Here is a 72,089-nt window from a genome sequence, read left to right on the forward strand (position 1 = left end):
CTCCAGCAGGATGAATCAGGCATAGAGAGACTGACCGGGTATTTCTCCAAGAAATTGACCAAGAACCAGAAACACTATTCTACTGTGGAGAAAGAAAGCTTATGATTATTACTAGCTCTCAAAGACTTTGAGATATATGTCCAAAATAACTACACAGAGTCTATAGCCTATACAGACCACAATCCCTTAACCTTTATTGAAAAATTCAAAAACAAAAATGTGAGAATATTTCATCAGAGTTTGTTCCTCCAACCATATCACTGGTTTCTGCTCTTCCAGGGTTTAAAACCTGCATAGGAACAACAACCTAACTTCAATAGAGCTGACCTAACAAACTAAAAAGGAAGATTTGAGGGTGTGGATAAATGTTTGTGTATGGGTTTTGTTTATTTTTTTATTATTATTTGTGCTTTTTTCTAGCCTTATAATGAAGTGAGAGTGAATCTCATTTCATTCTGTGTGGTGCAGAGGTGTTATGAGCATGTGCTTTTTTAAAAAAAAGATGCAACTTCTAATTCTTCTTTTTCTGGCTTGATTTTTTAAAAAACAGTAAGCTGTAATTCTATTAAGACAATGGAGGACTGCCAGGCAGCTACAATGTACAAACTTGCATTCCACTAAAGGGGATAAAAAAGAACAGACACTCAAACATGAAATACCCCATCTTCTGGTGGCTTTTACACTATCCTGAAACTTTTCAAAGTTCTGACATGAGACATCAAAATGCAATTATCTGTTCTAAAACACAATGGCTACAGCAGACATGGATTAATTGAATTCCTCTGGAATGTACAGCCAGCAGGACTTGAAGAACTGTTTACCAAGCCAGAGAGATCAGAATGCTGTACTGAAAGGCTGCAAAGTGGCAGTTTTTTTCTCTCTCTCTTGAAAGTATCGTGCCAAGATTTGCAAAGTAATTATCCTGAAAAGAAACAAAAACAAAAGTTGCTGGAAAAACTCAGCAAGTCTGAGAGCATCTGTGGAGAGAAACACAGAGTTAATGTTTCGAGTCCGTATGTCCCTTCTTCAGAACGGACTCAAAACATTAACTCTGTCTTTCTCTCCACAGATGCTGTCAGACCTGCTGAGTTTTTCCAGCTATTTTTGTTTTTGTCTCAGATTTCCAGCATCCACAGTATTTTGCTTTTATCCTGAAAAAAGAACTCTGTCACAAATGGAGATTTTTTGGGAATAAAGCATGGAAATCTACTCCATACAAATGCACCCAGAAAGACAATTGAATAGACTAGCCACAACATAGAATCACCATATTAAACCAGCCAAAGGATAACTAACTGTATAGTCCTTTCTTTTCATCTTGCTCTTGAACTGTAAAAAATCTTTAACTCTTTCCTCTTATTCTACCATCCGTTCCACATGTATGTGGGCCCAGGGAATATGTGTGGGCTCAGGGAATGTATGATTCATTTGAGTAGTGGTTGCGACTTACCTAGTTTTTTTAAAGTCGGGAAATAGTTTCAATAAGCTTATCTTGTTCTTTGTTTAAACTCAGAAAACCTGCCTGACTAATTATTTATAATCTGAAAGCATAAATAGTGGGACTCCTGCAGTACTGGCAACAAACATTCTCTCTAAATTCACTTAAAAAAACCCTGGAGTGGTAGAATAAAGAAGTCATTTCACTCCTCCTCACTTGATCGTAATAATACAAATACATAGATTAAGCAACACAGAAATGGACCATTTAGCTCAACCTGTCCATGCCAGTGTTTATGAACCAAGCAGGTTATAAAACTCTATCAGCATAACTCTCTAGTCCCTTCTCCTTCACATGCTTATCTAGATTCCCCTTAAATGCATCAATACGATTTGCCTCGGCTACTCTCTGTGGTATTGAGTTCTGCATGCTCCCCCGTCTCTGGAGTAAGGAAGTTTTATCTAAAATTTCTATTTGATATCTTGGAGACTATCTTATATTGATGCCCCAGTTTTACTCTTCCCCATAAGTGGAAACATTCGCCTTGTGTTTACTCAATCAAAACTGCTCATAATTTAAAGGCCTCTATTAGTTCACCACTCAATCCTCTCTTTTCAAGAGAAGAGACCCAATCTGACCATCACTTCCCAATGACCTTGCTGTTCTAGTATTATCCTTGTAAATTTTTTTCACATCCTCTCTAGTGCCTCTCTATCTTTTTAGTAATATGGTGGCCTGTGCTTAAATAGTGATATAATTAGGAAATAGAGGAAGAATGTGAATGCATTGGACAGAGCGCAAAAAAGGTTTACAAGAATGGTTCCAGGGATGAGAAACTTCAGTTATGAAGATAAATTGGAGAAGTTGGGACTGTTCTCCTTAGAGAGGAGAAAGCTAAGAGGAGATTTGACAGATGTTCAAAATCATGAGGGAGCTGGACAGACTAGATAGGGAGAAACTGTTCCACTCATGAAAGGATTGAGAACGAGAGGACAAAGGTTTAAAATGATTTGCAAAAGAAGCATGTGACAAAAAACTTTTTCACACAACAAGTGGTTCGAGTCTGAAATGGACTGCCTTGAGGGGTGATAGAGGCAGGTTCAATCAAATAATTCAAGTGGGCGTTAAATGATTATTTGAATAGAAACGATTTGCAAGGGTACAGGGGAAAAGATAGGAGAATGGCACTAAGTCATAATGCTCATTCGGAGAGCCAGTGCAAGCACGATGGCTCGAATGGCCTCATTCTGCACCGTAACATTTTGTGATGCTGTGATTTAAAGCTCATTAAGCAAAACACTATGGATGGAATCGTCCCAGCTTTGCACAAAGTGCGGTAGCGGGCGGGTATTTTCACACCATATCATCCTAAACCCACTGTATTAATTATGCATTCCCAGGAAACATGCAATTCCATGGTGGGTGGGCTCTCATTCTCCCGCCACGTCATCATCTTGCTGCTTCATCATGCCGGGTGACATATTTAAAGTGCAGCCGCGCACTCACCTCTCAGTGCTTCCAGTCCATGACTGCTGCAAAGAAAACATGGCCCTGAAAGGCAAAAAGACTGCAGCCCCCAGGTTCAATAACATATCCCTCGAGCACCTTTTGGACGCGGTGGAATCTTGCTGCGATGTCCTCTATGCCTTCTTTGGCCGCAGGATGGGCTGCAACCTGTTTGGGAGGCCGGTTGCAGTGGTGGTCAGTGCCAATGCCCTGTAAAAGAGGACAACCGCCTAGTGCTGCAAGAGAATGAATGGTCTCTTCCATTCCGCAAGGGTCAGTCACTCTTCTCATCGCTCTCAACTCCCACACTCAGAGACTTTGAAAACAGAACTGGCCAGTGAGGATCTGTACCGCTCCTGTGCTGACGGTGAGGTCGGCGACGATCTACCAAGTGAGGAGCCAGCAGTGCAATATCCATCAGACAACTATGTGGTGAGTGATGTATTCTATTTCCACAGGCCACCGCCATGCGGTAATTATCTCTCCTTGCCTTCGGATGCACATCTGCCAAACAGTGAGTCCACAACCCAGGGCCTCCAATCAAGCCCCAAAGAAACCTCTGAAGAGGAATCTTTTTTTTTCATTCATTCACAGGATTTGGGCTTCGCTGGCTGGGCCAGCATTTATTGCCCATCCCTAGTTCCCCTTGAGAAGGTGGTGGTGAGCTGCCTTCTTGAACTGCTGCAGTCCATGTGGTGTGTGTACACCCACAGTGCTGTCAGGAAGGTAGATCCAGGATTTTGACCCAGCAACAGTGAAGGAACGGCGATATATTTCCAAGTCAAGATGGTGAGTGACTTGGAGGGGAGCTTCTAGGTGGTGGTGTTCCCATCTATCTGCTGTCTAGATGGTAGTGGTCGTGGGTTTGGAAGTTGCTGTTGAAGGGCCTTCGGTGAATTCCTGCAGTGCATCTTGTAGATGGTACACACTGCTGCTACTGTGCGTCGGTGGAGGAGGGAGTGAATGTTTATGGATGTTGTGCCAATCAAGCAGGCTGCTTTGTGCTAGATGGTGTCAAGCTTCTTGCGTGTTGTGGGAGCTGCACTCATCCAGGCAAGCGGGACGTATTCCATCACACTCCTGACTTGTGCCTTGTAGATGGTGGACAAGCTTTGTGCAGTCAAGAGGTGAGTTACTCATTGCAGGGTTCCTAGCTCCTGACCTGTTCTTGTAGCCACATGAAAGTGTATGGCTAATCCAGTTTAGTTTCTGGTCAATTGTAACCAGGATGTTGATAGTGGGGGATTCTGTGATGGTAATGCCATTGAACATCAAGTTGCATTATCTCTTGTTGGAGGTGGTCATTGCCTGACACTTGTGTGGCGCTAATGTTACTTGCTATGTCCAGGTCTTGCTGCATTTGGACATGGACTGCTTTAGTATCTGAAGAATTGTGAATGGAGCTGAACATCAGCGAACAACCCCACTTCTGACCTTATGATGGAAGGAAGGTCATTGTTGAAGCAGCTGAAGATGATTCGGCCGTGGAAACTACCCTGAGGAACCCCTGCAGTGATGTTCTGGAGCTGAGATGATTGACTTCCGACAGCTACAACCATCTTCCTTTGTGCTAGGTTTGACTCCAACCAGTGAAGAGTTTTCCCGCTGGTTCCCATTGACTCTGCTTTTGCTAGGGCTCCTTGATGCCACACTCTGCCAAATGCTGCCTTGATGTCAAGGGCAGTCACTTTTACCTCACCTCAGGAGTTCAGGTCTTCTGTCCATGTTTGAATCAAGACTGTAATGAGGTCAGGAGCTGTGTGGCCCTGGCGGAACCCAAACTGGGCATCATTGAGCAGGTTATTGCTAAGCAAGTGCCGCTTGATAGCACGGCTGATGACCTCTTCCATTACTTTAATGATGTTAGAGAGCAGACTGATGGGGTGGTAATTGGCCACGTTGGGTTTGTCCTGCTTTTTGTGTACAGGACATACCTGGGAAATTTTCCATATAGCCGGATAGATGCCAGTGTTGTAGCTGTACTGGAACAGCTTGACTAGGGGCGCAGCAATTTCTGGAGCACAGGTCTTCAGTACTGTTGCCAGAATATTGTCAAGGCCCATAGCCTTTGCAGTATCCAGTGCCTTCAGCCATTTCTTGATATCACATGGAGTGAATCGAATTGGCTGAAGACTAGCATCTGTGATGCTGGGGACCTTAAGAGGAGGCCAAGGTGGATCATCCACTCGGCACTTCTGGCTGAAAATTGTAGCCAATGCTTCAGCCTTACCTTTTGCACTGATGCTGATGTGCTAGGCTCCTCCATCATTCAGGATGGGGATATTTGTGGAGCCTCCTCCTCCAGTGAGTTGTTTAATTGCCCACCACTACTCACGACTGGATGTGGCAGGACCGCAGAGCTTAGATCTGGTCCATTGGTTGTGGGATTGTTTAGCTCTGTCTATCACTTGCTGCTTATGCTGGTTGGCACACAAGTAGTCCTATGTTATAGCTTCACCAGGTTGATGCCTCATTTTTAGGTATGCCTGATGCTGCTCCTGGCATGCCCTCCTACACTCTTCATTGAACCAGGGTTGATCCCCTGGCTTGGTGGTAATGGTAGATTGGGTGATATGCTGGGCCATGAGGTTACAGATTGTGTTCGAGTACAATTTTGCTGCTGCTGGTGGCCCACAGCACCTCATGGATGCCCAGTCTTGAGTTGCTAGATCTGTTCGAAATCTATCCTACTTAGCACAGTGGTAGTACCACACAACAAGATGGAGGGTATCCTCAATGTGAAGACGGGACTTTGTCTCCACAACGATGTGCGGTGGTCACTCCTTCCAATACTGTCATCGACAGACACATCTGCGGCAGGCAGGTTGGTGAGGATGATGTCAAGTATGTTTTTCCCTCTTGTTGGTTCCCTCACCACCTGCTGCAGACCCATTCTAGCAGCTATATCGTTTAGGCTCAGCCTAGATCAGCAGCGGTGCTACTGAGCCATTCTTGGTGATGGACATTGAAGTCCCTCAGAGTACGTTCTGCACCCTTGCCGCCCTCACTGCTTCCTCCAAGTGGTGTTCAACATGGGGGAGCACTGATTCACCAGTGGACGGAGAGTGGTGTGTGGCAATCAACAGGAGATTTCCTTGCCCATGTTTGGCCTGATGCCACGAGACGTCATGGAGTCCGGTATGGAGGAGCCCCAGGGCAATTTCCTCCCGACTTTGTATATCACTGTGCCACCACCTCTGCTGGGCCTGTCCTGCCGGTGTGACAGGACATACCCAGGGATGCTGATTGTGGTGTCTGGGACATTATCTGTAAAATATGATTCCGTGAGTACAACTATGTCAGACTGAGACAGCTCTTCCAAGCTTAGCACTAGCCAGCATATGTTAGTATGGAGGACTTTGCAGGGCTGAGATTGCTATTATTGTTTCCGGTGCCTGAGACAACGCCAGGTGGTCAGTCTGGTTTCATTCCTTTTTTGTGACTTTGTAGCGGTTTGTTACAACTAAGTGGCTTGCTAGACCATTTCAGAGGGCATGTAAGAGTCAACTACATTGCTGTGGGTCTGGAGTCACATGTCAGCCAGACCAGGTAAGGACGACAGATTTCCTTTCCTTAAGGGCATTAGTGAATGAGATGGGTTTTTACAACAATCGACAATGGTTTCATTGTCATCATCAGACTTTTAATTCCAGATTTTTCTATTGAATTCAAGTTCTACCATCTGCCAGGATTCGAACCCAGGTCCCCAGAGCATTACCCTGGGTCTCTGGATCACTAGTCCAGCAGCAATAACACTATGTCATTGCCTCCCTTATCTAAAAGCACCCTCATTGAAGTCCCGTCACAGCGCTCCCCACACCCTCCACCAGCGCAGAGACACACAGCTCGGTGGGGCCTAGCTTTAAAGTAGACTCGGGATCACAATCTGGCGAGAACATCACACTAGCTGATCCACAACAGGCAATAGCAGCGTCTTCCCAGGTTTCCAGCACTCATAAGACTGCTGGAGGCCAGACATTTGCTAAGTCCCAGTCAGATGACGAGCCTTTGAACTCGGTCATTTCACAGTTCCTGGAGCTGCAAAGGCAAGTTCGGAAACATCAGGAAGGGATGTCTGCTGCGCCTCCCAGATTGCAAGACACAATTTCAGAAGGAAAAAATAGTAAAAACTGAGAAATAATAATACTGGTCCAAACTGGTCGTGTGTACCTTAAAATGGAACCCTATTGAAAATGGGACCCCAATAAGATTATAAGATTAGTAGTCCAAACTGTTTTTCCCTTCTAGGGTGGAGGACTTGGTCCACCTTCAGGCTGAGGTGCTAGCTTGCCAAAGCATCGAGTTCAACACTGGTAGGTTGGCGGCTGCCATGGAGACCTTGTTCCAGGATGTCGCTCCTGAGCTGTTGCACAGGCTAAACTTCTTCGCTGATGCCATGGTTGGCCTCCAACAGTGTGTACACGAGAGGGGCACAGGACAGCTCAATCTCACTCCAGCTTCCCCTACTTCTCAAGGAGTCAGCCTGGGGCCCTTGGGCACCCATAGGGAGGAGGATCAGAAAATGCACACCCTGGGGCCATCCACCCAGGTGACTCCGAGAGCATCCAACACATCCGAATACCCTCTTCCTGTGAGCCCAGCAGCTCCAGCTCTGCAGGCAAAGGAGAGAGCCACTGTCATACAGCCGGACCCCGAAAGCAGGCCAGGGCCCTCCAGGTCTTGGCCCTCCAGAAGACCCCCATCAAGATCATCACAGACAGGGTGTAGCAGTCAGCAGGCTGCCTCCACCTCTACCGTGGATGTCCAGGGAGCACCAAGCCGTAGCGGCAGGGTTAGTAAGGTTAAGAAAATATAGTTGCACAGCATGGGTATGGGTGTTAATCACATGTATGTAATGTTGACTATTGTCAATAAATTCCTAAAAATGTCTCCCTGCCTATGGCTCCTTGTTCTGATAAGCAATGTTTGTGTCACTCAGATGTGAAACCTTTCTGCACAAGATAAATGCAGGTGGCTCAGTCCAGGGCCTCTTCCTGGTGCTTTGTGCAACCTTCAGGCCAAAGTGATGATCCGGCTCCATACTCAATAAACACATTACTGATGCCTGCACCTCAACGGTCCTTGTCATTGCTGCCAGAATGTCGTGGGCAGGCATCACAGATTTTCGTCTTTCTCTCTGTGTGCTCTCAGCATCTTTAAGGTGGGGCTGGCTCCCATCTCTTCAGCATCTGTGACCAGTGAAGCAGAGCTCCTCAAGGGGTCAGGTGAAGGCGGACAAAGGATCAGCTGCTTTTAAAGTTTCATGGCTGCGTCTCCATGATATGACCCTAAAAACAGAGCACAAGCGAGCTGCCCTCAGCCAGTCAGGAATCATATATTCTCAGAAACTATGTGATGATCTATGAAGTGTCCTCACTGCATATTGTCATCATCCTCCTGCAATCGAGTGACTATTAGGGCCTCCACTGCACCTCCATGACAGGATCATTATCACAGAGGGTATGTGCACTGCCATAAACCAGAATGGACTTAAATGTTCACAGATGCAATGTGAGGATCTATGGTGTCTCCTCACTGCATGTCGTCATCATCCTCCACAAATCTAGCAGCTATGTGGGCCTCCCAAGTGTGCCTGCCTCATCTGACTAGTGCAAGGGCCTCATCACCGTCATCATCATCTTCGAGGGCCTCCTCACTCTCATCACCGTCAGCAACCTCTTCATTAGAGGAGACCTTCAGGTCCTGCACCTCTTCCTCAGCCAGCTCTTCTCCCCGTTGTAGCACCAGGTTGTAAAGGTCGCAGCAGGCAATGACAATGCGTGACACCCTCTGTGGACTATATTTCAGGGCTCCACCAGACCAGCACAAGCACAGGAACCTCATTTTCAGTATCCCAATGGTTTGCGAGTTGCAGCTTGAGCCTCATTATAGTGTCACTCTGCTGCAGTCTGAGGCTGCCACATGGGTGTCATCAGCCATGTCCTCTGCGGGCAGCCGTTGTCCCTGAGCAGCCAACCTTGCTGCCTCTGTGGACCCTGGAAGATGTCAGGGACCAGTGACCAACTGAAAATGTAGGAATCATGCACATTCCCTGGAAACCGTGCACAAACCTGCAGGATGCATTTCTGGTGGTTGCACACCAGCTGCACACTCATCGAATGGAATCCCTTGTGGTTGACATAGTTGACCATGTGTTACGATGGAGATCTGAGCTCCACGTGAGTGCAGTCGATGGCACCCTACTCCTGTGGGAAACCTGAGACCTGGGCAAATCCAATTGTTTTTGCATCCTGGCTCCCCTGGTCCCGGGCGAAATGAACAAAGTTGTGTGCCATGGAGAAGATGGCATCTGTGACCTCATGGATACATTTGTGGGTGGAAGATTGTGAAATCCCACAGAGGTCACCTGTGGAGCTCTGAAAGGAGCCACTGGCATAGAAATTGAGTGCCGTGGTCACTTTCAGGGCCATTGGCGGTGGATGTCCGTCATGCCCACATGGAGCCAAATCCTGCAGTAGCTGGCAGATGTGACCGACCAGTTTTCTAGACATGCACAGTCCTTGGCGACACTGTTGCTCATCTGCACGAATGAAGGACGGCATCTGTAGACCCGGGTCGAGCTAGGTGCCGACAAGCGAAGGCTCACTGTGGCTCTTCGGAGGTGTGTGTGGGAGCCCCAGCCGCTCCTTCTTCCAGAGGGTGCTGCTCCTCCCTCTGCACAGCCAGGAGTCCCAGTCGCTCTCTCCTCTACCATCTTTGCTCTCTGTGTGCCACGAGGTATACAGCTGGCTCACTAGGTTCCATATTCCTCCTGCAGGATGTAAGAGAAATAGACACGTAGGTTAGCATGAGTGGACTAAGAACCTCTCTTGGTTAACTCCAAAGGCCCCTTAATGCACCCCAGAGAGTACTGGCTACCACTTGGATGGCCAGAAATTAGTGCGCATGTCTTCCCGAAACCCCACCTTCCTCTGCTCCACTCCACCTGACGGATTGGTGGCAGCCTTGCCCACTGGACTGCATGCTGTGTTCTCAGCTCAGGCTCAGGGTTCTCCTAACCCACACTGCAAGGCTGCACTGTTAGCTTGAACCACGGGGGAGGCTGTTCCAGACCGGGATGATAACGTTGCAAGGGGCTGTGAGCACCCCCACAAGTGACTGCTCCATGGCCAGCTTTAGCATAGAGAGTGTACAACGTGCCCAGTCATCACACTGTACTGCAATCCACTAAAATGCTCATTAGTTTGCAGCCTGTGCCCAAGAGGTGAAAAGCCCTGGAGCATTTGGTGGCACTTTCATGCCTCTGCTTCGCTTGAGTGGGCAGATAAGCTAGAGGCCCAACTCCAGTCGTATCAATGTGGCTGTGCCTGAACTGTCTCAGCTGCAGAAAAATGGTCAGTTTATGCAAGGTTTCCCTAATGCAAAATGCAGCCCACCTTGTGCATGCCTTTTATATGTTGCTGTGAAATACATCGGCATGATTGCATGCTGATATGGGTAGATGATCCAGTGGCAGTGGGGGTGGGGTGGTGGCAGTGGTGGTGGTGGTGGTGGGGGGGGGCGGGGGGCAGATTCCGGCAGGCTGGTGTTATAATGATATGCTGATGTATTACAGTGAGGTTCTCGACGTCCGATAGTGGGAAACATGACCCGCCTTTGATGGGCTGAGTGGACGATCACAAAATGGTTTCATGAAACTGATATTTGGCCTTCTCACCATATTGTCTGCTCACACCACCGAACATGCCCAACTCCAGCGGCATGGACCATTCTGGCCTATGTCTGCTGAGATACAGATATGTAATCAGTCAAATATTATATACTATGATAATAGGGAGTTTCAGTCACAATCCTAATCTAACTCCCAGCATTTTACTATGTTTGCGTGAGAAACAGACAATCATTGTTTACCACCCGTAGCTATTATTCAGCCTTGAATACACCAAGCCCAGCAGATAAGATCCATGATCTTTTATTGAACAAACAGAACATTCACCCTGAGCAAATATATTTTATTTGCAAAACACATAAAGAGTAGAAGTTCTTCAACAGAGAGCTGCTTGGCAAGACAACTTGCTTTGTATTGTGTCAATGGTCCCTTAATTTATTATCAGTTCTCAATGATTTTGAGTTGACACCTATTGGATGAGTATTGTAGGTATCCTCTGTGGTTTCCAGTATGTGTTTTTTTGACTACAATTTTTTTGCTTTTGAAAGACATTTTTTACTTATATTTTCAATGTTCAAACTTCAAAGGGTACTGAGGCATAGCTTATAGAATATGTTCCCCATTCACCATCTCTTCTCAAGTAACCGAAGTATGGGCTGGAGGTTCTGTGGGTATGACAAAACCCCATGAGTAAGTTATGTTATGCATGCAGAACCATGTTTATTATCCAAAGAATTGGCAACATTTTTTTTCACCTGAGGAGGAAGCAGGCATTAAAACTTCTGTAATTAAATTAATGCAAACTATTGGATTGTATTTCCAATAAGACCATAAGACCCTAAGATGTAGGAGCAGAAGTAGGCCATTCAGCGCATCAGGTCTGCTCCACCATTCAATGAGATCATGGCTGATCTGATAATCCTCAGCACCACTTTCCTGCCTTTTCCCCATAACCCTTTATTCCCTTACTGATTAAAAATCTGTCTATCTCAGCTTTGAATATACTTAACAACCCAACCTCTACAGCCCTCTGCAGTAAAGAATTCCACAGATTGACTACCCTCTGAGAGAAGAAATTCCTCCTCATGTCTGTTTTAAATGGGCACCCCCTTACTCTGAGATTATGCCCTCTGGTCCTAGACTCTCCCATAAGCGGAAACAACCTCTCAGCAGCTACCCTGACAAGACCCGTAAGAACCTTATATGTTTCAATAAGTTCGCCTCTCATTCTTCTAAACTCCAATGAGTACAGGCCCAATCTACTCAACCTCTCCCCGTAAAAAAAATCCCTCCATACCCAGGATCAACCTAGTCAACCTTCTCTGGACTGTCTCCAATGCCAGTATATCTTCCCTTAGATAAGGGAACTAAAATTGTTCACAGTGTTCCAGGTGTGGTCTAACTAGTCCCTTGTATAGTTTTAGCAAGACTTTCCTATGTTTATACTGAATTCCCTTTGAAATAAAGGCCCAACATCCAATTTGCCTTCCCTATTACCTGTTGAACTTGTATGTTAGCTTTTTGTGATTCATGCAAAAGGACTCCCAAATCCCTCTGTGCTGCAGCCTTCTACAGTCTTTCTCCATTTAAATAATACCCTGCTCCTCTATTCTTCCTGCCAAAGTATATAGCCTCATACTTTCCCACATTATATTCCATCTGCCAAGTTTTTGCCCATTCACTTAACCTGTTTATATCCTTATACGGACTGCTTGTGTAATCCTCACCACTTGCCTTCCCATCTATTTTTATGTCATCCGCAAACTTGGTGATAGTACATTCACCCCCCTCATCTAAGTTATTAATATATATTGTAAATAATTGAGGCCCCAGCACTGATCCCTAGTTACAAGTTGCCATCCAGAAAATGCCCCCCTTATCCCAACTCTCCATCCTTTATTAGTTAGGCAATCCTCTATCTATGCTAACATACTGGGCTCTTATCTTATAAGTAGCCTTATGTGTGGTACCTTATGGAACGCCTTTTGGAAATCCAAATATATTACATCTACTGATTCCCCTTTATCTATGCTGCTTGTTACCTCCTCAAAGAATTCTAATAAATTTATTTGACATGATTTCCCCTTCATGAAGCCGTGCTAACTATGCTAGATTAAATTATGTATTTCTAAATGCTCCGCTATAACACCTTTTATAATAGACTCCAACTTTTTCTCAATGACAAATATTAAACTAATTGGCCTATAGTTACCTGTTTTTTGACTCCCTCCCTTTTTGAATATGTGTGTTACATTGGCCATTCTCCAATCCTCTGGGACTCAACCAAAATCTAAGGATTCTTGGAAGATTACTACCAGTGCATCCACTGTCTCTGTAGCTACTTCCTTTAATGTCCTAGGATGCAACCCCTCAGGTCCAGGGGACTTCTCGGTCTTTAGCCCCATTAATTTCCCTAGTAATTTTTCTCCAGTGATAGTTATTGTATTTATTTCCTCCCCACCCACCCTCACCCCCAACCCCCCCCCATCCCCCCCCCCCCCCCCCCCCCCCCCCCCCCCCCGGCCTTTTGCCCCATGATTATTTAGCATTTTTGGAATGCTAATAGTATCTTCTACCATGAAGACTGAAGCAAAGTATTTATTCAACTCCTCTGCCATTTCCTGATATCCAAAATTATATCCCCAGCCTCATTCTCTAAGGGGCCTATGTTCAATCTGGCCTCTCTCTCCTTTTTTATACATTTAAATAAGCTCTTACTGTCCATTTTTATATTACTTGCCAGTCTACACTCAAAGTTTATTTTCTCTCATTATTATTTTTGGTCATCTTTCGTTGGTTTTTAAAACTTTCCCAATCCTCTGGTTTACCACTAATCTTTGCTGTGTTGTACGGTTTTTCTTTCAATTTGACACTGCCTTTAATTTCCTTGGTTAACCATGGTTGATTTATCCCTTTCCTTGAATCCTTCTTCCTCACTGGGATATATCTTTTTTGAGAATCATGAACTATTTTCTTAAATGTCTGCCATTGTTCATTAACCATCTTTTCTGCTAAACTGCTTTCCCAGTCCACTCCAACCAAATCTGCCTTCATTCGTTTGTAATTACCCTTATTTAAGTTTAGCTCAGTTGTTCCTGACCCACATTTCTCACTCTGAATGCTAAATTCTAGCATATAATGGTCACTGTTTCCTGGGGGATCCTTTACTCTGAAATCATTTATTAAACCTGCCTCATTACACATTACCAGATTCAAAATAGCCTGATTCCTGGTTGGATTCACAACATATTATTCTAAGAAACTGTCCGGAATACACTCTATGAATTCTTGCTCTTGTATGCCTCTGCCAATTTGATTTCCCAATCTACATGAAGATTTAAGTTATAAGCCTTTTATACAAGCCTTCATTATCTCCTGATTTATTCTCTGTCCTACAGTACAGTTACTGCCAAGAGGCCTATAGACCACTCCCGCCAATGTCTTCTTCCCTTTACTATTTCTTACCTCCAACCATATGGATTCTAAATCTCCTGATCCAAGATCCTTTCTTGCTATCATATTTATTCCATCTCGTACTAACAAAGCTATCCCATCACTATTTCCTTCCTGCCTGTCTTTTTGAAAAGTCACATACCCCTGAATATTTAGTTTCTAGCTTTGATCTCCTTGTAACCACGTCTCCATAATGGCTACAAGATCATACCCACTAACCTCTATTTGTGCCACTAATTCATTTATTTTGTTCTGAATGCTACATGCATTTAAGCAAAGGGCCATTAATTTTGCTTTTTTACCACTTTTTTCCCCCCTTTGACCCTATTTGCAGCTTTTTTTTTTAATGTTTATACACTCTGCCCCTTCCTGTCACACTCTGGGTATCATTACCTAAAAATCTGCCCTGCAAGGCTGCCACATCCCTTTACTTCGTAAGCTTACTTATCCCCTTTCCAGAACTCTCCCCCCTTCTATTTATTTTAAAGAGCTCTCTGGAGCCCTAATTATTCGGTTCGCCAGGACACTGGTCCCGGCATGGTTCAAATGAAGCTCATCCCACCAGAACAGCTCCCTTTTATGCCTTATCTGGTTTTAATAAAGTCATTCTGTGGCTTATGGCGTAAGCTGCAATCTGACTGAATTCTACCGCTTTCCAAAGGGGAACACAAGAGGGCTTGTGACATATCCAATGCCAAGGGTCTCTGTTTTATTTCTGGACTTATCACACCCTCAGACATTATGCGGTTCAGGTCTTACTTAAATTTATAATGCTCCTGTGAAGCACCTTGGTGCATTTCATTATGTTTAAGTCGCTATATAAATGTAAGTTATTGTTGTTATTGAGCATATAAAGGTACACTCCAGTTTATAGGGAATCAGGACTAGGGTTGCCAACCCTCCAGGATTGGCCTGTAGTCTCCAGGAATTGAAGTTCAACCTCCAGGATACTGCTGTGTGCAATCCTGAAGCAAAACTATTGAGACATGAAAAAAGGATTGTTTTATTTTGCCACTGTCTTTGAATATTTCTCTTCACCACATATAAAAATAGTAAAAATGGGGGAAAAAAGGCTGTTGTCCGACAGTCAATCTTCATCCAATTGGGTAATGAGTCTTTTTTGCTTTCCAATTGGCATAGGAAGGCAGTACATCACAAGGATGATTGTGTTGCCTGGAATGGCTGGATGGGGGCAAGTCATGTGATGAAACCTCCAGGAATACATTTAATCACAGTTGGCAACCCTAATGAAGGTTCACTTACAGAAGCGCCTTTGGTACTGAGCATGAAGAAAATATAAGTTAAAAACATTAAAACAGTTATATATGTGCTATCCACAAGCAGGTGAAAGGACAAGAAGATCAGGGTACTGGAGTCATTGGAGTGCTTCCTATTTTTATTCCTTTGGGCCTCATAGGTCCCAGTCCATTGAGTCTACAAAATTGGATGTGTTGTGATGGCATATTGGTTAGTTTGTTAAGATAATATGTTGCATAAAATAAGTACAATCATTTGAATATATGTTTATATAAATAGTTATGTAATCACAGGAAATGATGCAATGTCACAGGCAGCAGCTATCTAGTCAGTCTGTGGCTGTTAGTAGCACATGCAGCAGCATCAAGAAGAAGCCTTGAATAAAGTTCCGCATTAATCTCAATGCCTGCCCTTCAGCTTTGTTTGTATAAGTCTAGAACAAGGCAATACGAACATATGGACAAAGAGCAGGGATAGGCCATTCAGCCTCTTGAACCTGCTCTGCCATTTAATAAGATCATGGCTGATCTGATAGAAACCTAAAATCTGCATCCCACCTACCGCTGATAAACTATCACCCCCTTGATTACCAAAAATCTATCCACCTCTGTCCTAAAAACATTCAAAGACTCTGCTTCCACCACTTTTTCAGGCAGAGAATTCCAAAGTCTCAGTGAAAAAAAATTCACCTCTTCTCTGTTTTAAATAAGTGACCCCTTATTCTTAAACAGTGACCCCTATTAGACAACACATCCAATCCAGGTATTAGCCTGGTAAACCTTCCCTGAACTGCTTCCAATGCAAGGTACAAGAGCATGAAAGTAGAATTATTGTTTGCAGCTCTTTAAATCTGTTGCTCATTGAACATATGTAGGCCATGGGTTCCAAATCTTTTCTCACTCTCCCTGTTGCAAAGCAACAGCTTGATCTATAATCCTCCCCCATCCTGAACTTAGGCCATTGATTTAATTAAATTACACTTTTACAGCTCTTCGGTAGATTATGAACATATAATTTTTAATAAAGGTGTTCTATAAAACTTGTCATTTTCTAAGGATCTTTCTTTATGGTCCATGGCTCCAAATTACCTGCCACTATCCATCTCTTTGATGTGATTAGTTAAGTTGGCTTTTATTCTGCCTATGCACCAGCTTCCCTGGGTGATACAGGTGTAAGCATTCAAGAGGGAACACTTGCCAATAGCTTGATAAATCTTGATCACCATTACCCAGATTGGTGAGTATGGTCAGAGCATTTTGGTGTTGGGGAATCAGACAGTTACTAACTATCTCCTATTTCCAAATCAAGTAGTGAATAAGGGCGCAGATGCAAACTTTAGCACACGTCAAATTACTCTGATGAAATATGAACAGTGGCTATAAGAGCAGGTCAGAGGCTGAGAATTCTTCAGTGGGTAACTCACATCCTGACTCCCCAAAGTCTGTCCACCATCTACAAGGCAGAAGTCTTCACTTGCCTGGATGAGTGCCGCTCCAACAGCACTCAAGAATCTTGGCACCATCCAGGCAAAGCAGCCTGCTTGATTGGCACCCCTTCCTCAAGCATTCATTCCCTCCACCACCAACACACAGTTGCAGCAGTGTGTACAATCTACAAGAACTCACCAAGCTGCCTTAGACAGCACCTTCCAAACCCATGACCCTTACCATCTTGAAGGACAAGGGTAACAGGCACATGGGAACACCACCAGCTAGAAGTTCCCCTCCAAGCCACATCATCCTGACTTGGAAATGTATCGCCATTCCTTCACTGTTGCTTGGTCAAAATCCTGGAACTCCCCCCATGACAGCACTGTGGGTGTACCTACACAACATGGACAGCAGCAGTTCAGGGTGGCAGCTCACTACCAGCTTCTCAAGGGCAATTACAGATGGACAATAAATGCTGGCCTAGCCAGTCATGCCCATATCCCATGAATGAATTTAAAGAATGGCAATCTGTGGAAACTCTACTTGATAAATTGATAAAGTCATCAGAACTCCAAGGTTAAGTTACAATCAGCAGGATTTTTGTGGAGGAGGAGGAAAGGCCATGTCGGGAAACTTCCTGACCCAGCACACATGTTTCCTTTATAAAGTCCCCCGCCCTCCATATTTTCATGTTGGGGAGATGGTGGCAGGATGGATTCAGGGCCGCTGCCTCCTGAGGCTGGCTTGAGGTGGTAAGGGAGGTGGGCAGATGGCTAGGCCAACAGACTAGAATGACTGCTTCCATTTACTGGGACATTGGCCCAGTTTTGATGATGAATGTCAGGTCCTCACACCCTCACCCCCTCACCCACCCACATGCCTCCTCCTTGACCCTCATATTCCCTATGCCCCCTCATATTCCCATGCCTCCTCATACACCCCATGTATCCTCCACAACCACTCACCCAGTATCCAGTAAGGCCAAACTTCAGGAACCAATGTCCCAGATTTGCACTAAGCACAGTAGTGGGTGGGGAAAAGGACATTTTACCCACTAGCTGCAATGGCAGGCTTTCTCATCCCATTCCCACCTAATTCATTATGCATTCACGGGAAACATGTCAGGTCACTGGTGGGGCATAGTGATTCGCCCCATCATCACCTCAGGCCTTCAGTAAACTAGGTGTTATATTTAAAGGCCGCCCCTGCAAAGAGCTGGCACTCTTCAAAGGTTAGGAAGCTGCTGCAAATTGATGTCTGCAAAAGGGGGGAAAACATGCTGCCCCCAGATTTCGTGACACCTCCCTGAAGCACCTACTGGACACAATGGAGGGTGGCGCGATGTCCTCTACCTTCACGCTGGGTGAAGGCCAGCAAGCAAGGTCACCAATCCAGCTTGGGAGGTGGTGGCAGTGCTGGTCAACACCAGTCCCTTGCAGAAGAGAACAGTGCAGGAAGAAGATGAATGGTCTCATCCGTTCCACCAGGGTAAAACACTCTTCTCAATATTCTCATCCAACACACTCACAAACATGTTACACATCCATAGGGATCTCACACCCCAAGGGACAACACCACTCTCACATCCATTCTCACAACTCCATCAAACTCATATCTTCTGGAGTTCGCGTCTTCATCCTGTCCATGTCTCTGCTCACCATGCAAACATTCCACTCAGTGCAGTTTGTCCTGCTCTCAGCCTCTCCATCTGTTTTCATGCAAGAGAAGCTGGCTCACCACTGCAAGGAGACGTCCCAGACCAGGGGTTGAGTGGCCCACATTAGGCGACTCATTCAATTTGAGGAGCATGCCATCACATTGACTGGTGAGGACGTGGACCGTTCTTACGGCAACGGTAAGGTTGGCGGCAAACTCCCACATGAGGATCCTACACCACATCCTCCCTCTCCCAACGCAACTTTGAGTGCTCTCTCTCCTGATTTTGACTGTGCTGCCATGCACTAATTATCTCTACTTTGGTTCACAGGGAGCTTTGCCAAGTGCCCTCAGCCAGCCAGTGCCTCAGCTCCATCCAGGTCCTCACCTCCAGCCAAGAGAACACCTCCTCCATTGAAGTGTTAGAAGTAAGCAGCCTGGAAGATCTGTCACAGTGCTTACCCACACCCTGCACCAGCACAGAGACACACACCTTGGTAGGACTTAGATCTAGAGCAGGCTTGGGTTCACAACCTGGTGGTCACCGCATGGGCACATGTCCACAGCAGGAGTAGGCAGGTTCAGCCGAGCTCCCCGGCACACAGAGGACTGCTGGGGAAGAGGCAGCTGTGAGGTCCAAGTCAGATGACGAGCTTCTGGATTTGGCATTCCATTTGGCATTCATCCTGGAGGGTCAGCAGAAGGCGGGTGAACATCACACAGAGCTGTTGGAAGACCTGAACAGAGTGGTATGTGAGTCGGAGGAGTGGGCATGCCTGTTCTCTGATGAAGTGGTGCCCTTGTCCAGCAGAACATGGAGATGCATGTAGACCTGCACTCCATTGCTGTCATCATGGATGAGTTCCTACAATGGCAATGCGAAAGGGAAATGGGGCACCTCAACGTCCCTCCAGATGCTTCAGAGTCAGGCTGGGACCCTTGGGCATCCAAAGGGAGGAGGAGCAGCAGCTGGGCACCCCTGGGTCATCCACTCAAGAATCTCAAAGACTGTCCTCTCCCTCTGAGTCCCCTTTGCCTGTGACACCCTCAACCTATTCCTCTATCACCACAGAGGGAGCAGCTGGCTCACAGGAAAACAGCCTAAGCAAGCCACAGGCTTCAAGGCTTCGACTTTCCAAAAGACCTACGCTGAAGTCATCAGAGGCAACAGGACCAACCATTGCACAGGCTGTCTCCACCCCTGCTGCGGATGTCAGGGCAGCACCTGGAGGAAGTGGTAGGCCTAAAGAAAAGTTAAGAACTTCTGATCACAAGTGGTTGCAAAGGTGAACACATTTTGTCACTTTATAATCTGAAAATATATTTGCTTCCATGAATAATATATAATGATGTCTTTCGTCTTCATTTGTACACTTTGAAAGTCCTCCCTCTGCAATGCCCCCACCCCCATTAGCACTTCAGCTGCACGGAGCCAGCCCACCAGTGATTCTGGAGGGAGAAGTGTGTGCATGGCATGCAAGCACTCTCCCATGCACGCAGATCCAAGCCGCATCACTCTCACCTATATATCCTGAGGATTTTCAATGCTGCCTGCTGGGCTTCGCTTTCAGTTGTCCATCTGAGCTGACCTGCATCTCTGCCCAGCCACTGATCACACTCCCATGCAGCACCTGTGCCTGAGTCTTCAGCTCCCCCCATCCTTTCCCCTCCCCCAGTCACCTATGTCCTTTCCCCCATCACTATTGACCCCCCTTCCACCTTCCCACCATCACCTACCATCCAGAACCCTTTTCTTTCCAGGATGTCCAGGTGAACGTGCTGTTCCCTATCTCCCCATGATTACCACCATCATCCACATTAACCTCCCTGACCTCCGCCTTCCCACCACCACAGCTCCTGTCTGCCTCCGAATCTCACCAACCATCTTCACTGTCCCTTCTGCTGCTCCCATCGTACCTTTACCCTCCCACCTTACTGGCTCACTCTGCCTTTCTCATTCTCACCATTCCTTCCTACCACACCCGCTTCACTCTCCAGGAGGCAGTCATCGACTCCACAGACCCCTCTCTTGCACATTCACCTGGACATCCCTGCCCCCTTACTCATTCCTCCACCCTCACTCATTCCTCCACACTTACTCCTTCCTCTCCCCTAACTACATCTGCCCTCCAGACTCCTTCCCCCTTCCAGAGTCCTTCATCCTCCTGAACTCCTTCCCCCCTCTGAACTCCATCCTCCCCTGGGCTCTTACCCCGCTCTGAACTCCTCCCTCTTCCATGACTTCTGCCACCCTCTGAACTCCCTCCTGCCCCTGAAGTCCTGTCCATGCCCCCCCCAGAACTTCTTCCTCCGACAAAGTCTTGCCCCTCCAAACTCTTTCCTGCCCGCATAATCCTTCCCGCCTCCAATCACCTTTCCCCTCCGAAGTCCTTCCCCGCTCCGAACTCCTTCCTCTACACCTAGTTCCACCATTGCCCCATTCTCCCCATTACCCTCTCCTACCCCGGTACTCCCTCCCACCCCAACCTCATCCCCTGACACCATTGTTCACCCCCCAACCTCACGGCCCCCAATATCATTGTCTCCCCCACTCCCAACCTCACCTCCGCCCAGTACACCTTCCTCTCCTAGTCAAACCTAGACCTTCCTCTTCCACCCCCACTGCCCCAGTACACCTTTCTTTCCCACTCACAGCTGGACCTTCCTTTCCACCCCTTCAATGCTCATTCGTAGCAGACCATGGCCAAGACATTGATGTCCCGAAGCAGACCCTAGACATCAACCTTGACTTTCCAACTTCTATGAGCTTCTTCATGGTGGAATCATGTCCATGAGAATCCATCCAGCGTTCATGTGTTCCTCCAGGGTCCAGTAGCTGTAGGGCTCCAGCATCTTCTGCTCCTCGGATGTCCACAATGTGAGCAAGGCTCTGACAGTAAGCCTCAACTTCTGCACATCACACTTGTCCAGCCATGCTCTGGACATGTTTTCCCACCAATGTTGGGGGTAAATTTGACGTGAGGGGGATGATTATGGCAAGCAGGGCTTATAATTAGATGCAGATACATTAAAATGATGTTCCCACATCCAGCAGCGTGAAAGACAGCCCGCCATTGACAGTTGGAGTGGACAATCACAAACTGTTTTCACGATGGCATGAAACCAATTTTTCGTCTTCCTACCATATTGTCCACTCACACTCATCATAATGCCTGATGCCAAAGTGGACAGAAAATTCTTTGAAATTGAGATGAAGAAAAATTCTAACAATCTTTCACTCAAGCAAAGTTCCTGCTGGAAAAAGAACTCTCAATCATAAAATGGAAATTCCTTCAAGTGATATCTGTTGTAATCTTTTAATAATCTCTTAAAACTGTTAATTAAAATGTCAGCACAACTCTCCTGTGGAGATAAGAGTTTCTGGACATTCTAAAACTCAGCCAAGCATTCATTATGAGCTCAGCTATAATAACCAAGTCTGGATAATGTATGCAATGGAGTCTATTGAAACTGAAAAAAGCAGATGGCATTTTTTTTTCTAAGTTACACGAGATGTCCTGTCAATTGAAGCATTCCAGGAACAAGTGGGACTTTTTATTCTTGAAGTGAAAGCTGCTGAAGGATTGTTTTCAGTTTAAAAATACTCTGGACATTTAAATTACTGCAGATTATTAAACTAGAGATCACAAACATTGCTTTATTAAATTTTGAATGCATAAGAGCACCTTCCCAATAGGAAAAGCATCTCAATACTTACACAATATTGATCAATGTGGTAATTAGCTTACCTTTGCTGTCAGAGTCCTACATCAATCACTGCAGTCAAAACATATCTAACTTACAATACAGCATCTAACTATTGAAAATTAAAGAATTGTTTTGTATTTCAAAGCTTGTCAATGAAGGAACCCCAGGAGCAGGTGACTGTGATTTTTTTTTGTTGCCCACTTGGGAATGGAGCTCCCCCATGGTTCATGCCTGCTCTGAGAGGCCAGGAACGACATATGGTTACTGAAGGGGCCCTGCTCCACTAAAATTGCAGGGCTTGGACTTAAACTGCTGACCCTCACAATGGAGCTGGCAAGGACAGGAGTACTGCATTCGGGCAGGTTACCCGCACCTTAATCCCGTGCCAGTGAAGATTGCTAAAAACAGAAATCGGAGGTGGGAATCATGGACTTGGGTCCTGCGTGCCATTGTTAAAGGGCTCCCATGTCATCCCAGCTTGGCAGAAATCTGAGGCGCCATCTCCCATAAACCTACTAATTTTGTCACATATAAATCATTTGCACGGTTTGTCAGTTGAGGGTTATCATATGGATTTTTACTTTTGGCACTGCTATGATCATGGTTAACATTGAATTCAGTACTTGCATATCATGTTTTACTGTGCTGGTTCCAATATTGTGATGGTGCAATAAGGTTTTGCTGTCTTATGGATTCCCTATTTTTCCCCATTATGAATGATGTTTAGTTGTATAAATATCTTTGTATAAAATTACCAAAGCCAAATGTATTATTAAAAAGGTTCAACTTTCCATTACCTTGTCATGTTTTATTGTGAGGAATGTCATGTTCTTTTCAATAGCAACAAGTCTGTGACTATTCATTAGATGTGATTGAAGGTAAATTGAAACATAGGGCAGAATTATCACCGCGGTGGGCAGGCGCGTGCCCGACCCGTTCGAGCATGGAATGATGCACGATGAATCCGAGCAAGCGTCCTGACGTCAATGCGCAGTAGCGCAATAGTTCTGTCGGATAGCACGCACAAGTATCGGCAGCATGTCCGTCGACAATTAGGCCGCTTATTAAGGCCATTAAAGTATTAATTAACTTAAATTTTTTGTTGTCCACCCAACCTTACAGCTGGCAGGCAGGTGAAAAGGCCAAGCGGCCTTGACACATTTTAGGGAACCTCATCCACAGGCAGGTTGAGGTTTCCAACAGCAAATAAAAATAAAATATTTTGCATCTCATTCAATAACATGTCCTTGCTCATGTGACAGAGTCACACGAGGGAACATGCTTTTTAACATTTAAAAACTCTTTATTTTTGCTTTTCAGAACTCTTCATATCCCTGAGGCAGCTCTGTGCCTCAGGGAGCTTATCCAGTTCACACTCACATGCATGCGCGAAGTTCCCCACTCGCCCAGCTCACCCTCCCCTCCCCCCACCCGCTCAGGCAACCCTGCAGCTTGCCTTTCACACTGGTCGGGCCTTAATTATCCCACCAGCGTGAAATTGTGGTCAAGCCCCAATCGCAGGCAATGGTTGGCTTCCCGACTGCTTCCGCCCGCTCCCGCCCACTCCCACCCAACCCGGCCGAGCCCACCCAACAAGGGCAAAATTCTAGGAAAACTCAGCAGGTCTGGCAGCATCGGCGGAGAAGAGCAAGGTTGATGTTTCGAGTCCTCATGACCCTTCAATAGAACTAAGCAGAAATAGGAAAGGGGTGAAATATAAGCTGGTTTAAGGCGGGTGGGGGGGGGGTCAGTGTTGTTAGGGCAAGCAAGCAGTGATAGGAGGAGATAACCAAAAGATGTCACAGATAAAAGAACAAAGAGGTGTTGAAGGTGGTGATATTATCTAAAAGAATGTGCTAATTAAGAGTGGAGAGCAGGATGAGCAAGATAGCTCTAGTGGGTGTGGGGTGAAATAAACCATGGGTAGAATACATTTAAAAATAATGGAAATAGGTGGGAAAAGAAAAATCTATATAAGTTATTGGAAAAAACAAAAGGGAGGGCGAAGAAACGGAAAGGGGGTGGGGATGGAGGAGGGAGTTCAAGATCTAAAGTTGTTGAACTCAATATTCAGTCCGGAAGGCTGTAAAGTGCCTAGTCGGAAGATGAGGTGCTGTTCCTCCAGTTTGCGTTGAGCTTCACTGGAACAATGCAGCAAGCCAAGGACAAACATGTGGGCAAGAGAGCAGGGTGGAGTGTTAAAATGGCAAGCGACAGGGAGGTCTGGGTCATGCTTGTGGAGATCGAAGGTGTTCCGCAAAGCATTCACCCAGTCTGCATTTGGTCTCTCCAATGTAGAGGAGACCGCATTGGGAGCAATGAATGCAGTAGACTAATTTGGGGGAAATGCAAGTGAAATGCTGCTTCACTTGAAAGGAGTGTTTGGGCCCTTGGACGGTGAGGAGAGAGGAAGTGAAGGGGCAGGTGTTGCATGTTTTGCTTTTGCGTGGGGAGGTGCCATGGGTGGGGGTTGAGGAGCAGGGGCTGATGGAGGAGTGGACCAGGGTGTCATGGAAGGAACGATCCCTACAGAATGCCGCCAGGGGGCTGAAGGGAAGGTGTGTTTGGTGGTGGCATCATGCTGGAATTGGCGGAAATGGCAGAGGATGATCCTTTGAATGCGGAGGCTGGTGGGGTGATAAGTGAGGATAAGGGGGAACCTATCATGTTTCTGAGAGGGAGGAGAAGGCATGAGGGCAGATGCATGGGAGATGGGCCAGACACGGTTGAGGGCGCTGTCAACGACCATGGGTGGAAAACCTTGGTTAAGGAAGAAGGAGGACATGTTAGATGACCTGTTTTTGAAGGTAGCAGCATCAGAACAGATGCGACAGAGGCGAAGGAACTGAGAGAATGGGATGGAGTCCTTACAGGAAGCGGGGTGTGAGGAGCTGTAGTCGTTGTAGCTGTGGGAGTCGCTAGGCTTGTAATGGATATTGGTGGACAGTCTATCACCAGAAATTGAGACAGGGAGGTCAAGGAAGGGAAGGGAAGTGTCAGAGATGGACCATTGAAAAAGATGGAGGGGTGGAGATTGGAAGCAAAATTAATAAATTTTTCTAGGTCCCGACAAGAGCATGAAGCAGCACCAAAGTAATCATCGATGTACCAGAGAAAGAGTTGTGGGAGGGGGCCGGAGTAGGACTGGAACAAGGAATGTTCCACATACCCCATAAAGACAGGAAAGCTGGGGCCCATGCGGATACCCATAGCCACACCTTTTACTTTAAGGATGTGAGAGGAGTTGAAGGAGAAATTGTTCAGTGTGAGATCAAGTTCAGCCAGACGGAGGAGAGTAGTGGTGGATGGGGATTGTTCGGACCTCTGTTCGAGGAAGAAGCTGAGACCCCTCAGACCATCCCGGTAGGGGATGGAGATGTAGAGGGATTGGACGTCCATGGTGAAGAGGAGGCCGTTGAGGCCAGGGAACTGGAAATTGTTGATGTGACGTAAGGTGTCAGAGGAATCACGGATGTAGGTGGGAAGGGACTGGACAAGGGGAGAGAGATGGGAGTCACCTCTGACACCTTACGTCACATCAACAATTTCCAGCTCCCAATGCGGTTTCCTCTACATTGGAGAGACCAAACGTAGGCTAGGTGACTACTTTGCAGAACACCTGCGCTCTGTCCGCAAGCATGACCCAGACCTCCCTGTCGCTTGCCATTTTAACACTCCACCCTGCTCTCTTGTCCACATGTCTGTCCTTGGCTTGCTGCATTGTTCCAGTAAAGCTCAACGCAAACTGAGGAACAGCATCTCATCTTCCAACTAGGCACTTTACAGCCTTCCAGACTGAATATTGAGTTCAACAACTTTAGATCTTGAACTCCCTCCTCCATCCCCACCCCCTTTCCGTTTCTTCCCCCTCTCTTCTGTTTTTTCCAATAATTTATACAGATTTTTCTTTTCCCATCTATTTCCATTATTTTTAAATGTATTCTACCCATGGTTTATTTCACCCCACCCCAACTAGAGCTACCTTGCTCATCCTGCTCTCCACTCTTAAGTAGCACATTCTTTTAGATAATATCACCACTTTCAACACCTCCTTGTTCTTTTGTCTGTGACATCTTTTGGTTATCTCCTCCTATCACTGCTTGCTTGTCCCTACAACCCCCCCTTTCCCCCCACCCCACCCTTAAACCAGCTTATATTTCACCCCTTTCCTATTTCTGCTTAGTTCTGTTGAAGGGTCATGAGGACTTGAAACGTCAACTTTGCTCTTCTCAGCCGATGTTGCCAGACCTGCTGAGTTTTTCCAGGTATTTCTGTTTTTGCTTTGGATTTCCAGCACCCGCAGTTTTTTGTTTTTATCTAAAGGCAAAATTCTGCCCATAGTGAGAAAAGTGACCATTATAAAACACAAGAACCTCTGAGAAAGGTAAGTAATTGCATAAACAACAATTGTCTGAGCTCACAACTTAACCCGGTTCCCCTCTGCTGTTGAATATGATTAATGAGCAAGTATTTTGCTTCCACGTCCCCACAATAAAGAGCAAGATTCTGGCTTTGACCCACACTGAGCTAGGTTTTGGTTTCTTTCTTTATTCTTTCTTTCTTCCACTCTTCTTATCTTCTTCCATTATCTTTCCCCTCCCCTCATTCTCTCTTGTCTCCGCTCTCCTTCCCCTTTTGTTTCTTTCCTATCTGCCTCCATCTCATTCCTGCACTCTATCACAGTGACTTGAATTTCTCCAGACCCCAAGCTCAACCTGAAAACTTCAAATGAGTCTTCAATGCCAATGAGCAGATCAGAGGTCGACTGACATTTTTCCTTTGAAGCGGATAAATAACTATCACAATGTAAGGAAATTGCTCACAAAGGAACACAGGGCTGTTGATCAATTGATCCTGTTTTATTGTAGTTACAATGCTTCTTCAAGTCCCCTTTGCATTTTCTTCACAAGCAAATTATTGGCTCTCTTGTCTAAGTTATGTTCAGCACATTCATTTAACTGCAGGATTTTATGCAAGATTTGAAAAGAGAAGGACAATTTCTGTCAAGCCACCGTCTTCAAAGTATATCTCAGTGAGCTGTAGCTGCATGTTTATCCCATGTCTCTGAAAGTAGCTCCTATAGGGATAACTTCATTAGGCTGTCAACTGACTTGATCCGTAGATACTGCTGGAGGCTAAGAGGAATAGTCATTTGTGAGAATGCAACAGTAAAAAGAAAATCTTTTTCTTCTTCTTCTCACAGATGGCAAAGAAACAAGGTTTGCAGCCAACAAGATGAAAAAGCCCCACAGGAAGAATTTTACAAAAAAACTCCTTAGACCATAAAGAGGACAACTCTTATTGCCTTCCAAAACCCAAACTGGTAAATTCACTGATGTGAGAAGCTATTACCTTACAGATGTTTTTATGTAAAAGATAAGAAGGCAAGTCAGGGTAATAAATTACCAGGCCTGAGAAGCATGTTATTTTTTGACTAGTGTAAATAAACTGAAAATCATGATGCTTCCCAGACTGCCTGGTTTCAGATTACTGTACTAACATGAACTTTTCAGCACAGGATACCAATTGTATTTTGGAACACAAACATTCTCTTACCAGGGAAATGAATTATTTTTCACCATGAATAAACAGCATTGTTCTAAATGTACACAAATCTAAACTTCAGTCCACTGATGTTGTCGCACTTTTAGATTATTTCAAAATGTTATTTTTCACGGTGTCTCCTGAATTTAATAGCATTACACTTGGGAAAGTTGTTCTGTTCTTTGTCCGTGGCCTGAATTTTACCTTTGGTGGGTGCACCCAATCGGCAGGCCCGGGAGTGGTCAGGAAATGGATCGTTGATGGCGATCGGCCCCCTTCTGCAATTTCAAGCTGGCTGGCCAATTAACAGCCAGCCAGCGTGAAACATATGCTGAAATGCTCAGTGCTGCTAGGGTGGGGGGCAGGAAGAGGGTGGGCAATAATGTCACTGCTGGTGCAGGTGAACACTGTGAGAAAGCTCCCTGAAGGCACCCAGCTGCATCACAATAAATCACCTGAAAATATAGCTGTAATACGCTGCCCAAGATACTTATTTTTATTTTATTTCATTACAGAAATTTCATCCCACCCTTGGAGGAGGTTTGATGAAAAATACAAAGTCCGCCTAGCCGATTCAACCATCCCCCAACCACAAGGTTGGACAGGCCACGACATATCAGAGACAATTGTGCTCTTGATGGGCTTAATTGCCCTCTTAACTGTCAGTGGGCGCACTTCCGACTTATGCGCATGCCTGCTGAGCGAAAAACCACACAAGTGTGCGATGACATCGGTGCACTCGCCCAATGCCTTCTCACACAATTTTATGCCCTATCGTATCGGGTGCGTGCCCATTCGTGGGACATAAAATTCAGCCCCGTGGTATTTTTAGGAGCCTGTTCTAATACCCTATTTATTTTTCAGAGTTGCCCCAATTGTAGAAGTGCTCACAACCCTGCAAAAGCAGGTAAAGCAATGGCAGTTTATGAGATGCACTAAGACTCCACTCAGAAGTGGATTTTCTGAGTGTCTTTAATATTGGCTGGCAGTAAAAAAATTAGCCATTATTGCCAGAGTCATTAGGATCAGGGTTGCCATTTTGGTTGTTTCTAAAGGCAAGCCAATATCATGATTTCCATGTAGCTGGTCTGTGTGGAATTTTTCCCATAAGATCAGAAAAGCTCCTAACTGAAGAATTGCAAATGCAACTTTGCATTAACTGCATGTGCAAGATTTGGATTTGAAACTTTGGAACAGTTGTGCATGGACAGAACTTATGCATTGGCAATTGCCCTTTGTTTGCCGAATCTTCTCCACTAGATCAGATTCAGCAGCAACAGACTGCATTTTTTTTTGCAAAGACACACTTTATTCATAAAATATCTGAATGAACATTCCAAAACATTTCAAAACGGCCAACACAGAAGGTGCAATAATATTCAAGCTTCCTATATAGGTCAAGTTGCACTCTGAGGTGCTTCAATACTTTCAAAGGAACATGACCAACATTCCAAAATGGTCATTACAGAAGTGCAATAATATTCAAGTTTTCTACCCAGATCTTGTTGCACCCTGAGGTGCATCAATACAATCAAAGGAACATTGCAAACATTTCAAAATGGTCATTACAGACAGTGCAATCGTATTTAAGTTGTCTACATGGATCATGTTTCACTCTGAGGTGCTTCAATGCAATTGTGATACATGTACTATTCACTGCATACATTCAATGTGAGTAATACAGTCTGAGGGGGTTTATACAATTACCAGCCCCTCGGTGCACTATGGCTGAAAGGTCCTAGACAGCGACATTTCCCCATTGCACCTCTCTAGCAGCTGCCCCAAGCTTTATTGGATCCGACAGCACATAGTCCTGGACGCTGGAATGTGCCAGTCTGCTACACTCACTCAGAGACAACTCTTTGCACTGGAAGGCCAACAAGTATCGGACAGACCAAAGAGCGTCTTTCACCAAGTTGATGATCTTCCAGCTGCAGTTGATGTTTGTCTCGATATGTGTCCTTTGGAACAGCCCGTAGAGCAGAGTCCTGTGTCACGGAAATGACCGGGATGAACCTCAACAAAAACCAGTCCATCTCTCTCCAGACCTTCTTTGCAAAGGCACATTCCAGAAGGAGGTGGACAGCGCAAAGGAGATGGCGGATCCTGTCGGATGGTTCCCCGAGCAGACTGCCTAAGTCATTTGGCAAAATGCCCCATCACCAGAACTTTCAAACAAGCACCAAGATGTAGTTTGGCTGGTGGTGAAAAAGGCCATCCCCATCAGATCCTTCCTACACGCCTGGAGTCTCACCCTATCCACATGGTGCCCTCGAGGTGGCTGTGGTGGGGAAGAGCAATGAGAGACTGCTTCCAGCAGGATGCATTGTTACTGGGATGTAGTACACAAGGTCCATTGGCAATATTATACAGACTGTATGATGGTGTTACACATTAAGATCAGGCTGATTTGTTGCTAGTGATGTGGCATTGGAGAGAGAGAGGTGCAGGCAGGCCTTTCTAAACTATCCAAGTTTAGGACCTTGATTTTTGCCTTTCAACTAATGCCTGCCCCTATCCACATTATTACCGCAGCTTAGTGGTGCAGTGGGTTAGTGCTTATCAGTTGTCCTTCACTATGCTCATTGTTCTATAAGGAATTCCATTTAGAGTGAAACAATAGAAGGTGATGTATGCCACATTAAGTGCGGCACCTAGAAATTTAGCTCAAAGCTCAATTTCTCATTTATTGTGCCATTAATCTTCCATAGTATTGTGTGACATTTGGAAAATAATCAAATAAAAAATTTACACCTAATGTCATTTGGTTTGGAGTTTACTGTTACAGGATGGATTGTAAATGAAAACACTAGGGTTCTTTTTTCTGCTAATTAAAATAGAACCAGAGTGCAGAGCTTTTTTGAAACATTACTGTTACACAGAAAATAACAGATGTCTGAGAATATGTTACAAAGATGTAACATATACCTGAAGGGTTCAGATTACTGCTTAAACAGTATGGCTGAAGTTTGAACAGATTATGATTGTTATCAAATCCCAAGGGTGACATATACCTTTAGCACATTTGCAAGTGCCCTTTATAATAACCCTTAAAACGTATCCAAGCCTCTTTATTCAATCAGTGAGTTTTTATGTTTCCATTTTTCTATTGCAGTTTTATTATCTGATGCCACTGCCAGTTATTTTGAGTTTATAAACATTGTGTATCCAAGGGCAGTGAGTTTTTAACCTGACTATAATACTTGAGTAGGGTTGTAATAGTGTCAGCCCACTATTTTACTGAAAAGTAGAAATCTCTATACTGTCAAATTTTATACTTTTTATATATTTTACTATAAGAGTTTCTATGAAATAACATTAGCCTGAGAGTCTTTCTGAACCTTCATGATGGACATTGTCAGTTTAGGGGATATTCTGTTACTTTATATATTTAAATAAATCTACAAACATTTTAACTTTTCCGAATTTTTAACCAGCATTCTATCCAAGTAAAATGCACTCTGTATAGTCTTCAACTGAAGCTGGCTTTGAGAGCTGGTACAGTGCAAGATTACAAAGACTTCCAAACCTTTCTGAAAACGGGACACAAAATAATTTGACTATTATGCTGATTAGACACTTCTGTCAGGCTAATCTAGATTAGTTGAAGATTCCTGTTGTCCATTAAGGACTTCCATTAGCTATCTACACATATCCAATACAAGATGATGCAAAGGCTAAATTAATGTTTCATTCATGCTTCTGGAATTCATCCGATGCTTGTGGTGATGTGGACAAGATAAAGGGTGAACTGAGTGTTGAACGACTGTTGGTGAACTCTGATTGGAAGAAATGGGTCTTTGAAATCATGTTGCATTGTAAAGCGGGGGCAAAAATGACCAAAATGGTGAGGCTGTGTCCAAGCATGACTATAATATAATTACCTGGAAAAACTCAGCAGGTCTGGCAGCATCGGCGGAGAAGAAAAGAGTTGACGTTTCGAGTCCTCATGACCCTTCGACAGAACTTGCGTTCGAGTCCAAGAAAGAGTTGAAATATAAGCTGGTTTAAGGTGTGTGTGTGGGGGGCGGAGAGATAGAGAGACAAAGAGGTGGAGGGAGGGGTGGGGGGGTGTGGTTGTAGGGACAAACAAGCAGTGATAGAAGCAGATCATCAAAAGATGTCAACGACAATAGTACAATAGAACACATAGGTGTTAAAATTAAAGTTGGTGATATTATCTAAACGAATGTGCTAATTAAGAATGGATGGTAGGGCACTCAAGGTATAGCTCTAGTGGGTTTTTTTTTATATAATGGAAATAGGTGGGAAAAGGAAAATCTTTATAATTTATTGGAAAAAAAAGGGAAGGGGGAAACAGAAAGGGGGTGGGGATGGGGGAGGGAGCTTACGACCTAAAGTTGTTGAATTCAATATTCAGTCCAGAAGGCTGTAAAGTCCCTAGTCGGAAGATGAGTTGTTGTTCCTCCAGTTTGCGTTGGGCTTCACTGGAACAATGCAGCAAGCCAAGGACAGACATGTGGGCAAGAGAGCAGGGTGGAGTGTTGAAATGGCAAGCGACAGGGAGGTTTGGGTCATTCTTGCGGACAGACTGCAGGTGTTCTGCAAAGCGGTCGCCCAGTTTACGTTTGGTCTCTCCAATGTAGAGGAGACCACATTGGGAGCAACGGATGCAGTAGACTAAGTTGGGGGAAATGCAAGTGAAATGCTGCTTCACTTGAAAGGAGTGTTTGGGTCCTTGGACAGTGAGGAGAGAGGAAGTGAAGGGGCAGGTATTGCATTTTTTGCGTGGGCATGGGGTGGTGCCATAGGAGGGGGTTGAGGAGTAGGGGGTGATGGAGGAGTGGACCAGGGTGTCCCGGAGGGAGCGATCCCTACGGAATGCCGATAAGGGGGGTGAAGGGAAGATGTGTTTGGTGGTGGCATCATGCTGGAGTTGGCGGAAATGGCGGAGGATGATCCTTTGAATGCGGAGGCTGGTGGGGTGATAAGTGAGGACAAGGGGGACCCTATCATGTTTCTGGGAGGGAGGAGAAGGCGTGAGGGCGGATGCGCGGGAGATGGGCCGGACACGGTTGAGGGCCCTGTCAACGACCGTGGGTGGAAAACCTCGGTTAAGGAAGAAGGAGGACATGTCAGAGGAACTGTTTTTGAATGTAGCATCATCGGAACAGATGCGATGGAGGCGAAGGAACTGAGAGAATGGGATGGAGTCCTTACAGGAAGCAGGGTGTGAGGAGCTGTAGTCGAGATAGCTGTGGGAGTCGGTGGGTTTGTAATAGATATTGGTGGACAGTCTATCACCAGAGATTGAGACAGAGAGGTCAAGGAAGGGAAGGGAAGTGTCAGAGATGGACCACGTGAAAATGATGGAGGGGTGGAGATTGGAAGCAAAATTAATAAATTTTTCCAAGTCCTGACGAGAGCATGAAGCGGCACCGAAGTAATCATCGATGTACCAGAGAAAGAGTTGTGGAAGGGGGCCGGAGTAGGACTGCAACAAGGAATGTTCCACATACCCCATAAAGAGACAGGCATAGCTGGGGCCCATGCGGGTACCCATAGCCACACCTTTTATTTGGAGGAAGTGAGAGGAGTTGAAGGAGAAATTGTTCAGTGTGAGAACAAGTTCAGCCAGACGGAGGAGAGTAGTGGTGGATGGGGATTGTTCGGGCCTCTGTTCGAGGAAGAAGCTAAGGGCCCTCAGACCATCCTGGTGGGGGATGGAGGTGTAGAGGGATTGGACGTCCATGGTGAAGAGTAAGCCTACCATCCATTCTTAATTAGCACATTCGTTTAGATAATATCACCAACTTTAATTTTAACACCTATGTGTTCTATTGTACTATTGTCGTTGACATCTTTTGATGATCTGCTTCTATCACTGCTTGTTTGTCCCTACAACCACACCCCCCCACCCCTCCCTCCACCTCTTTGTCTCTCTATCTCTCCGCCCCCCACACACACACCTTAAACCAGCTTATATTTCAACTCTTTCTTGGACTCGAACGCAAGTTCTGTCGAAGGGTCATGAGGACTCGAAACGTCAACTCTTTTCTTCTCCGCCGATGCTGCCAGACCTGCTGAGTTTTTCCAGGTAATTCTGTTTTTGTTTTGGATTTCCAGCATCCGCAGTTTTTTTGTTTTTATGACTATAATATGTCCATCACTATATTGGTCTTGAACAATGTTCAGGCATATTGAATTGTTACTTTAAACAAGTATTAAGTCTCTTACATATATCATTGAGAGATTTAATGCCGGCTTAACAAACCCTTCAATGAACTAGTGCAAGAGGCATAGTGCCATCAATTCCAGAATTCCCATAAAAAAGCCACACAGGCTTATCTGGAATTCGACAGGCAACTTTTGACTGGTGGGTCTGAGCTTTAAAGATAGATTGCACCACCAAGGGTTTAAGAGAACCGGAGTACTGCTAGTGGAGTTTCAAAATGTTTTTTCCTACAGCCTCAAAACTCACATAGAGGAACAAGAGTTTCCTCAGTCAACTGCAGCTGGCATGGTTGATGACTACAATTTGACCAACAAGCCTCTAAACCAAAGCAGTCAGGTCGCTCTGTTCAGCAAGGGAGAGATAAAAAGGAGATAGAGGAAACAAAAATAGAACCCAGAGGAAAGGAGAGTAAAGAAGACACAGCAAACAAATCCCAACTTTTAAAAGAAAACCTGGTAGCAAACTAGCAGGACCATGCTGTGCTTGCTTCCAATGTGGCAAGCTAGGCCACAGCAAAGAAAACTGCTCGTACTGCAGCCAAGCCAGAGTCCGTGGCCATAAAAGTCATGAGCCTCTGTTCAAATGTAATTGAAGGCCCAGATACCTGCCACACTTTTATATTTAAGGGGAAAATGTCTCTGAATTTTCAAAGGAACTGGAGAAGGAGATTAACATTCTCTGGATGTTTGCAGACTCTGATAGTGACAGGGATTAGTGAGTAACCTCCCAAGAGCAGGATGAATCACAATGTGGTGGTCAAAGGACTCACTGGTAAGTGTGTAGAAGTGCCACTAGTGAAAGATTACAAGCTCGTTATGGGGCTCGTAATGGTGGGTGTGAACCCAAGCTTGCCCATGCAAGAGGCAGACACTTTGTAAGGAAACTACTTGGCTGGTTAGAAGATAGCAACCCTAAAGAATCCAGGACAGTCCAGGATTACGGGGAAGACTGGGGAAAACCAACATAATTCTGCACAGGTGCAGGAGGCTGAGGAAGAGACAAAGTTCCTGCAGGACCTAATTGAAAAGGCTAAAGAAAAGCCAACAGAATTAAAAGGGGCTGGGTTAGAACCCACAGTGTTAAAAAGGGCCAGGGTAAAGTCCATTGAATTTCAAATGGTCAAAATGGGGCCAGAGGAAAGCAAAACATGCTAAAAGAGGAAAGGCAGTAGTTGAAGGGGATGAGCCTGAAGTATGGTTGGCAGAAATCTTCTTTCTGACTTTAAATGGAGACCAAGGGAGTTCCCAAGCAGACAAACAAACAGTGAGGGTGATGTCTCACCCAGTTGAAGAGCCACAGGTAAGTGCAACAGAAGCTGACGAGTCCCCTGTGGGTGTTTCAAAGGTCATGGTACAGATTGGGGGCCAACCCATCCACAAAGTAACAGAAATGGGGAATTAATCATCCTTGCAGCTGAACAACAATTGTGACAGCCAAAAGGGAAGCTTGAGTGCAGCTGACACAGACTTAAATTCAGAACCCTCAAAGGACTAGACTAAAAACTTGAATCCATTCAAACCCAGTCATTCAAATCTCAAAGCAACTGAAAATAGGATGCAAGGGGAGAACCCAGACACTTCACAGGGGTCCAAACACAATATCCTCCACCCCATTACCCTAGAAATACGAATCCTCAGTGGATCAGAACTTAACTTAACCAATTCCTGGATTGTAGACATGACCATGAAAGAGGTAATGGCTCTGCAAAACTCCCAATCAAGCAGCCAAATCAATCTGCATACTAAAAACATTCACACAGAAAGCAGCCTGGTGAAATCTGGCTCTGCATTAGATGACAACATGAGTTCAAAACTTTTCCCCAATATTAACTGCACTGAACTGCCTATGTCTAGTAAAACCATCAACTTTGATATTGTGAGTTCTGACATTAGTAAATATTCAGCCAAGTAAAATGTAACTGGGGGTTTTAAGGTAATAAGAGTGGAACATAGAAACTGTAGCTGTACCAGATAACCACGTGTGAAAGGTGAATTGTGAGTGGAAGAGGGAAGGTGTACATTTTACCTTTTCTTTCACAAGAAAAAAACATGTAAACAATAGAAATACACTTTCTTTTTCCTGTAGGAGGGGAAAGTGTCATGCCAGTGCTGGTATGAAGATGTTGCAAGTTTTTAACAACTGTACTTCTTTTAAAATTGACACTGCTGAACTGTTAAAATGGCGCCAAGGGGTCGGGTGATCTATGCAACTTCAACACTGGCTATCAAGCTTGCAAATGTTTTGAATTGAATCATAAGGTGTAGGGATCTCCCCTTTGAGTAAACTTGCCTCAACAGCACTCCTTGGTGGAATTTCATACCAGTAATGTTGAAGCTTACTCCAAAACACAGAGACAACAGACTGATAGACTCTAACTCCAGCTTTGCAATATAAGAAAGGAAAGTTATCAAGACAGTTATCCACAGGACCACCATTTACCTTCTACTGAATATCAATGGCCTTTGGCCATGTGACTGAAATTAATTCTTTACCACTGAAAGAAAATTAGTTGCCCCTTATTTTGTATCAATGGCTGCTAATAATGTGATTAAAACTGTTCACTGATACTGAAAACCATTTATTCCAAAACACAGAAGAGACCTGGCCAGTCTGCAGACCAACATCAACAATACCACAGCTGTTGAGAAAGGTTGTGAGAAGGGTCACCTGCTCAGGTGCAGAAGTGCCCTTGGCAGCCTGAGAAGCTGGAGTGGATGGGATGACAGATAGAGGGAGCTGTGAGCAAATGTCCTGAGAGGAGACATCCGGGATGTCGAGCTGATGCTCATGCTCCCTGTGGGTGACTGAGGGCCACACCCTGGCTCCTGCAGGAGATGATTCATCTGGGGGTAGGTCAAGGTGCCTCATCTCCATTTTCTAGAACTGCGGGGCTTAAACACTTTGTAAAAAAAACCTCTTCCAGCCTGTTTGCAAAAAGCTCCAAGTTCATCTGTAAAGAAATTGGGCCTCCGGTTACAACAACTACCAGTGCCTGTCAACATGAGCTGCTGAACAGTCTTCCCTTTGAAGTTAATCTGGATCTGACCGCAGCCATCTGAACTTACCTGAACTACAATTCTAGAGTGGAAAAAGCTCCCTCCTTCACAGGACTCTCAAAGACAAGTGAACAACTAACTATTCTGTTTGGTTTTAATACTTGTAGATGTGCACTATCTTTTTTAATTGTATCTTTCTTGGGTGTGTGATGTGTGATTGACGTAGTGTTAGATTTTCTGGGGTGAGTGTGAATAAACAATCCTCCTTCTTTAAATCCATGAAAATCTGCTGCTGGTGATATAAATTGACCACACACTTAAACATGTTTGGGGACACACACATTAGCCTTTTCAAAAATAAACTCCACTGATTACAGGCAGAAGGAAAGGGCATTAGGAGGTTTCAGTTTATCTCTCTCCCCTGTTGGTAACATAAGTCTACAGTATGAATTGCAGCAAAAGTCAATAAAGGACGAAATTTGCCCACTTAGATCATGTGACTTCTCCTTTCCAGGCTATCCAAATGGAATGTCTACAGTTTCTGTGAAAGGATTCAAACTTTCCAGAAATAAGACACGGCAATTTTTTTTTTTTTGGTGTGGTGGGGGAGGGCGGTGTGGGGTGGGGGGGAGGGGGGGTGCGAGGGCAAGGCAAAAAAACAGATGCATACTTTTTTATTTATTTTATCTCTTTGAAATCTTATGAGGGTGCATTGAACACAATTTAAATCACATTGTGTGTTTCAAACAAATGAGAAAAGTTTTGCCAGGTAATTTTTGATGATTTTAGTATCATTTATATTTATATTAATTTCTCAATTTTGATCAATTCAAAATAATCTACAAATTAAGTTTCAAGCTAGTTGAATAAAGCAATCAGTGCAATACATTTCTAATCCCTTTCGTGAGAAATGTTTCAAATAGACTAATAACTGAAACTGAATTGGCAAAGTTAGTGATTTTCAGTAAGGCTTCAGCCAACTCTTTACTAAAGTGCACTTGCCTGTATTTCTGTTCCTATACCTGTTACTAATATCTCACTTATATAGAAAACAAAATTTGCTGGAGTGTCAGCTTGTCACAAAAATAAATACAAAATCTGCATAATGGCGAATATTTTAATCTTTAGCACTTTGGTGTAACATATCGCTTAGGCACAATGGAGGGAAGAAAATCATGTGGGAAGAATTGAGGCTTGATAAGGGACTGGAAGATTTTCCATTTGTACCTGCCTGATTTTTCTTTCTGTGTTGTACCCAGCTGCTGTTTTACCGCTAGGTGTCTTTACCACTAAAGGCAAAACTCTACCCCACTAGAACTGCAAGACAGTTTTAAACATCCTAGCCTCCAAATTGGGATTTTTAAAATCTGACCAAAGAAATAAAAATACTGGAAATATGCATCAGTTCTTCCAACGTCTGGAAGGAAATAGATTTGTGAAGGGTTTTTCTATTTTTTAATCTTTGAGACTTGGGGCAGGATTTTCCAGCCCCACCCACCACCAGGATCGTTTGACCCTAGCAAAAGTCTTTCGCCAAAAGATTTTTGGCTGACCTGCCACATCCCCATGCTGGGTACCACAGTGGTGCCGGAAATCCCAACATTAGTTTTTGTTATCTTTTCCTCCCAATCCTTACAAAGAACAGTTTGGATTTTATATAATGCCTTCCATAACCTCAGGATGTTTCACATTCAATAAACTACTTTGCTGCATACCATTGTTGCAATTTAGGAACATGCTGTAGGTGATTTGCACAGAGGTCCAGAAACAATGAAGAGATAAATGAATAGTTAATCTGTTTTGTGGGTGTTGGTTCAGGGATGGCCAAGACACCAGGCAAACTTCCTGCTAGTGACATGGGATGTTTTGCTTCACTGAAAGAAAGCAATCTCATCTGAAAGCTGGCACCTCGAATGGTGCAGCACTCCCTCTGCACTGTACTAAGTATCAGCCGAGATTCAAGTCTTGGTAGTGGGTCTTGAACACACAACTGAGGGGTGTGAGTGAGCCACCAATGAGACCAGGCTGTAGAGAAATCTAAAATAATTATTTCAAATTAAATTGAGAGAGTCAGAGAAGTTCAAAGTTGAAATTAGAAAAATTAAAATTTAGTATGGAAAGCAGAAAATTCATCTTCAGGGTGTCAACACAAGGAATAGGTTAAAAACAAAATACTGCAGATGTTGGAAATCTAAAATAAAAACTGAAAATGCTGGAAAAACTCTGCAGACCTGGCAGCATCTGTGGAGAGAAACAGAGTTAACATTTTGAATCCGTATGTCTCTCCTTCATACTTAAAGAGGAGTAGAAATGTGATGGGTTTTATACTGTTTAAGAGGGGATGGAGCAGTTGGAGCAAATCAGAAGGTCAGAGATAGGTGGGAGCTCAGGAGAGATTGACAAAGATGTCATGGACACAAGACAAAGAAAGAGTTAATAGTAGTTTAAAGATTAAAGAAGGTGTTGATAGTGGCATAAAGGTAAGATAGAGAATGTGTTAATAGCCGAACAAGGGTCAGTGCACTGTGAAAGGAATAGGTTGCAGGTAGCGTGAAGGTGAAAACATTGGAGTTATTTAAGAAAGAAATTAAATGTTGCAATGATGGTAGGTTCTTCTAGATGACTGGACTAAGTTGCCTCAACGGTCCTCTCTCATCTATGTTTATCCTGTGATATGACTATCATGTTAAAAGGAATGGGAGAGGTTTGTACTGATGCTGTACAATTCCCTAGAATTGATTGATTCATTTTTAAAATGTTTTCTGCCTTATAGTTCAATCTCATGACATTAAATAACATTTGTGACAGTGTTTATTATCATTTCTAAATAATTAGGCAGACATTTGTAAGTGTTATCCTCCCACCAGCTGCTTTCCTGGCGAGTGATACAGTATGAAGTCAGAATTAATGATCTTATGGAAGGTTTCCTACTGAAAGCCTTCATGCAGAAATAATGTTTAACATAAATCCCTGCACTTCCTGCTGCCAGATATTGAGTATGAATGATGAATTTGATTAAATTAACTGTCAAAAAAATTGCAACATGAAATTAAGTCCTTCTTCAAATGTCAGAATCCTATATATTCCCCTTTTGTCAAAGCCAGCTCAGGGAATATGTTGTCCCATCCGTTACTAATGTAGTTGTGAATTAGCAAAGAACCGTGATCAATTTTCAATGTATGCATGTAGAATATGATTATCAAAACATTTTTCTTAATGGAAACAATATGGGTTGAAAACAAAACCATTCTGAACCTATTGTGGCAGAATATATAAAAAGGGAATTGGACTTTATTTGCAAAGCCATTTTCTCATTGCATCTCTCCATTTATGTACTGTGACTGATTTTGTTTTATTTGATCAAAGCACTCTGTGTTTAGATCAAATGGGTTTGAATAGCACTTTTTATAGCTCTTCATAATGGCTTTAAAATAGAAGTGTAGCTAATTCTAATTACAATTAAATAGATGGGCACCAATGAGCTAAAGACAACTGTTGATTGATGTATATAAACTGTACCAGCTTTTATGATGTCATCTGAATTCACAAGCATTGTAATCCTCTCTAACTATTCATTCTAAACATTGGTTGCTGCAATGGGCTGGAACATCCTCAGTAAGCGAATTCATTATCTGCTTTGTTTGGCGTGATGTTTTTTTTACACTCCACATCCTGCACCCTGCACAGCTGCAGCAATGATGCCTTGTACTGAGTATTAGGGGGAAATAATGCCAAATAACTTCTTTATAGAGAATGCTGTTGAAATAAAATGAAATGTATCCAACAAGAACACAACTAATAGGCATTGAACCTTGTTAAAGTGTTTAGAAGTATTTTTATTCAGTAAAACAGTGTACAGGCAAATAGGCCAACTTAGCTCTACATTTTGGTGATAAAGGTATTGCAATTTGAAACATTTTTCTGTTATGGTACTTTTCAAATTAAATGTTTACAGTGATTCAGTTCAGTACTATATATTATAGTATCTTATTATTATAGATTTTACACATTTCCAAATTATGTGCCCTTTGCTCTCACAACTGTCTGGTTGAATCTCTACAATCAAGTTTCTGTCCCTCACAGAATAACAAATGGCCCTAATCAAATTTACATGGCCTTCTAAGTGCCTATGGCCATAGTGCATTATCCCTCTGTCTTTTTATTAGTCTCAATGAAGCCTTTGACATGGTTGGCCAGCACTCAACTATTACATCATTCCTTCAATTCAATGGGACTGCCCTCACCTGGTTCACCAACCAGGTAGTAGCCAGAGCATCTCTACCCATGGTTGCTTTTCCAAATCCCATGCACTCAAATCCAGAAATGTTCCACCTTCAAGGATTCGCCCTGGCTGCCCTGCTCTTCTTCCTTAACATGCAGCATAATTTAGCTCATCTGGGTGAGCTTTGATGTGTATGCTACTGGCAGCTGGCTTTACCTCTTCCCCATTTCCATAGACCCTTGCATCATCTCTGTGTTGTCACATTATGAATCTGACATGCATTCTTGGATCAGCCACCATCTCCACCAGTTAAATACCAGGAAGATAGTACCAGTTATCTAGGCCCTGCCACGATGTGTCCTCGTCACCAACACTATCCCCTTTCTTGTCATTTTTTCAGGCTGAACCAGACAGTTCACAATATTTGATATCAAACTGATGTTCTGACACTTTATCCTTCAATCACAAAGATTGATTACTTTCACCTCCACAACGCAACTCACCTCCATCCAAACATTAGTCTTTCTGCCACGAAACGGTCACCCATGACTTTGTCACCCCCAGACTTAATTATTTCAATGCTCTCCTCACCAGTCTGTCATCCTCCTTCCTTCACATTCCACATTTGACTTCTCCAGCACTCTGCTACCTATATCTGATCCCATACCAAGTCCTATTTTCTGGCACCTGTCCTTTACTGACTTGCATTTGCTCCCAATCTTACAGTGCCTCAAATTTAAAATTTTCAACCTCGTGCTTAAATTCCTGTCTCATATCTCTATTTTTAACCCCTCCAAGCTCTTCATTCCTCAAAGTCTGAACCCTTTTGCTTCCCTTGTTCACCATTTTGGTCCATCATTGCAAGTGTCTTGTCAGACACCTAAACTCCACAATCTGGAATTTCCTCCTTCAATCCCTCGACCTCTCAACCTCATTCCTTCCCTTGAAGATCCTTCGTAGAATCCTGTGTTTTGGTCGCCCTTCCTAATATCTCCTCCTTGGATATGGCATTCATTTTTTGATTACGCTCCTGCGAAGTGTTTTGGGACAGACTTTGATATTAAAAGTACTACGTAAATGCAACTTGGCTTTGCCAATAGCAAATGTTTTGAAAATTATTATTAATCCTTTAATTAGTGAAAGGTCCTTCAGTACAAAACATGGGCAGCTTTTTTATCATATGATGTAAAAATTTCTGATTTTTCTAAATACGTTATGGTATTATTTGAAATTCTAAAATATACTATGGCTGGAATTTTCCATTTTTGAAACTGAGTGCAGCATGGTGGAAGTTAATTAATTATGCATAGGTAAGTTTCTCTCTGAATCACATGGTGTGTCAGGAACTCATCAATCCGGTCTGCCATCACCTTATGGGTTTGAAGTTCAGGGCGCCATATTTAAATGCCACCCTCCCTCTCTCCAGCCCAGCTTTGAGAAGAAGACATTTCCAGGTGGCTGCGTCAGAGAAGAGAGCTGCCCCAAACTTTAATAAAGACTCCCTGGAGGCACTCATTAATGGTGTGCAACAACACCAGGATGTTCCCTACCCCAGGGATGGCTCTAGGAAGTCTACTAATCTCACTTTACTGGCTTGGGAAGCCATTGCAAGGGCAGTCAGCACATCAGACATCCGCCCAAGAAATGCAATCCTAGATAGGAAGAGGATGAATGATCTTATCTGTTCCATCAGAGTAAGTCAACCTTCAGCTCACTTCAATCTCCCACTCTCATAACTGCACAATGTACTCAAAATGTTACAGTGCTCAGGGATCTCACACAATATTAGCAGGGGACACATCACCACTGATTGTCTCATGGGCACTTTCACATCCCTAGCATCTCATCCATCATGCTGCACTAACTGTATCCTCAGCACACACGGCAGGCATGCATGCTTCCCAACCTCTCCTCCATCTGTTTTTCATCACATTCCATCTATTTGTCTTCACCCAGGGCAGGCTTGCCCACAAAAGAGGGAGAGATCCCAGACCGGAGGAGAGGGTGTTGAGATCGTGGAGCTAACCAATTTTGAGGAAGATGCCGCCAAGTTGGCAGGTGAGGACCGGGACCGATCTGTGCAAAAGATTAATGAACACTGAGCAAATATATCAGGCCTTCCACTGGCACACAGGAAGCCAATGCCATCCCCTAGAGCTGCATTTGTGGTACTAGATTTTCACTCTTGCAGCCTTGCAACTGAGGTGCACATTCACAGATCTAGGTGACCACGATGCCAACCCTGATACTTGACATCTCAATCTCACAGAGCCTGGGAGAGGTTTGGGCACATGCATGAAATGTGCCACCTTACCAAAGGCACTCCTGCAATCTCTGACCTGGTATGCTGATCAAGTTCAACTTGCACTTCAGCAATAACTGGATGCCCTTTGCCCAACATCCATGCCAATTAGTAAGGTTTTCATTATCTGGCAGATATGCAACAGCTTTGCTCCCTTCACATTTGCTTGCATTTTCTATTCTCACATACCTCTCTGTTAAAGCTCAAATGGTGTAACTGGATTGTGAAGCCAATGACTCATACAGTCTCTCATTAAAGTGCAACAAAATGCAATGGCACCTTCTCAAAGAATTCTTGCTCTTTTCTCTCAGCTCTGACTGTATTTCAATGTTAAGGGTCTAACCAGTTTGATGGTGCCTCTCGAAATGGGCTCCTGAGTGCAGGGGTGAAATGGGCTCTTCCCGCACTGACTCAGACACCTCCCAGGCAGACACCAGGCAGATTATTTTCCAGTTTCGATTTCGAACTGCAACACAACTTTGAGATTGCAAGATGGTGGTGCTGAGATTCTATTCTGAGAGCAGCTTTGGCACCCACCCCCCTCCCCCACATCCCGGCGGTGTTAGTGTTCTGGTCCCTCAATCTTCCGGGAACCCAAAAGTGTGCAGCTAGAGTCCCTCCCATTACTCATAAGCCTCCCCAAATAATCCTGGATCCCATTGTCATGTGATCAACATTCCAACCCTCCCATCTGAACCCATCACTAGAGATGTCCCCATGCCCACTCTGGACCTCACCCCTCAGTATCTCAAGGCTGTATGCATGGTCACATAAAGAGGAGACTAATCCCCAGAAAAATTTTGAATACCCGGCTCTGTATTACGATTTCCCCATTTACAGGCTGCAGATGTGTCCCCTATCCCTGACCATCCCATCTGCAAGCCCAGTACCAAGCCAGACAAGACCATGGCCAGCGATAGTAAACCATGACCATGCCCTGCACACCAAGTTGTGCCTTATCCCAGTCGAGCACACAGGCCTCACCTTTCACTGGAATGGGAGTATCATCTGTGTGCCATGCATACCCCTATAGCATGGCCCACAAATCCTCAGAACTCCCTTTAATCTTGCATCCTGACTATGAGATGTACTAAACCCCAGGACTGCCTTTAATCTCTCAATCCAAACTCTTGGCACCTGAGACCAGAGGCTATGAGTGGGATTTTCTGCTATGATCTTCCGATCCTGCCACAAGTCAATGAACTTCTGGCCACCTCACCCTGGACAGGCACCACGCACAACGGGGCTGGAAAATCCTGGCTTATGACTGTTGTTCAATGAGCTTTCCCATTCCTCCTTTACTGATGACAACACAGTCTCCCTCCCCAGCCCCCTCCATGAGTCTCTGTGCAACCCATGCCTCATATGCAAGCCTTTCCCTTCCCCTGCTTCCATGATACTCTGTGCAACATATCCCTCCAGTGCCACACTAAGGCAACCACCTCCCTGTCCAAATTTCAGAGTCTGCGTGCATTCCCCCATTCACATAGTTTGATTCCCATCCACTCCGTTCTGTGTGTGCGTTCTAGTCTTCCATGTCAGGCTCCAGCTTCCCCACCCTCAGTCTCCCCTCTGCCTGACATTGTCTCCCCACCCCCTCTCCAACCCAACCATTGCCCAATATACCCCGTGTCTCCTTCCTCCTTCACACCCAACTCTCCAACCCTATCATTGCCCACTGTCCTCCTGCCTCCGTCTTCCTTCCAAATGGCTCCTACCCAGTAGCCAGTTGCAATGCTGGCCACTGTCTTGTCTGCAGCCCTGCCTGAGCCCTGCAGAAGACACACCCCACCGCAACCCCACCCCCAGGGAACTAAGGAAGCCAGTGAGCACAGCAACCCTACATACTCACCAGCGTAGCATCTCACTGGAATTGGTGAGAACCCAGAGCGAAGCTGTTGCAGGTAGGCTTTGAGTGTTGCACTCACCTCGAAATCAGGAATGAAGTGATGGCTGACAGCTGCACACCATTATTTCTGAATGTCTTTCAGACTGGTCTAATTTTCTGCTGATGTGGTGCTAGGTTGGGAGGGGCTACTTGATTCCAGCAAGTAGCATTTTTCATGAGCATTCATGACATAGTAATGCATGCAAATGGCGTTCCCGCCATGGATCAGCAGGAAACCCAACCTGCCATCAGCCCACCATAAAAGTGGTGAGGGCAAAATTCCAAACTGTTTTCCCGCCCGCGGAAATCCTATTGTTGGCCTCCCTCCAAATTTCCCAGGCCCTCCCGCCATGAAACACACTGTCTGCTTTCGGTGTGGAATCCATTTTAGTGTTGACTATTCTCTGTCTTGCTTTCAAACTTTCATATTTCACATCAGCAGTCAACATTTTGAAGTGTTTGATCAGCAGCTGAAAATCAGCGGTATATTCCTGATTCCCTACTAGCTTGCCACTTCAGAATCGAATATAATACTATTTCATGAGGTGGCATACTGTAGTGGATCGAAATCATCTTGATAGTTTTGTGAGAGCAGTGATTTCTGACAACAGAGCTCCCTCCCAAAAACACCAGCATCACTAAACCTTTTCCCTTCTTAGAGACCTCATTCCTGCCAAGAGCTGGGGATTGCATAGATGATGAGAGGCTGATTGCAGCTTGCAGGAATCACCAAGCATTGGCATGGCATTGCCTCGTGAGATGGCGCATGAATGGAGCAGATAAAAATGAGCAAGCAGGTCAATCCTATGCACAGGGCAACTGTGGGAGGGAAAAGAAGGAGAAAAGAGTCAACGTGAATTGGATGAGGGTGTGGGCACTGACCCAGTGGAAATTATGAAGAGCGACCATGAAGTGTGCTAGGGGGAAGACCTCTGTCTTGCTGACAATTATGCAAACCATTGTAAAACAATTTAACAAACAGAATACAGTAACTGACAATGCCAATTGCCCACATTTCTCTGCAAGAAGTGATCAAAATTTCCCTTGCAATTTTTATCACAATCTTGCTGTAAGCAAATGATGAGTTTAAATTATATCATATCAGAAGGCCACTACAATTATTACTATCTGGTTGACACTGACAAAACTACAACCTGCTGAGTTCACACAAAGACTTGAAAATTCACAACATTATGTGCAGGGGCAATTAATTGCAACGTACTAAATTCAGAATCAAGCTTGAACTTTTCATGTCCAGGTCATATTCATAAATTTAAACATAATCTGTATCCAGTATATACTTTTCTGGAACTGCCTTTCCTTTTAAAAATAGGCATCAAAAGGCTGCTAAGATGGCTGCTGAGATTCAGGTGAGTTTTGCAATTTTTGCACAGACTCAGAATGATTCCCAGTCTCCAGAAGTTTCCTGATTGAATAACAATGGGTGGAGTGCCACCTTTGAATGAATATACAAAGAAGAAAACCATCTGTGGAATTCACATGTTCTAATGTTTGTATTCTTATCCAAAATTCAAAATCAATGGACTTTCTGACCCGTTATCTCCAAGCTTGATATTTAACTAAAGACAACTGCAGAAACCAGTAACTCATGAGTAGGTGTGAAGAACCCATCCATTTCCCTATAGTGTAGCAATGGCTTCAGGCTTCCAAACCATTCTGTGTGGACAATAGAATATTGATCATGTGAACAAAAGTATCTTCAGATAACAAATCTTTTACTTCAAGCATGAAAGAGAAATGGGTCAACCTGGAAAACAATAGGACAAGAGAAAGCATTCCTCCAGCCAGGAGAATAGAACCCTACCTAACAACCAATGGACTGCTTTAATTGACAGGCCATCTGATGTAAGTTAGGAAAAAATCAAGCCAACTGTTCCTGCACTTTCAATAGAGTTCTTTGTTGGCATTTCCCAAGGGCTGTTATTACATCTAAGGTCATTATGAATACTTGGCTAAGTTTCAAAAACTACAAAAGCACTTATCTCCGCAAGGGATCCTGAGTTCACATTTTGATTGACAGTTTAAATATGCTATTAAAGAAATAGTTGAATTTGATGTGGATACTGAATAGAACCCTGTTTCTATAACACATTTCACAGTTGAGGAAATTTAACATCTTTGAAGGGGCCCATTAAGGTTTTTTCCAGAATCACATGTCTTTGAGCGAGGGCACCATTAGATTTTTGGAAGTTTGGTTTTCATCTCCATGTGGCTCCTGATGATTTACCATCATGGGTGCTGGATGAGTGGCTATAAAGATGATGTGGGGGCATGAGATGGCATGGAGTGCTGAAAGGGACATGAGTTGGAATAGAGGGAGCATAGGGAACGAGTGGGTGATGAGGGGTGACAACTTCTAAAACAGCTGGGACAAAAGTCCCTTCTAACCAGCCCACCTTAGCAATCACCCGCATCTGTGTCTGCCTACAATGTGTTTTCAGGGTCTGCTGGCCCTGTGTTCCCAAAGTTAAAATTGGGCCCTTTAAATCAAGGCAGTTCTGTAGAGTCGAGAGGTTTCCCAACTTGAGCTACCTGCCTTGGTGGCAAAGATCTCACCCAACTTCTCATTATTTATTCATAATTTATTTTTTTTATTTTGCTTTTTGTTGATGCTTATTCTGCATTGCAGCTTGTATTAGTAGCTGATCAGAGAATTTATTTTCTATCTGAAGCTGATTTAACATCTGTAGCTCTAGCACATACTGGTAAGTTTGCACAATGTTGCATAACTGGCTCTGCTCACAAATGCATCCTTGTTCCACTCATTTTTTTAGATGTGAACTCATTGGATCAGCTCTGACCATTGGAATCACTTCATTAACTGAATAAAAACTGCTTTCACAGTTAATGTGCATCATATGTTAGATGGTCAGATTACTGGAACAAGGAGTGGGGGTTATAGCATAATGTGTGTCATTTGCAAAATTTGTTTCATATGGCTTGTGGGAAGCCAGTATGATTTATACAAATGTCCTTATTTCAAGTTTACATGTTTTCCTGCTTTCTTTTCAGTTCTAGCTGCCAAGGCATTGAATGGTGTAAACACAGCTGTATTCCACATACTGTTTGGAGAGTTAAGTTTTAACCATTCCTTGTCTTGGACAACTACATAAATTACAAGTTTAGAAGCAAATAAAAGAGAGAACATTAAAGAATTTCTGTGCGTTATAAGTTCCACTATTATCATGATGCCAATGATTGCTATTCCTAATTGTCATAACAGCAAGTTAAATGCTTTTGAATACATTTTTTCAGCTGTTGCCTCATCTCTATTAAACATCACTCATTATAAGTAAGTACAAACAAGAGGCACCAGACCCTTAGATATTTCTGACCCACAAATCCACCCATATAAAAATAGTTCAATACTTTTCACTAATAAAGTTAATTTGCAAAGGGTGTTTGTTCTTTTGCTTTGAGTTCCTGCAAACCACAGACTCCAACTGGATAATAATGGATTACAACAGATTGGTGTTATTGTCTTGGCAGAGACCAGTAATTTTTAAAAAGAAATTTGAACTCTTAGTTATTAACTGAAAGGACTATGCTGCAAGATTTCACATTTTAAACAAAACCTTGTACTGTACAAGAATTAAACAAAGCAAGCACTACTAACTTAACATTGTATTTTTATTGCTGAGAAACGAGACATGCTGTTGAAGCTTTTCATCTTGCACTCATCAGGATAAATAAAAGAATGCCAAATTTCAAGGGACCAACAATTTATACTGCATGAGAAAATAGTGCTGATTGTTTGGCAAGCCTACTCTGCTTGGCTGATATGTTGCTGTGGCAAATGCACGAGGGAACTATTGTCTTTTGTTTAATTAAAAGAAGATTCAATGTTTGGCCATGCTCATTTTGCCTGCAGAGAACAGGGCCCTGCATATGAATATATATATATATATATATACATATATATATAGCTTCTAGCAAGCATATGTGAGCTACATTACGAGCTCTACTGATAACCTTAAATTGGCATTAGTGTAATTATTAGCACACTTGGGATTTTTCAGCAAATGGTGTTCAAGTGCAGAATCACATCCAATATTAGACATAATGTTCTGAGTTTTGCAAGCTTGTGCTGGTTGAAAGGCCCGATCTGAGGGGATATTCGGCAGTATCCTAACAACCATGCTCTATGCATGCAAAACTTGGACAAGGGACATGCCAAGCAGTTCAACCACGTTCACTCGAGCTGCTATTGGAAGCTTCTAAATATCAGATGGAAAGACAAAATACCAGACACTGGCACACTCACCTAAGCTGCCATGCCAAGCATCCACACCATTCTGAGACAGTCACAACTGAGTTGGACTGATCATGTAGTCAGAATGCCTGACGCTTGTTTACCAAAGTGAATCTTCTGTGGACAGCTTAAGGCTGGGGTGCAATCGCATGGTGGTCAAAGGGGGCTACAAGGACACTTTGAAGACTTTGCTTAGGAAGTTTGACAATGACTCCGATTCCTGGGAGAAACTCGCCCAGGATCACTGCACCTGGTGCAACCAAATAAAAAAAAAACAGTGTAGCCTCCTTCAAAAGCAAGTGCATATCAAAGGCAGAGAGAAAACACAAAGAGAGGAAATCCCAAATCAGCAACTTATCCAAAACTCAATTGTCTGCGGTATCCTGCCCTATTTGCAGCAGAATCTTCCAGGTGCAGATCAGCCTTAGCAGTCACCTGCGTATTCACCGGAACCCCACCAAACACCCTAGATGATGAATGTTGTCACCTTCACCTCGAAGGATGAACAAGCAAGCAGAGATCACAAGCACAATACATCAACACATTTCACCAGAAATCACTAGACAATGGGAAAGGAAATCCTAGATAAAAACAAAAAAACTGCGGATGCTGGAAATCCAAAACAAAAACAGAATTACCTGGAAAAACTCAGCAGGTCTGGCAGCATCGGCGGAGAAGAAAAGAGTTGACGTTTCGAGTCCTCATGACCCTTCGACAGGAAATCCTAGATCCCATATAGACCAGAGTACTGAGGTCAGTACTGGTTATTTGACTGGAATTAATTATTCAGTGCAGTATCTACTATCAGTGCGAAATCTACTGGTGTCTACATCCCCATTCATATGACAACCCTAGTGACTTAGGAGGTTTATCCAGGAAACAACTGAGCCAGATAGACAATGAAAGTCACAGGCTTTACTAGGTTATTTGGTCTCAGCTGGAGCAGTAAAGGTAACACCAGTGCCCTTGCTAGCCTTGTTTCAGTAAGTGAAAAATCAGCCAGGCTTCTTTTTCTGAATATTAATCAGCTTTTTGTATGGATATTGTTTCAGGATAAGCTTGGGCTCAGCTATGATTACCCTTCTCTGGTTCATATAGCTCTTTATTGCACTCACTCATTCACTCATATGTGTTCTGCCTAATGGCAAGTCGTGCCCCATTATCTATTGATGCTTCATCCTGAGCCATTTTCCTGGAAGCTTTTTTTTGTCAATGGTAACTTGCCATTGTCTCAGGGGCAGGGCAAAGAAGTAGATCCAAAGTCTACCTCAGCTGGAACAGGAATTGAACCCATGCTGGGGGCATTATTCTGAGCCACATGCGAGCTATCTAGCCAACTGAACTAACTCCTTTGATGCACTGTTGAAGCTAATGTATGTATATGACTTCATTGGCTGTGAAGCACTTTGGACATTCCAAGGTCATGAAGAGCACGGTATGCTGTAGATAAAAGCCCTTTCTTTCTTACTGGCAACTTGAGTAAGTTACTGGAGGTGAGAGGGCAACCAATGTAACCATAACCTGTGAAGGAATCATTATCTTCAGGAGACAGAAGAGGAGAGAAGTGATGAAGAAGAAAACATTTCTACATGATGTCCATTTAAATTTGAGGTAATCACTGAGTGTTGCAAGTTTGACTTACTGACATTTTGCTATAATAGTTCGCATGATGCTCTGATCATGATGCCCCGGGAATGTCAGGATTTGAGGTAAATTATCTACCAGCAGCAGTTCCCAAAGCTGTTGAGCTATTGTGGATACAAAGGCAGACATAAAGTAAAATGCCACTGCTCAGTGATATGAGGTTGAAAGTACATATGCAGGAGGCCTTAAAATATTTGGAAATCCATTGGTCTCTTTCAAGGAGCATTTAGGATCACAACTGTTAGCTTAGCTACAATAACCTTAATTTGCATCCCCTCTCACAACCACCACCCTTCACCCTCCCAGATACCCTACTCTAGTTTTCTTCTTCTGTTCTTTTAGGTGCCCGAGGAGAGTTGGAACAATTCCCAGAGAACTGGAATAAGATAGTCTTTGATAATATTGTAAGGCACCTCAATGCAGCTTCAGCTAAGGACCCCATAGGAATCCATGTCATCTATTCCTACAGCAGATAATTGCAGCACGGATATATCTTTTTTATGGGGGAGCATTTTGTGAATTTCAGAGTGGAGCATAAGGCATAATGAAGTCATAACAATTGCACCAAAGGTTCATCATAAATTGCTGATCTATTTCAAACTGGATCATACAAATCATTTTGTATTGCACTGCTTAGGCTGTTTTTATTTCTTATTAATTCTCAAGATGTGGGCATTGCCGGCAAAGTTACATTTGTTGCCTGTTCCTATTTACCTTGAGAAGATGGTGGTTCAACTGAGCAGTTTTCTAGTTCACTTCAGAGAGCAGTTAGGGGTCAACCACATTGGCCTTCGTCTGGATTCACACACATGCCAAATGGGTAATGATGGTAACTTTCCTTCCCTTGTAAGTCACCTGCTTCTTTTAAAGACAAATCATGCTCACCTTTACTGATCGCACTTTATATGAAAAATGTTTGTGAAAGGTCCAGAGATCCCCACTGGAGGGGAGACAGTCATTGGTTGCCTATTCTCCCTTGAGTTGTCTTCAGAGACTCAACTGCTAAAAGCCTTGTTTTTAGATCAGACTTTCGGTGGGAGCTTTTATTTCAGTCTTTATAGCAGTTCTGCCCCTTTAAGGTCCTCACTATCTTACTGAACTTGTGCTGGCTGGCTTCCTTTTGACACCGGGCAGTCCGCCATGCATATGTTATGAACCCAGCCTCAACAAAATGGACTGAGGCTGGGAAAGATTTGAAGGGGAGTGTGAAAGGCTCAACTTTCTGCAACATTGCTCCAAAGAGGAGGTTTCCTCCGCCATCAACCCCGACCTCCCCACACCCACCTCCCCCCTCTCCCCCAAGCTTCCCCAATCCATATGTGTCTGGCCATCTCTTTCAGAATAGAAGAGATAATTGCAATCTTCTCAAAAGCACATTGGCAGTTTACAGCACATCTTGTGCAGGCTCATGGGTGAATAAACAAAAATTCATATTTCAACACAACAGAAACTTCAAGGGTTAATCGTCATTTGCGGCGTGAAAGTAGGAACACATGAAATAAATAGTGGACTTCAATCACCTTTTATATGCTTGGTTACAAAGAGCAACATTAGCAGTACAGGCCGCATATAAATCTGTGAAACACTCACTTCCTCTCTTAGATGGAGGTATGTAACCTGGGATTGAGTCGGACTGTGATCCTAATGAGTAAACTGTGATTTCTTCCAGAATAATGTAAAGCGTTAAAACAATTAACATCTCACCTAATGATAAAAGTTCATAAATTAAAATCCTCAGTTTCAACTATCTTAATCAAGAGGGTTAAGAAACAGAAATTTCAAGCACATCAGTGAAAAACATCCAGCTTCATTGTGCCTGTTGTTAATGTATTATTGCAACATGGTGTGGATCACATTAGTCATTCTGTTACCATGGAAATGTCTCCCTCATGTTCATACTTCATTTGCCCTTTGAGAAAATTATGCGCACATCAAAAACATGTGAGTAAACTGTGCTCAGCATTTTCCATTCACCCACATAAATGTCCTTTATGCAGTCTGAGTCTGTATTTCATCAGAGCAGGATTTTAAACTGGGTAGAATCAGGATTTGCAAAGCCACAATTCGATGCTAAGATTCCCTCCTTAATAGTTGGATTCAAGAAAACCAGCAGCAAGGAAGGCATTTCTCCAAATAAGCAGAACAAATGTGAAAAAGATGTTCAATTTAAATTTAAAACCCACTGCATTCAGGAAATTTCTTTTGGGAATCCAGCTATTTGAACAGGATAAAGCATATTACTGTTTGGCATAACTGAGAAACTTTGAAGCCTTTCATTCTTCCTTTCCAAACTAATTTCCAATATAGATGTCTGAGTGCAAAATGATTCAATATCATACATTAAATAAGTAGGCATTACAAAATTCTGGTTCTTTGACAAATTACAAATTTGGGTTATTTGCAATGTATACAAAATTGAAATGTATTTCTTATGACCTGTGGGGCTTGCTCCAGATTAGGTGGAACAGCATGCTTTTTTATTCAATCACGGAATGTAGGCTTCGCTGGCTAGGCCAGCATTTATTGCTCATCCCTAATTGCCCCTGAGAAGGTGGTGGTGAGCTGCCTTCTTGAACCGCTGCAGTCCATGTGGTGTAGGTGCACATACAATGCTGTTAGGGAGGGAGTTCAAGGATTTGGACCCAGCGACAGTGAAGGAATGGTGATTATATTTCCAAATCAGGATGGTGGGTGACTTGGAGGGGAACTTGCAGGTAGTGGTATTCCCATCTATCTGCTGCCCTTGTTCTTCTAGATGGTAATGGTTGTGGGTTTGGAAGGTGTTGCCTAAGGAGCCTTGGTGAATTCTTGCAGTGTATCTTGTAGATGGTACACACTGCTGCTCCTGTGCGTTGGTGGTGGAGGGAGTGCCAATCAAGCGGGCTTCTTTGCCCTGTACAGTGTCAGGCTTCTTGAGTGTTGTTGGAGCTGCATTCATCCAGGCAAGTGGGGAGTGTTACGTCACACTCCTGAATTGTTGATGGTGGACAGGCTTTGGGGAGTCAAGAGCTGAGTTATTTGCCATAGGATTCCTAGCCTCTGACCTGCTCTTGTAGCCATTGTATTTATATGGCTAGCCCAGTTCAATTTCTGGTCAATGTGCAGATGCTCAGTAGAAGCATCTTGTAAATCTCTCTAGTAAAGTCACTTGACTTTTCTTCGTAGAGCTCATGGCAGCCTTTATTTCCTTGACGGTCAGTGTAACATCCAAGATTGAAACACTTGCCTCCAATGCCTCCTCAGCGATAGATGATACAATGTTGAGCAACCCCTCAATGAGCTGAATCCATCACTGGCATATTACCTCTTAGACCTATATTTACCATCCCTGCTCTTTACCGGTGCCACCACATCATGATATGGACCATAGCCAGCCTTTACTTCTGTGTAGATTTATCTCACATGATACCTGTTAATATTCCTCTGCAGCGTCCTGACATAGATTCTGATCATCAATATTGAATTTGGTCTTGTTTGATCTGCACTTTGTGACAAAGTTTTCTATAAGTAGCATTTTTTGGTCATTGAACCAGGCTAAGTTAAGGTTTGATGGGCCAAAATTTTCCATTTGGCAGGCGGGCGAGGCAAGTGCTGACACGGGCGGCCGTGGGCCCGATTGCCACCCGCGATCAGGACCGTGCCACCATTTTGCGTGGGCGGGCCAATTAAGGACCGCCCAGTGCATTTCTGACTCCTGTGGAGAGCAGGTGTCTGAAGTTTACGCTGGGAGTGTACGGACCGCGGGTCCAATGGTGACCCGGCAGTCTGTTTAAAAAAAGGCATGGCAGCCTCCTTTAGGCTGTTTGCTATGGCCAGCTGCACGTGGTGACGAAGCATGCCTGGGAGGAGGTGACGGAGGTGGTAAGCTCCCACGATGTGGTGCGGTGCACCTGGATCCAGTGCCATAAACGATTCAACAATTTGTTGCGCTCTGGAAGGGTGAGTACCATGTTGGTATTGGGCATTTAACCCAGCAGGTAGCCTTAGCCTTTGAGGGCCCCCCTCCCGCCAATTCTTACTGTCGTGACTGCATTGACTCATGTTGGGCACTTGCTGCATGCTGGGTGGGCAAGCAGATAGTGCCCATCAGCCTCAGTGGTTCATGAGAAGATGGGTTCTCCCCGCACCATGTGTTGGTCTTAGTCGCACATGACTAGTCTGGGGGCAACCTGCAGGAGATGCAGCTAGGCGCATACTCAGAACTCCAACACATGTCCTATTCACAGTGATGAGATTGTGGAAGGGGAGCCTCAAGGTCTCATGGCCAAGAGCTATCTGGTGCCCTCGGCATCATACCTAGTTGTGCCTCTTTGCCATGGGAGCTAAGACCATGTGTTTCTTAAAGCGATGGACGCAGAAGGTGGCTGTTTGTGGGGTGGGGTTGGGAGCAGTTGTACTATATTTTCGTGACCAATCAACAGTAGGGTGGAGAGGAGGCACTGGAGGCCTCAGGTGGGTCACTGTGGTTGGGGTGCGGCGTGCGCATGCAGAGTACATTTGTGATTAGCCTCAGTGAATGGCCTTCTCTGTTTTGCAGGAGGAAAATGCACACAATGCTTATGAGCGTTTGTGCACTGGAGGCGGCCAGGCCCAGTTGGTGATATTGAGCCGTTTCGAGCAGGAGGCCCTGGAGCTTGAAACGCGCCAGGCCCAAAGGTGTCGGTGAGGCTAGAGTGGAGTGGAGTATTTTTGAGGTCCACAGTCACATCCGCCCTGCCTTCCCACCATCCAAAGCATTGATGATTGTTGGAATCGTTAATGTAGCAACATTGCTCATTCACAGACTGATAGAGTCAGACGTGTGGGTCATAGACAAATGTCCCTCGGCCATTCGAAGATGCGCATGTCCAGCACCTTCCAAAGTCACCTTATCCCACTTCTGACCACTATCCCCATGGCCTTGTATGCCGTGGCATCGCAACTGCATATCCAAATACTTATTACATGTTAGGAGGGTCTCTGCGTCCACCACCCTTTCAGGCAGTGCATCCCACATTACTGTGTGCAATAGTTCCTCATCACCTCACCTGTCAACCTCATACCCCTTACCTTAAATAAATGTCACCAGGTTAGTCATCCCTCCGCTAAAAGGGAAAGTTGCTTTTTGTCCACTTTATCTATGCCCCTCATAACGTTATGAAGTTCAATAATGTCACCCCTCAATCTTCTGTGCTCCATGGCGAATATGCCCAGTCTATGCAATGTATCCTCATAACTCCAACTAGCCAGCCCAGCATTTATCCTGGTCAGCGACCTCTGCACCCTCTCCACTCCAAACACATCCCTCCCATGAAGCGATGATCACAACTGCACGCAGAACTATAGCTGTGACCTTGGCAGTGTTTTCTGCACTTGCAACATGACCTCCTTGTACTTACATTCTATTCCTCAGCTAATAAAGGTAAGTATGGCATTTACCTTCTTAAACATCTTATGTACCTGTCCCACTACCTTAGTCGGTCTGTCGACATGCCCAGCAAGGTCCCTCTGATCCTCCTTACTTTTCATGGTCCTACCATTCCCCCTGTATTTTCATACCTTGTTTGTCCTGCCCAAGTGCATCACCTCACACTTATCCACATAACATTCCATTTGGCATTCCTTAGGCCATCTGACCAGCCCATCTGTATCCACCTGTAATGTTTGGGCCTCTTCCCGACTATTTGCCACCCCACCAAAATTGTCTCCTTAGATTCTGGAAGGCTGAGCGCATAATGAGCCTGGGGGAAAGGGAAAAATGTGTCGCTGTGTGGACGCTAACTGATCCACTGTTCTTGTTGTTAGTTTCAGCATCATCAGAGGCTGGCGATCAGGCTCCATTACAGATGCCCCCCTCTCATACCTGAGGGCCATGACCTGTGTCACACCATTTCTGTGAGGCAGGCACCAGCACAGATACTAGCACATTGGTGGGAATTGCAACATTGGCTAGTGTCCTGGAGCACAGTGGAGAGGGCACTTCACAATTGCTGGAGGAGCTGGCACAGACAGAGAGTGCCAACGGCGCCAGCAGCCGGAGGACTACAGGGGACCAGGCACATGCTGAGTCGATGCCTGATGATGTGCCTCTGGAGTCGTCCGCAACACAGAAGCTGCAGGAAATGCGACCGAGTGTGAGGGAACATCTGGGAGTGATACATGAGGCTATGCTTCGCTTTGTGTCCGTGGTGGAGGAGTCCACGCGAAGCATGAGTGATGCCATGAGCTTCGTGTCAGAGCGTCATGCTTCCTCCATGGAGAGAGTGGCGACTCTTGTGGAGAGGGGCTTCCAGGAGAACAAGCAGCTTCTCCTGGGGATACGCTTGGTCCTGCAAGTCCTCACAGTGCCAGTGGCCACAGCTGGTCATTAGCAATGTTGGAGATGGTCTGGGCATCAGCTCGGTGCCCATCTATCTACGGTGAGCAGGGAGGTCTGAAGCGACTTCATGTCGGTGCAGCAGCTGCCTGTCATATCTGCGGGCTCCTCTCAGGGTGCTGCAAATGAGGGCAGCAGTTCCTCCACCCCTTTGTCAGTGACCGTTGCATCTGCTGATGCGCCGACTGGGGAGATACCAGCTGTGGAACTGGCAGCTCCCTCCCAGGCGGGGCCAGCACAGGCTCCATGGGCCAGAGGACATCTGCCAAGGTCATCGAGGCCAACAGGACAGCAGAGTCAGCAGGCTGTTTCAGAAGCCACTCCAAGCAATGGGGAAGCACTAAGATGTAGTACGGATAAACGTAAGCATAAGGCACCTTAGGCACACCACGGGTTTCTCACTGGTGCTTTTGTATTGGCCCTAGATTAGGGAATTATTATTTATTGCTGCTGTAAAAATGTTTTGCTTACATTTTGTTGTAGCCTGTCATGGATGAAATTAAATCCAGATGTGTTAACATGGCTGAGGGTGGCTCCTTTGTGCTGCATTTGTATGTTTTACAGACATGTCATGAGTGTTTGAGTGGACATTGAGGTTTATGTCCAAAGCTCTTAGTTGCAACTGATGAAGTGGCAGGTGTAGCACTTAAGTGCCGCATATGGAAGCACCAGGCAAGGCTGGTCCTCCTGATCCATTTGTGTGGAGCAAGCTGAAGGTTCATTGGATTAAAGTCTTCCAGGTGTCCCTGCCTCCTTGGTGTAGTGCTGGGTCAGCATTCAGCCCCTCATCATTGCCCTGTGCCTCCTCATCCTCAGACTCACTGTTGGACTCATCATGTGCAGCTGCTTCCACTGCATCAACGTCTTCATCGTCCACTGCATCCCCCCTTTCCTGCGCAAGGCTGTGCAGAGCGCAGCATGCAACCACAATTACCGAGACACGATCTGGCGGTATTGGAGTGTGCCCCCTGAGCGGTCTAGGCATTGGAAGCACATCTTGAGAAGACCGATGGCTCTTTCCACCACAGCCCTTGCGGAGGCGTGGCTCCTATTGTACCGCTGCTCAGCTTCTGTTCTTAGATGGCAGGGTGATGTCATGAGCCACCTTCTGAGGGGATAGCCCTTGTCACCCAGCAGCCATTCATCAAGCCAAGCCAGAGCATTGAAGAGCCCCGGCACCTGGGAGTGTCTGAGGATGTAGGCATCGTGGGAGCTGCCTGGGTACCTTGCCCACACTTGTAGAATCAGCATCCTGTGATCACACACTATCTGCACGTTCATGGAGTGGAAGCCCTTCCTGTTGACAAAGGCACTGGATTCACCTGCTGGCGCCTTGATGGCCACATGTGTGCAGTCTATTGCACCCTGGACATGGGGGAAAGCAGCAATTGCTGCGAAGCCTCTGGCTCACTGTGCCTGACTTGCCTGGTCACAGCGGAAGTGGATGAAGGTCAACGCTCGCCTGAACAGAGCATCTGTGACCTGCTTGACACAAGTGTGGACAGCTGATTGGGAGACACCGCAAAGATCGCCCACCATAGAAGTTGAGGGCAACTGTGACCTTCAGAGCCGCTGGCATGCGATGTCCACCCACACAGTTAGGAGAGATCTCAGGGCCAATCACCTGACAGATGTGGCGCACTGTTCCCCTTGACAGTTGGAGCCTCCTTCGGCACTGCACCTCAGTCATATCAGGATGCTCGCCCGATGTCACTGCGCGTCATTTTACATGCTGACGTGCGGGGCCCACCCCCAGCACGTCACCCTGAAAATTCTGCCCATGAACTCACCTCTTCATATCAAGTACAAGGTAAATAGATTCTTCATCAATCATGATGTGGTATAGATATGGATCCAAAGGTCTGCTTGGATAAAAGCAAAATACTCCAGATGCTGGAAATCTGAAACAAAAATGAAAATTGCTGGAAAAACTCAGCAGGTCTGACAGCATCTGTGGAGAGAAAGACAGAGTTAACATTTCAAGTCCAGATGACCCTTGAGAATTTTCGCTTTTGTTTCAAAGGTCTGCTTGATTGCCTGATGTCGCACATTCCAGACTTTGCATTTACCAGCAAAAGATACAGCATGAGGGCTTGATGCAACTCTCTGATTCTCCCCACATCGCCCCCAAGAACAGCTTCCCGGTAATTATTCTCATCATATTATGTACGAGCATACATATTAGAAGCAGGAGTAAGCCTTTTGACCCCCGAATCTGCTCTGCCCATTCAATAAGATCATGGCTGATCTGAATGTGGTCTCAACTCTACATCCTGCCTACCCTGATAACCTTTAACTCCCTTGTTAGATAAGAATCTATCTACCTCTGCCTTAAAAATATTCATTGACCCTGCCTCTACCGCTCTCTGGGGAACAGAGTTCCAAAGGTTTATAACCAGAGAAAGCAAGTTCTTCTCATCGTCATCATAAATGGACGACCACTTATTTTTAAATTGTGTCTCCTAGTTTTAGTCTGTCCCACAAGGGGAAACATCCTTTCAGCATCCACCCTGTCAAGACCCCTCAGGATGTTATATATTTCAATAATATCACCTCTCATCTTCTAAACTCCAATGGATAGAGGCCCAACCTTTCCAAATTTCCCCATAAAACAATCCCTCAAATCCAGAATCAATCAAGTGAACTTTATTTGAACTGCTTCTAAAGCATTTATGTCCTATCTTAAATAAGAAGACCTAAACTGTACACAGTATTCTAAATGTAGCACCAATGCCTTTTACAACTTTGGCAAAACACCACTAAATTATAATTCCATTCCCCTTGCAATAAATGACAGCATTCCAGTTGACTTGCTAATCTCTTGCTGTACTTGCACAACTTTTCCTGATTCATGTACCAGGACACCCAGATCCAATCTCCCTCCATTTAAATAATGCACTGCTTTTCTATTCTTCCTGCGTAAGTGGAAAAGCTCACATTTTCCCACATTATACTTCATCTGCCAAATTTTTGCCCACTCACTGAACCTATCTATGTCTCTTTGCAGACTCTTTATGTCCTCTTCACAACTTATTTTTCTACCTATCTTTGTGACATCAGCAAATTTAGCAGCCACACATTCGGTCCCTTCATCCAAGTCATTGATATAGATTGTAAGTAGTTAAGGCCCTAGCACTGATCACTGTGGCACTCTACTCATCACATCTTGCCAACCTGAAAAAGACCACTTATCCATGCTCTCTGCTTCTTCTTAGCTAACCAACCCTCAACCCATGCTAATATGTTATGCCCTGCACCATGAGCTCTTAGTTTGCATAGTGACCTTTGATGTGACACCTTGTCAAATGCTTTCTGGAAATATAAGTACAGCACATCCACCATTTCCCCTTTATCCACATTGTTTATTACCCCTTCAAAGAGCTCCAGTAAATTGGTTAAACATGATTTCCCTTTCACTGAGCCATGTTGACTCTGCTTGATTGCATTGAGATTTTCTAAGTGTCCCGCCATAACATTCTCATATTAGATTCCAGCAAGAATGTTAAGTTAACAGATGTAAAGCTAACAGGCCTGTACTTTCCTGATTTCTTCTCTCTCCTTTCTTGAAGAGAAGAGTTACATTTGCTATTTTCCAATCTGATGGGACTCTTCCAGAATCTAGGGCCAGAATCTTCGAGTCAGCAAGCAGGGCTGGGCCCCACTTGCCGACCTGTGAAATGATGCGCTGTGACGTCAGGAGTGCATCCCGACATCACTGCGCGTCATTCTGATCTTCAGTTCGGTGGGCGCGCACCGGAGTCTGCTGCCGAACTGTCAAAGGCCTATTAAGGCCATTTAAATTCCAATTAAAATAATAAACTGAGCTGCTCGTCCAACCTTAAAGTTGGCAGGCACGCAAAGAACCCAAGCGGCCTACGCATTTATCATGGAACTTCATCCATGGACAGGATGAGGTTTCATGAAGGTGTTTAAACTTTAATAAAAATGTTTAATAAAATTCATAGACATTGTCACATGAGGGAACATGTTTTAAAATTCTTTTTTTCCTTTATTTAAATTTTTATAAATCAAGCTAATCTCCCTGACGCAGCTCTGCACCCACTCATGCCCGTTCCCGTCCAACTGCCCCAAAATTCTCCCCTAGGGAATTTTGGAAAATTAAAACCGATGCGTCTGCTATCTCAGCAGCCACTTCTTTTAAGACCCTAGGATGAAGTCAATCAGAACCTGGAGACCTGTCAGCTTTTAGTTCTAATAATTTTCTTAGTCCCCTTTACCTGGTGATTGTAACTGTTTTAAGTTTCTCCGTCCCCTTCACCTCCTGATTCACATTTAATTCTGGGATGTTATTTGTATCTTCTGCAGTGAAGACTGATGAAAAATAACTGTTCAGTTCATCCACCATTTCCTTATTTTCCATTATTAATTGCCCAGACTCACTCCCTAGAGGACCAATGCTACTTTATTTACTTTTTTTTCCCTTTTAAAATACCTGTAGAAACACTCGCTATCTGTTTTTAGCTAGCTAGCTTTCTCTCGTACTCTAATTTCTCCCTCCTTATTAACCTTTCCGTCATTCTTTGCTGTTCTTCGTATTTTATCCAATCTTCTGACCAGCTACTCATCTTTGCAAAATTATATGCTTTTTCTTTCAGTGTGATAACATCTTTAACTTCTTTAGTTAGCCACGAGCGGTCTGTCCGTCCTTTAGAGCCTTTCTTTCTCAATAGAATGCATCTTTTCTGAAATATCTCCTTAAATGTCTGCCACTGCCTATCTGCTAACCTATCCCCTAACCTAATTTCCAAGTTCACTTTAGCCAGCTCTGTCTTCATGCCCTTGTAATTGCCCTTAGTTAAGTTTAAAACATTAGCCTTAGATCCACTCCTCTCTCCTTCAAACTGAACGTGAAAATCAATCATATTATGATTACCTAGGGCAGAATTTTACGGCCCTGTTTCTGTGGGGACGGGGCCGTAAAATGAGGCCAGCCATTATAAAACCCATTGACTTCAGCAGGAACGTAAAATCCCACTGCTGTAAAATTTTGCCTCCAGAGACATCTTCACTATGAGGTCATTAATTAATCCTGCCACATTGCACATTACGAGATCTAGTATAGCCTGCAATCTGGTTGGTTCCAAAACTTGATGCTCGAAGAAACTGTCCTGAAACCATTCTATGAACCCATCATCCGGGCTACCTTCACCAATCTGATTTGTCCATTCTATTTGTATATTAAAATCATCTATGATTATTGCCTTACCTTTCTCTCAAGCCTCCATTATTTCTTCCTGTATATCCCGTCCTACAGCATGGTTAGTTTTAGGGGGCCTATAAACCACTCCCACAAGTGACTGCATACCTTTGCTATTTCTCACCTCTACTCAAACTGACTCTACATTTTGATCTCCAGAACTAAGGCTATCCCTCTCTATTGTACCAATGTCATCCTTATTTAACAGGGCTACCCTTCCACCTTTTCCTATCTTCCTGACCATCCTAAATGTCATGTACCCTTGAATATTCAGGTCCCAGCCTTTGTCATCTGCAGCCATGTCTCTGTAATGGCTGTCAGATCGTACATATTTATTTTTATTTGTGCTGTCAATTCATCTGCTTTGTTACGAATGCCATGTGCATTCAGATACAGGGCCTTTAAAACCGTCTTTTTACAGTTTCATAACCTCTTAGCCTTATCTGCTGGTACACTCTCAGGTTTGTACACTCTGTCTCTTCCTGCCATGCTCTGATCATCATTCCTCTTGTTCCTACCCTAATCTATTGCCCTGTCTTCTCTACTTAATTGATCACATTTTCCCAAACTTGTTCCCTTGCCTCCACTATTTAGTTTAAAGCCTTCTCCATCGCCCTTATTACACAACTCACCAGAACACGTGTCCCAGCATGGTGCAGGTGAAGTCAGTCCCAGGAGTACAACACCCACTTTCTCCAGTACTATGCCAGTGCTCCACGAATCAAAACCCATTTCTCCCACACCAATCTTTGAACCATACATTTAAATCTCTAATCTGATTTACTCTTTGCCAATTTGCTCATGGCTCAGTTAATAACCCAGAGATGATTACCTTTGAGGTTCTGCTTTTTAATTTAGCCCCTAGCTGCTCATACTCCCTCAGCAGAACCTCTTTCCTCGTTCTACCTATGCTGTCAGTATCTACGTGGACAACAAACACTGGATCCTCCCCCTCCTACTGTAAGTTCCTCTCCAGCCCAGAGCAGGTTCTCCAAACCCTGGCACCAGGCATGCAACAGAACCCTATGGATTCCCGCTCTCAGCTGCAGAGAACTATGTCTACCCCCCTGACTGTACTGCCACCAACTACCAGTACATTCCTATTAACCAGCCTTCCCCCACCCCTCTTCAATGATTTCCTGTATCATGGCGCCATAGTCAGTCATAGCCTCCAGCGAAAAGAGGACAGAGAAAGAAGCTGTACAGAGCATCAAAGAGAAACAAACAGAAAAGAGTGAGAAGCAGAAGAAAGATATGAAAAGTAAAATGGAAGAAAGAAGTGGAAGGAAACAGGTGAAAGAGAATCAGAAGAGCTAGAGGGAGGATATATGTGAATAGTTTGCAGTGCATACCGACAATAGATTAAATTAGACCCTGGGTGATGTAACCAGAGAAATAGAGTACACATTTCATTAGGGGATTGAGTTTTGACAGAGTGTAGGTTTGGTCCCACTGGAATAACTGTGGAACAAACATGGTCACAGGTATAACAGGAAAATATCCAGGCATTGGGGAGGATACAACAAACGGTCAAAAAATTGATAGTTGGGATTAGGCATTTGAATTATGAGGAAAAGCTCGGGCCATTTGTAATAGAGTAGGGAAGATTCAGGTTGATCTTATAGGAATATTCAAAATCCAAAAGGTATGGAGAGGATGGAAGTCAGTGGAGTAAAGTTTCCACAGCTGTTTTCTCAACCTCTTTCTGAACCCCAGCAGGAAGACAGAAGAAATAGTGTCAGTGACCTGTGGAATTATTATTCCAATGTGTTTAGTACACTCACACATTCTACAGAACAGCAAAACCTCAAACTTACGAAGTTACAAACTTACAGCGGGCAATGCCAGCTGTTTATACCATAGGTGGGCAAATATGTGAATAAGGCAAATAATCCAAATGATTATAATTTATCAATATAATAGAAAATATCTCCACTAACATCACTAAAACCAGATAATATGATCATTATCACATTGCTGACTGTTAGAACTTGCTATGTCCAAATTGGTCGCCATGGGCTAGATTTTATGGGCCCAGGCAGGTGGATGGTCCACCACCTTCCCACCCACCCCCTAGCTGACCCCCATAATATGTTAGATGGGTGAGCGCTGAAACCTTCGGACTACCTGCCATTTGTAAATAAATAATTAAATGTCTATTCAGACTGTTAGCAAGCTTACTGACCTGGTTAATACACTACCCATGACATACCATGGCTGGCATGGACAGGCAGGAGGGAGTGGGCAGGCTGTTTTTATGGCTTACATGAAAATAGGGAAGGACGAGGGAGCACCTTATTCTGGAGGTGCCCTCTGTGTATATGGGGCACCTCCTTCCCCCTCCCACAACAAGATGTCAGCACCCATCCCCAATTCCTTCTTCACTGCCCACCCCCACCTCCAAAACCTGCCTTCCACCCCATCTCTGTCATAACCCTAAAACCCCGGGACTTACCTTCCTGGGGCAGCCATCCATCTTCTTTGTCCTTCTTGCAGTCCCAGCAATGCCCAATAACTGAGCTCTAGTGCTGCTGGGACTGCTAGAACGGCCAGCCAGTCAAATTGGCTGGCAGCCCCAGAAGGCAAGACTTCAACCCACCGAGGAGCAGATGTCCCACACCCAAACACTTCAGCATGCCTGCAGTGTGATATAACTGCTGGCCGGGCTTCTTCCCGATGTGTTGACTTCTAGCCGACTTTCTCTCCGGGGGTGGGGGCGAGCAGTCCACCATCCTCCTGTAAAATGTAGCCTCTTGTTTCTTATATTACTCCAGTGACTACAATTTAAAATTAATTAATTGGCTACAAAACACTTAGAGACACCTTGAGGCTGTGAAAGGTTCTATATAAATGCAATCTTTCCTTTCAGTTATCCCATGATCCCCTAATGTGTTGTATTAAGGATTACGTTTTAGTGAAAACACAAAGTTTGTGTCTAATTAAAAAGTTTGTAGCTGTAATATTCTAAGGCAATGACAGTGGGTCTGAAGCTGTAGCCTCATCACTCAGGCCCATTTGATATTAATTTTTAGAATTTATTTAAATCAGTATCTGCTGCTCAGCAATCAGAATGTTGGAGACAGCAAGATTTGCTGCCAATTTAATTAAGTCGCCCTCAGAGGAGTTTACAATATTCATTTTGGAAATTAGTAAAAAAAAGTTTTATTCTAATGTTTTAACCAATTAAGGCCAGTAAAAAGACAATTATAATTCACTGGTAACCATTATTAACACCATACAGCATTTTCATTTTAGTGAAAAAAGAATCAGCTTTAAAGAAACTGTCCTGCAGTTTTCACATATTTGCACAATTGTTAACAAAGAGAGCCTTTGTAGATTTTACCAGAAGTTTTGGCAGTTTTGGAATGAGCCTCTTTATTGGTACTGAGGAGAAAGGTAGCCAAGATCTCACAACAAAATGATCTATCAGTATGTCTTGTCATCATGCGTTGATATAATGTAGCTTTCCACCCATGAGTTTCAACATTTTACTAATCTTAACCAAGTAGAATCTGAACTTGAGGAGCTGTTTCACTATAGGAAAGGAAGGAGGAAGAACCAAAAGTTTAGTCACCCCAAAGCACTCTCTCAGTCACCAACCAATTAGAGAGCAGTATTACTAAAGGCAGGAAACAAGGGAATGGCAAAGAGGGTCAAACGAAACTTGGGAACAATATTAAACTAACCAAAAAGAAAGGGTTAAAAATTCATACAGTTCTTAAGAAAGTCAGATATAAAACATGTTACAACTTAAGCTCCAAAGCTAGATTGTACAAAACACATGTTACAAATAAGCAGCAATAAAGTAATATTTTAATCCTTGCTAAGGAGCATAAGAGAAACCTTATGTGGAGAGAGCACTTGCCATCAATTTGCTGGCACATTTTCAGTCCCTCAGGACAATACCAGTTCCATTTGATATTAATTTTGAGCTGCCTCCATTTATTTGGAGATATTAACAGCAGCAAAAGCTTGAAAACTAAAGCTAAAAAAAAATCCTTCTTAGTGTTACTATTTAAGCTGTAGATCCTTTATCAGAACTAAGAACTGGCAGATAAATGAGCCCCTGTTTTTGACAGAGCAAAATGAAAAGGGAGGAAGAAAAAATCAACAGACAAAAGTCAAAGGTTGAGATGCTGACTCATATCCCAAAGAGAAAATTAATGGTTTTAATAGCCTATTTTATATTTTAAAAATGACTTGAAGTGGTAAATGTGCTTGATAAGATACATATTACCTCAGTCAGGCAGAGGAAATACATTAGAGATAAATTTTAGGATTTATTTCTCCCAGTGCAGATCTTTGCATGCTCAGAGCACACATCAGGAATTCAAGAGAAAAGGTAGTGTGCAGCTTGCTTGATTTATACTTCAGAGCTGCTCCATATTACAGAATAGCATTGGAATGTAAATTAAAATGGATTCATAACTACTCTTTAAAATTAGATTATGGAAATAAGATTGTAAGGCAGTGACAGGCATAGAAAAGTTGTAGAAAATAAAACCCTAAAGGAAGATAGGGGAACTTTAATTACTTGGAATTAAAGCTTTGGTGAATGAAATATTTCTTTGATATGTAATTTATATGAGGGCAAACTAATTTCCAGAATGAAAGGCTCAAAGTAAGGTTCTAGATATTGGGCTGCATGTTAAATGACAGCGGTTGGAAAAATACTTTTCAGGTTTCTTTTCCAAATTGATTCCATGCAGGCTGAAAACTCAATTGGAAGACTATTTTGCCAATCTTGGCATATCTTAGCAATCATAGAAACGTATGATATATAAGCAGAAGGAGGCCCATCACACATGTCAATTTGTTAAAAGAACCATTTAATTAGTAACAAAAACAGAATTACCTGGAAAAACTCAGCAGGTCTGGCAGCATCGGTGGAGAAGAAAAGAGTTAATGTTTCGAGTCCTCATGACCCTTCAGTTGAATCCAAGGAGAGGGGTGAAATATAAGCTGGTTTAAGGTGGGGGGGGTGTGGTTGGGTGGGGGGAGAGAAGTGGAGGGGGGTGGTGTGGTTGTAGGGACAAGCAAGCAGTGATAGGAGCAGATAATCAAAAGATGTCACAGACAAAAGAACACAGAGATGTTGAAGTTGGTGTTATTATCTAAACGAATGTGCTAATTAAGAATGGATGGTAGGGCACTCAAGGTATAGCTCTAGTGGGGGTGGGGGGGCATAAAAGATTTAAAAATAATGGAAATGGGTGGGAAAAGAAAAATCTATATAAATTATTGGAAAAAACAAAAGGAAGGGGGAAGAAACAGAAAGGGGGTGGGGTTGGAGGAGGGAGTTCAAGATCTAAAGTTGTTGAATTCAATATTCAGTCCAGAAGGCTGTAAAGTGCCTAGTTGGAAGATGAGGTGCTGTTCCTCCAGTGTGCGTTGGGCTTCACTGGAACAATGCAGCAAGCCACTTTAGCCACATTTAGATTTTGACCTCCCTCCTCCATCCCCACTCCCTTTCTGTTTCTGCCCCCTTCCTTTTGTTTTTTCCAATAATTTATATAGGTTTTTCTTTTCCCACCTATTTCTATTATTTTTAAATCTTTTAAGCCCCCCACCCCACTAGAACTATACCTTGAGTGCCCTACCATCCATTCTTAATTAGCACATTCGTTTAGATAATATCACCAACTTCAACACCTGTGTTCTTTTGTTCTTTTGTCTGTGACATATTTTGATTATCTGCTCCTATCACTGCTTGCTTGTCCCTACAACCACACCACCCCTCTCCACTTCTCTCCCCCAACCCAAACCCCAACCCCCCCCACCTTAAACCAGCTTATATTTCACCCCTCTCCTTGGATTCAACCAGTTCTGCTGAAGGGTCATGAGGACTCAAAACGTCAATTCTTTTCTTCTCCATCGATGCTGCCAGACCTGCTGAGTTTTTCCAGGTAATTCTGTTTATGTTTTGGATTTCCAGCATCCGCAGTTTTCTATTTTTTATCTCTTTATTTAGTTACTACCTCACCCCATAAACCCACAACATTTTCAACTTCAAATATTTATCCAATTCACTATCAAAAGTTAATATTCACCCTGTCCCCACCACCCTTTTAGGCAGTATTTTGCAAATCATAAAAACTCCTTGCATTTTTCTTTCCTAATTTTGCCTCTGGTTCTTTTGCCAATGATCTCTAATTTGTGTCCTTTGGTTACTGATCATTCCACAAGCTCTACATGAAGCCATGTGCTATGTAAGAGCAGGACTCTACCCCCCCACCGCCCCCACTCCCCACCCACACAGACATCCTTTTGACAGTGAAAAGAGGCTCACCGGCAGACCAATGCACCAGACATTTCTGCGTGCATGCCCATCAGCATTCTCTTGTACATCACTTCATTAAAGTCTTAATCTGAATGCTATGCAGCAGAACTCATACGTGACCTCATCCTCCAATGAGCTGGAAGGCACATTATCCTTTTATCCTGGACTCGCTGCTGCCCTTTCATGCCAGTGATTCACCATGTATATATTCTGACTCTGTACTACTTTCTAAGGTATGTACACGGTGCCACTATCTGAGTTGGTGGTTGCAATTGTCAGATCAAGTGATGATGTTTCTTCATGAAAGATCTAATATAATTCTCACCTTCGTGATGAGGCTGCACTGGCTGACCAGGTGGCAGTTCCTGATTATCTGAAGGCAGAAATGCAGAAGTGGGGAATTGGAGTTAGGGAAGGAGGGAAGAGGAGGTGGGTGGAAAGAAAGATGTCCATAGTCACATCATCTGCAGCTTGCACTTCATGCCAGAAAAAAGGAAGAAGGTAAGGTGGGATTTAAGAAAGTGGGCAGGGCAGGAACATAGAATAATCCTGAATGTTCCCAGCTACGCTGGATGCAATGACCTAATCACAGGCACATAATGCAGAGCACTGTCTCCTTCAGAAGGCTCAGATGACTCAGGCGTGCCTGTTCCCCACCAGTTCTCTGCTGCTCTCTGCAGTTACGTGTCACCTTGTCCTGCAAGAGGGAGAGAAGAATGTCAGTGAGTGTGAGTACTGTGCCTGCCACAGCTGAAAGGTTGGAGGTATATGGAAGCAGAGAGGAGTGGCTGTGAGGCCAGCAGCATTTTCATGTGTGGAGTGAGATGGAATATCGGAATATTAGGCCAGAGTCCTGATTGCCAGGGATTACTGATTGTTGAGTGGTAGGGATGCAGTACATGGAGCAGTCCGAGAGGCCCGTGGTGCCTTGGATGGGAGATATAATTTAAGTATGCATTCATTGACCTTGACTACCATGTGAGGTCATGGAAATTTTTCCAACACTACAGCCAGGTTCTCGAGGTCAGGCACTCAGAATTGACTTTCCTGGTCACCTGCCCCCATAGCCTTCTCAGGGTCTGTCTTGAGAGCCTCTTGACCACTGCAGGAACATGCGTTGGAGTTTTCCAGTTCCCACCTCTGCCTCCAATGCTGCCAACCAAAAACCTGGGATCCCTCTCTTTCTTCGTTGTTTCTCCATTTGCTGTGCTTTTCCTTTCAACCAAGCCCTCTAGACTCAGCTGCAGCAGATTCTGGTGCAAGTCTGCAGCTCCCCTTTAAGAGGGCCAGGTTAGCTGTGCATTGTGCTCAGCATGTGCACACTTTGGCCACTCTGCTGAGCATGCAGCCAGTCAATAACACATTTTGTGCTGAGCTACATGCTGAAATAATTTAGATAAGCAGGCAGCACAAAGTGACCAGGCACAGGATACTCCTGTATCATGATCCCTGCATCTGATATCAAATCTTATCCAATATCTCCCCCTAAAAATCCTGTGAATAACAATGAGCTTCAAATCTCAGGAGTCGGGGAGAAGGAATGTCAATGCATTCAGTTCGATGGAATGATATATTGTGGTAACACTACTGCACGCTTGCTGTGAAATCTAATCATCATTATTATCGCTGAGCAGTTACTTTCATCTGAATCTCATTTTAGGGACTATTGAGCTATGAAGGGAATTTCAGGAAATCTGTGGTTGAAATCCAGAGCAGGCTGACTTATTGTCATTAATTTCAGAAAGACCATGATTTTTTTCATTTGAAAGGTAGATGTATCAGAATCCTGAGAAACTATCCACAAAATGTTACTTTCAGAAAGAGAAAATAAATCAGTTTGAGTCCATATAAATAATGTATGGATTTCAACAGGGGCTACTTTGTACATATTCCACTGAAAGATATGTTCATTTGTCAAAAACTAGAGATTGAATAAAATGAATGAAATAAAGACTTTCAATAATGACTATTCTCTCATGGTCGCAGCTATTCGTTTTGAGTAGCTTCAGGGCACTTCTGATGATTTAATTGTATTGTACAAGCAGTAGAAATGTAAATATTATAAACAATGAACATTATTCTGTTAATGCCATTCCCTTTTATAACCAGAGAGCTAAACATCACAGCTTTGTCATCTAACTGTATTGAAAGAAAATTAGCTTGTTTTATTCTAACTTTCTGGCATGTGCTAATTTTCCTTCTTGTCACACATGAGGGAGGGCATTGGCTCATGTTGTGGGCTACCCCTCAATTGCTTAACAGTGGGTGCGTTGGCTTTAACAGATCCTGCTATAAACATCTCATTGGGTCAGCAAAGTGTTTTCAGATGAGTAAAAAGGCAAATAACTGAATTGGAGAATTCACATATTCTAAGCCTGAAATTTGGAGAATGGAAGTGTTCCAAGGGCTTACTAGTTAAGCAGAACAGGAAACAATGTAATATAGGAGTTCCAAAATCAATAATTTCTAATCTCATGTTAATTAAGTTGTAGGATGTGTGCAGTGCACTCCCCCTTTCTAGATTTAAATGAACCCCTACAAAAAAAGAAGAATATATTCCTATATTAAGGTAAACCCAGTGGTGGGAGGATCAAGAACCAGAAGGCACAGATTTAAGCTGATTGGCAAAAGAACTAAAAGTGACATGAAGAAAAAATTCTTCATGCAGCAAATGGTTATGACCTGGAATGCACTGCCTGAAAGTGTGGTGGAGGTAGATTTAACCATAGATTTCAAGAGGGAATTGGATAATTAACATTGATCCTGGACCCCATGAAGTCTCATGGCATCAGGTCAAACATGGGCAAGGAGAGCTCCTGCTCTTTACCATGTACTGCCCTCTCTCAGCTGGTGACTCAGTACTCCTCCATGTTGAACACCAATTCAAGAAAGCACCGAGATGACTAGGGCACAGAATGTACACTGGGTGGGGGACTTCAATGTCCATCACCAGGAGTGGCTCAGTAGCACCACTACAGACTGAGCTGGCTGAGGTCTAAAGGACATAGCTGCTAGACAGCATCTGCAGACAGGTGGTGAGGGAACCGACAGGAGGTGAAAACTTACTTGACATTGTCCTCACCAATCTACCTG

This window comes from Carcharodon carcharias, chromosome 9, assembly GCF_017639515.1.
Source record: "Carcharodon carcharias isolate sCarCar2 chromosome 9, sCarCar2.pri, whole genome shotgun sequence".
Taxonomy (NCBI): Eukaryota; Metazoa; Chordata; class Chondrichthyes; order Lamniformes; family Lamnidae; genus Carcharodon; species Carcharodon carcharias.